The sequence below is a fragment of the Oncorhynchus nerka genome, linkage group LG11, assembly GCF_034236695.1.
Source record: "Oncorhynchus nerka isolate Pitt River linkage group LG11, Oner_Uvic_2.0, whole genome shotgun sequence".
In the NCBI taxonomy this organism is placed as follows: Eukaryota; Metazoa; Chordata; class Actinopteri; order Salmoniformes; family Salmonidae; genus Oncorhynchus; species Oncorhynchus nerka.
In genome coordinates, this window is record NC_088406.1 from 32299721 (window position 1) to 32355665 (window position 55945).

Genomic DNA, 55945 nt, shown 5'->3' on the forward strand with positions numbered 1-55945 from the left:
CCGAGCAGCCGCACACAAGCCTAAGATCACTATGTGCAATACCAAGCGTCGTTTGGACTCTGGATCAGTGGATATGTGTTCTCTAGATTGATGAATCACGCTTCCCCATCCGGCAGTAATACTGATGAATCTGGGATGGAGGATGCCAAGAGAACGCTACTTGCCCGAATGCATAGTGCCTACTGTAAAATTTGGTGAAAGAGGAATAATGGTCTGGGGCTGTTTTTCATGGTTCAGGCCCCTTAGTTCCAATGAAGGGAAATCTTAACGCTACAGCTTACCATGACATTCTAGATGATTCTGTGCTTCCAACTTTGTGGCAACAGTTTGGGGAAGGCCCTTTCCTGTTTCAGCAAGACAATTACCCGTGCACAAGACAAGGTCCATACAGAAATGGTTTGTCAAGATCGGTGTGGATGAACTTGACTGGCCTGCACAGAGCCCTGACTTCAACCCCATCAAACACTTTTGGGATGAATTGGAACACCGACTGCGAGCTAGGCCTAATCGCCCAACATCAGTGCCCGATCTCACTAATGCCCTTGTGGCTGAATGGAAGCAAGTCCCCACAACAACGTTCCAACATCTAGGGGAAAGCCTTCCCAGGAGAGTGAAGGCTGTTATAGCAGCAAAGGGGGACCAACTCCATATTAAGGCCCATGATTTTGGAATGAGATGGTTGACAAGCATGTGTCCACATTCTTTTGGTCATGTAGTATATGTGGATTCTCTTAGCTTCTGGATGACTTTTTGCATTCTGTATTTTAATATTTTATGTCCTCAGCCTCCACTAAAATTATTTGCCGCTTTCCTTGTATACTTTATCTGAACAAGACTGCCACCCAGTGTCCAATTTCTATAAAACAGACCTATTGTGGTTATTCTAGTTTACTGTATACCTGTATACTGCATTTGGATGAAAGGTAATTTACTCCAACAGAATGTATGCAATCACTTGGAGTCTATTTACAGTGTTGTACTTATCCATATTCACATTTGCATTTGTCCAGGTCAGCGTGTTGAAACACCTGTGCTCCATCAAGCCTCAGGCTTACACTCCTCCTTGACAAACAGACTCACTGCCATAATCTCAACAATCATCTTTACTTTGTGGGTTGGATCTTAAGGTTAAGCATTTCAATACTGCCAGGGAATATGCCACATGACACGGATAATAAATTAGCACCTTGTTCGTGTTCCTTTTACACAATTGTACATATTTCCATTGGCGCAGTGTAATACGATTACATTAGCATATGTTTAAGATTCCCGTATGAAAATACAACAACACTATTTTTATTGGACAACTTTATTTTCAATGGTGTTTGCTCTTTATACACTTGTTAACATTTCTACAGTATAGGCTGCTGTCAACATTGACTGCTGGCATTGAACAGTGACCACTAGTCATTATGGGCACTTAACCCGTTTGAGGGAAGCACACACCTCCCTGAGTCTGACCACCTACCTCCAGTGGATGTCCGAATTTCTCTACAGACAGAGGTAGTTTCCAAAACAAGGTAAAACTTTTTATTTACATTTTTTTGTTTGGCCTGTATTTGTCTCTTCAAAAAGTTACAAAGTAAGATATCAATCTATTGTTCAGATTTTAACGTCTGATGAGGAAGAACATGAAGGTGCTGTGAAGCCTTACCCACAATGACATTTGGGAAACAATAAAACTGAAGTTATTGACATAACACAGACATTTTAATCGCTGTCTATCCCCACTGTCCTGAAGGCAACACTTGTGAACGAAAATGATTACGAGCTGCCTCATATCCTAAGGTTAGTCAGAAATTATCATACAAGGAATTTAGACTTCAGAGACCTGTGTATTAATTCTTGTTCTTTATGTGGGCTACTTTTTAGGATGGTGTTTTTCAAGCCAGCATCATGTGCCGGTGCCAATTAAAATATATAAATAAAATGTTATTTTTCTTTCCGAGGCTGATCTTATTGTTTTCCTACATACAACAAATGTAAACTTATTTTAAAGAGGACTACGATACTGCAGCTTTAGGGCTTCTCTTTCTGAGAAGAAGACATGAGTCTATGCAATTTAATTATCCAATTACACTAACATAGTTATGAGACGGATTAAGCAGGCAAAAACATAACATTGCACAAAACATTTCCATTTTATAGGTTATCGACTGTTCTCTGCTACTATTGTAGGGTACTATAAAACCTTTTTTTTAAAGCCTATCTCTTTGATTTACTGACAGTTCACACCCACAATATGAAATTATGAAATGTTTTACATTCAACTATAATGTGAATAGCTAACATCAATGTCGAAATCCATGAGACAGGACAGAACCCAGGTAGCACACATATGAGGCTTCCATATTCATGTATCTTTTTATCTGACAAATGTTTAGCTGTAAGCTTTTTAGCTGTTTGCCCAATATTTATAAGTCATTTTCACTCAGAATGCTTCACAAGGTTGCTGGGTTTGTATTAAGGCAGTGGACACTACAATATGTTAACTGTTGATAATGGAGGACAAATGATTCATAATTTATATCAGAGTTGACCCTAATCTTATAGAGATTTTTATTGATTGATTTAAGTAAAGTAGGCAACCCATCTAAACTAAGGTAAATCAGCAGAATTTAATTGAGAAGGAAAAAAGAAACGTTTGAATTAGGGTTTTCAACATGGAATTCTGTGGCTGCGTTTACACAGGCAGCCCAATTCTGATAATGTTTTCAATAATTTGACTTTTGACTAATCAGATCAGCTCTGAAAAAGATCTGATGTGTTTGGTCAGAAGACCACTTAATGGAACAAAATATCAGAATTGGGCTGCCTGTGTGAACACAGCCTATTCGTCAGATGGTTTACAAAGGAATATATCCTAATCTATTTGGGGCTTCATTACACCCAGCATAGGTATGGCAAATTATATTAATGCTAATTTCAGCTGACTGTCAATTCAACATAGACTTTTGTTTCTCAATGACTGTAAATCATGATTACTACCTTATTTCACTCACTGTACGCAATTTATTTAACAAGGCGTTGATCACCCCGGTGTTCAGAAACATCTAAAGCACAGTAATTAAACTCTCCACCCACTGACTGCATCATCAGAGTATTTTGTAGTTGAGATGAAATAATGCAGAGTACACTTAGTCCATGTGACCTCAGAGACAAATCACATCAACTTAAATTAGTTAGGTTTTATCTAGCATGATTTACTGAATTAGAATGTTTGATCCAACATGATTTTCTGCTCCCAAGTGGCACAGCGCTCTAATGCACTGCATCTCAGTGCTAGAGGTGTCACTACAGACACCCTGGTTCGAATCCAGGCTGTATCACAACCGGCCGTGATTGGGAGTCCCGTAGGGTGGTGCACAATTGGCCCAGCTTCGTCCAGTTTTGGCAAGTGTAGGCTGTCATTGTAAATAAGAATTTGTTCTTATTAACTGACTTGCCTAATTAAATAAAAGTTCAATTTAAAAAAATGATTTACTGAACTAGTGTTTGATCCAGCATGATTTACCGAATTAGTGTTTGATCCAGCATGATTTACTGAATTAGTGTTTGATCCAGCACGATTTACTGAATTAGTGTTTGATCCAGCATGATTTACTGAATTAGTGTTTGATCCAGCATGATTTACCGAATTAGTGTTTGATCCAGCATGATTTACTGAATTAGTGTTTGATCCAGCATGATTTACTGAATTAGTGTTTGATCTAACATGATTTACTGAATTAATGTTTGATCCAGCATAATTTACTGAATTAGTGTTTGATCCAGCATGATTTACCGAATTAGTGTTTGATCCAGCATGACTTACTGAATTAGTGTTTGTTCCAGCATGATTTACTGAATTACTGTTTGATCTAACATGATTTACTGAATTAATGTTTGATCCAGCATAATTTACTGAATTAGTGTTTGATCCAGCATGATTTACCGAATTAGTGTTTGATCCAGCATGACTTACTGAATTAGTGTTTGTTCCAGCATGATTTACTGAATTAGTGTTTGATCCAGCATGATTTACCGAATTAGTGTTTGATCCAGCATGATTTACTGAATTAGTGTTTGATCCAGCATGATTTACTGAATTACTGTTTGCTCTAACATGATTTACTGAATTAATGTTTGATCCATCATGATTTACTGAATTAGTGTTTGATCCAGCATGATTTACCGAATTAGTGTTTGATCCAGAATGACTTACTGAATTAGTGTTTGTTCCAGCATGATTTACTGAATTACTGTTTGATCTAACATGATTTACTGAATTAATGTTTGATCCAGCATGATTTACTGAATTAGTGTTTGATCCAGCATAATTTACTGAATTAGTGTTTGATCCAGCATGATTTACTGAATTAGTGTTTGATCCAGCATGATTTACAGAATTAGTGTTTGATCCAGCATGATTTACTGAATTAGTGTTTGATCCAGCATGATTTACTGAATTACTGTTTGATCTAACATGATTTACTGAATTAATGTTTGATCCAGCATAATTTACTGAATTAGTGTTTGATCCAGCATGATTTACCGAATTAGTGTTTGATCCAGCATGACTTACTGAATTAGTGTTTGTTCCAGCATGATTTACTGAATTAGTGTTTGATCCAGCATGACTTACTGAATTAGTGTTTGTTCCAGCATGATTTACTGAATTACTGTTTGATCTAACATGATTTACTGAATTAATGTTTGATCCAGCATGATTTACTGAATTAGTGTTTGATCCAGCATAATTTACTGAATTAGTGTTTGATCCAGCATGATTTACCGAATTAGTGTTAGATCCAGCATGACTTACTGAATTAGTGTTTGTTCAAGCATGATTTACTGAATTAGTGTTTGATCCAGCACGATTTACTGAATTAGTGTTTGTTCCAGCATGATTTATTGAATTAATGTTTGATCCAGCATGATTTACCGAATTAGTGTTTGATCCAGCATGATTTACTGAATTAGTGTTTGATCCAGCATGATTTACTGAATTACTGTTTGCTCTAACATGATTTACTGAATTAATGTTTGATCCATCATGATTTACTGAATTAGTGTTTGATCCAGCATGATTTACCGAATTAGTGTTTGATCCAGAATGACTTACTGAATTAGTGTTTGTTCCAATTTGTAAGTCGCTCTGGATAAGAGCGTCTGCTAAATGACTTAAATGTAATGTAATGTTCCAGCATGATTTATTGAATTAGTGTTTGATCCAGCATGATTTACTGAATTACTGTTTGATCCAGCATGATTTACTGAATTTGTGTTTGTTCCAGCATGATTTACCGAATTAATGTTTGATCCAGCATGATTTACTGAATTAGTGTTTGATCTAACATGATTTACTGAATTAATGTTTGATCCAGCATGATTTACTGAATTAGTGTTTGATCCAGCATGATTTACTGAATTATTGTTTGATCCAGCACGATTTACTGAATTTGTGTTTGTTCCAGCATGATTTACCGAATTAATGTTTGATCCAGCATGATTTACTGAATTAGTGTTTGATCCAGCATGATTTACTGAATTACTGTTTGATCTAACATGATTTACGGAATTAATGTTTGATCCAGCATAATTTACTGAATTAGTGTTTGATCCAGCATGATTTATCGAATTAGTGTTTGATCCAGCATGACTTACTGAATTAGTGTTTGTTCCAGCATGATTTACTGAATTAGTGTTTGATCCAGCATGACTTACTGAATTAGTGTTTGTTCCAGCATGATTTACTGAATTAGTGTTTGTTCCAGCATGATTTATTGAATTATTGTTTGATCCAGCATGATTTACCGAATTAGTGTTTGATCCAGCATGATTTACTGAATTAGTGTTTCATCCAGCATGATTTACTGAATTACTGTTTGATCTAACATGATTTACCGAATTAATGTTTGATCCAGCATAATTTACTGAATTAGTGTTTGATCCAGCATGATTTACCGAATTAGTGTTTGATCCAGCATGATTTACTGAATTAGTGTTTGTTCCAGCATGATTTACTGAATTAGTGTTTGATCCAGCACGATTTACTGAATTAGTGTTTGTTCCAGCATGATTTATTGAATTAATGTTTGATCCAGCATGATTTACCGAATTAGTGTTTGATCCAGCATGATTTACTGAATTAGTGTTTGATCCAGCATGATTTACTGAATTAGTGTTTGCTCTAACATGATTTACTGAATTAATGTTTAATCCATCATGATTTACTGAATTAGTGTTTGATCCAGCATGATTTACCGAATTAGTGTTTGATCCAGAATGACTTACTGAATTAGTGTTTGTTCCAATTTGTAAGTCGCTCTGGATAAGAGCGTCTGCTAAATGACTTAAATGTAATGTAATGTTCCAGCATGATTTATTGAATTAGTGTTTGATCCAGCATGATTTACTGAATTACTGTTTGATCTAACATGATTTACTGAATTAATGTTTGATCCAGCATGATTTACTGAATTAGTGTTTGATCCAGCATGATTTACCGAATTAGTGTTTGATCCAGCATGATTTACTGAATTAGTGTTTGATCCAGCATGATTTACTGAATTTGTGTTTGTTCCAGCATGATTTACCGAATTAATGTTTGATCCAGCATGATTTACTGAATTAGTGTTTGATCTAACATGATTTACTGAATTAATGTTTGATCCAGCATGATTTACTGAATTAGTGTTTGATCCAGCATGATTTACTGAATTATTGTTTGATCCAGCACGATTTACTGAATTTGTGTTTGTTCCAGCATGATTTACCGAATTAATGTTTGATCCAGCATGATTTACTGAATTAGTGTTTGATCCAGCATGATTTACCGAATTAATGTTTGATCCAGCATGATTTACTGAATTAGTGTTTGATCCAGCATGATTTACTGAATTAGTGTTTGATCCAGCATGATTTACTGAATTAGTGTTTGATCCAGCACGATTTACTGAATTAGTGTTTGTTCCAGCATGATTTACTGAATTAATGTTTGATCCAGCATGATTTACCGAATTAGTGTTTGATCCAGCATGATTTACCGAATTAGTGTTTGATCCAGCATGATTTACTGAATTAGTGTTTGATCCAGCATGATTCACTGTTCACTGTTCATTTACAGTCAACGTTCTCCATATAGAGCCTAACCTTGACATGAACAGTTTTATCAACCTTACCTAAGGACAAAATATACTATACTGTAATGTAGCATCAGTTCAAAAGCACCTGCTTTGAAATGTTTTCCCCAAGAGCAAGGCCATGTTATGATCACATACTCAAGCCTTTGGTCATGTGTCTGTTGTTGCTTAGAGGCACTGTTTTACTATGATGAGCAATATGTGAATTATGGGAAGATGAAAACAAAGCCTCCAGGAGCTCACACCTTGAATATTCTTATCAACTCTGCAGGTGCCAGCTACCTGAGCGATGCCTCTGGAGCTCCGAGCTTAGAGACAGACGCTGCCCATCACATCCCATCACTGACTGCCTCAACAGGCCTCAGGGCCCAACTCCAAGCCCTTTCCACACCAGCCCTGGCGAGAGAGAACCTGAGTCACCATGATAGACCTGAGCCATCTGACGGAGGAGGAACAGTCGATGATCATGACTGTGCTGAAGAGAGATGAAGAGCTGAAGAAAGCAGAGGAGGAGAGGATCAAGTGAGTTTGTGATAGCCCTATTCTCACAGCTCTGAACCACGACTGTGTCATTAGTGTATTTCCTAGAGCATTTGTGAACAGCAGTTTTCAGTTCTTTCCACAGATTCTCGATTGGATTCAGGTCTGGACTTTGACTTGGCCATTCTAACACCTGGATATGTTTATTTTTGAACCATTCCATTGTAGATTTTGCTTTATGTTTTGGATCATTGTCTTGTTGGAAGACAAATCTCTGTCCCAGTCTCAGGTCTTTTGCAGACTCCATCAGGTTTTCTTCCAGAATGGTCCTGTATTTGGCTCCATCCATCTTCCCATCAATTTGAACCATCTTCCCTGTCCCTGCTGAAGAAAAGCAGGCCCAAACCATGATGCTGCCACCACCATGTTTGACAGTGGGGATGGCGTGTTCAGGGTGATGAGCTGTGTTGCTTTTACGCCAAACATAACATTTTGCATTGTTGCCAAAAAGTTCAATTTTGGTTTCATCTGACCAGAGCACCTTCTTCCACATGTTTGGTGTGTCTCCCAGGAGTTTTGTGGCAAACTTTAAACGACACTTTTTATGGATATCTTTAAGAAATGGCTTTCTTCTTGCCACTCTTCCATAAAGGCCAGATTTGTGCAATATACGACTGATTGTTGTCCTATGGACAGAGTCTCCCACCTCAGCTGTAGATCTCTGCAGTTCATCCAGAGTGATCATGGGCCTCTTGGCTGCATCTCTGATCAGTCTTCTCCTTGTATGAGCTGAAAGTTTAGAGGGACGGCCAGGTCTTGGTAGATTTGCAGTGGTCTGATACTCCTTCCATTTCAATATTATCGCTTGCACAGTGCTCCTTGGGATGTTTAAAGCTTGGGAAATCTTTTTGTATCCAAATCCGGCTTTAAACTTCTTCACAACAGTATCTCGGACCTGCCTAGTGTGTTCCTTGTTCTTCATGATGCTCTCTGCGCTTTTAACGGACCTCTGAGACTATCACAGTGCAGGTGCATTTATACGGAGACTTGATTACACACAGGTGGATTGTATTTATCATCATTAGTCATTTAGGTCAACATTGGATCATTCAGAGATCCTCACTGAACTTCTGGAGAGAGATAAATGTCGTTCCACTTCATGATTGTGTCCCACTTGTTGTTGATTCTTCACAAAAAAATACAGTTTTATATCTTTATGTTTGAAGCCTGAAATGTGGCAAAAGGTCGCAAAGTTCAAGGGGGCCAAATACTTTCGCAAGGCACTGTATGTCATCAAATACATGCTTTGTGTATTGCATGTAAATATGCTATATTGTTTTAGATAATGTCATGTATTCAATATTGTTGTATTTTTTTAGTGCCTATTCGTTCCCTTTCATTCTATGATGAGAGTGGTTTCTCTGTCAACCTCCCTCCACCTGTGTGGGAGAGGTAAAAAGGCTGGTGAAGTGATGTTCGTCTGTCTGTAATATAATAACAACTCAGCCAGATACGGACACAGCCTCCACCACAGAGAGGCCTCAATGTGAGATAAGCAATTAGATTAACCCTCCGATTAAACTTTACAGAACCACGTGGGAGAGAAAAATGCAGGCTCAATGGTCTGAAATAGATACCCACAGAGGTAGAACACAGAGATACACCTCACTGCGTTTAACCATGGAATCCTGAGGCACATCCACTACATAAACAACGTTGTGTTGATGTATACTCAGACAGTCTTAGAATTTCTTGTCATGTCATTACACATTCAGACGTGCCAACTAAGGACAACTGGGTCTTAAATTAGCTTGTCTTAAGCCTTCTTGTCAAAGCAGTTCCACAGTGAGAAAAAAGTTGAGAAACAAAGGCCTATTCATTTTGATTCTGTAATGGAGTTGGCTAGACACGTCTATTTCTAACAGTAGAAGACTGGAGACTGAGTCTGTATGGTTGACTTGTATGTGTTCAGCCATGGCCTTAGTGTAAAAGGATTAACGCCAATCGTATGTATTAATGTGCTACCCAAATCAAATTTCAAATCAAATTAATTTATATAGCCATTCGTACATCAGCTGATATCTCAAAGTGCTGTACAGAAACCCAGCCTAAAACCCCAAACAGCAAGCAATGCAGGTGTAGAAGCACTCCTCTTTCACATGACCAGGGTTGTTTACCTTCTCTTTTCCACCCTCCCCTCCCTTCTTAATCCGCCACACACTCCCTCCTCCCTTTCTGTGGACTACTTTGCCAATCACTTTGAAAAGAAGGTTGACGACATCAGCTCCTCATTCATTCAGCCTATTGAGTCCACTGGTCTCACTCCCACAGAACTACCCTCCGCCCTGACCTCTTTCTCCCCTCTCTCTCAAGATGAAATCCTGCGAGTTTTGAGGTCCGGCTGCCCTGCCACCTGCCTCCTCGACCCCATCTCTGGAGAACTTCTCACTTCCCTCATCAACTCACCCTTGACCACTGGCTGCATCCACTCTGACGTCAAAATGTCCCAAGTCGTTCCCCCTCCTCAAGAAACCAACACTCGACGACTCTGATTCAAAAACTACAACTGGTATCACTTCTTTCTTTTCTTTCCAAAACACTTGACCGTGCTGTCTCTGACCAACTCTCTCGCTATCTCTCTCAGAACGATCTTCTTTACTCAGGCTTCAAGACGGGTCACTCAACCAGACTAGTCTTCTCTGTGTCACGTAGGCTGCCCGCTCTGCGAAATCTGACTCTCTCTCCTCTGTTCTCATCCCCCTAGATCTATCCGCTGCCTTCGACAACATAAACAATCAGATCCTCCTCTCAAGGATGGGCATCTCAGGCTCTGCACACTTTTGTATTTCATCCTACCTGGAAGCCACTACTACCAGGTGACGTGGAGAGGATCTCTGTCGACACCACGTATCTCTCACTACTAGTTTCCCCCAGGGCTCAGTTCTAGGTCCTCTTCTCTGTCGACACCACGTATCTCTCACTACTAGTTTCCCCCAGGGCTCAGTTCTAGGTCCTCTTCTCTGTCTACACCACGTATCTCTCATTACTAGTTTCCCCCAGGGCTCAGTTCTAGGTCCTCTTCTCTGTCTACACCACGTATCTCTCACTACTAGTTTCCCCCAGGGCTCAGTTCTAGGTCCTCTTCTCTGTCTACACCACGTATCTCTCACTACTAGTTTCCCCCAGGGCTCAGTTCTAGGCCCTCTTCTCTATCTACACCAAGTCACTCGGCTCCATCATATCCTCACAAGGTCTCTCCTATCTTTACTATGCGGATGACACAGAATGAGGATAGCCCCATTCTGACACCCAGGTGGCTACATGCATCTCTGCGAGCCTGGCAGATATCTCAGCTTGGATGTCAGCCCACCACCTCGAGCTCTTCCTCCTCCCGCTCAAAGACCTCTCTATCACAGTTGACAGCTCCACGGTGTCCCCCTCCCAGAGTGCAAAGAACCTTGGTGTGACCCTGGACAACACCCTGTTGTTCTCTGCAAACATCAAAGCAGTGACTCACTCCTGCAGGTTTTTTTATTTCATTTAACTAGGCAAGTCAGTTAAGAACAAATTCTTATTTACAATGACGACCTAGGAGCAGTGGGTTAACTGCCTTGTTCAGGGGCAGAACGACAAATTTGTAATTTGTCAGCTCGGGGATTCAAGCTAGCAACCTTTCGGTTACTGGCCCAAACGCTCTAACCACTAGGCTACCTGCCACCCCAAAGAAGAGATACCGGTTGTAGTTTTTGACATCAGAGGAGTCGAGTTGGTAGAAGGTTCATGCTCTACAACATCCGTAGAGTACGACCTTACCTCCCACAGGAAGTGGCGCAGGTCCTAATCCTGGCACTTGTAATTTCCCGTCTGGACTACTGTAACTCGAGGTTGACTGGGCTCCCCGCTTGTGCCATCAAACCCCTGCAACTTATCCAGAATGGTCCACCCCTACAGGATGGCAGCTCTCACTCATCCCAGTCAAACTCTTCTCTGTCCTGGCACCCCAATGGTGGGACCAGCTTCCTCCTGAAGCTAGGACAGCAGAGTCCCTGCCCATGTTCCGAAAACATCTGAAACCCTACCTCTTCAAAGAGTATCTTAAATAATCTCCCAGAATAAACATCTGAAACCCTACCTCTTCAAAGAGTATCTTAAATAATCTCCCAGAATAAACATCTGAAACCCTACCTCTTCAAAAAGTATCTTAAATAATCCCCCAGAATAAACATCTTGCTTACTCACCAACAACTAATTCAAACAGAAATCATTGTTGAGCTTTTCCTCATTTAATATTGATTGAATTAAATAAGTGTTTTCTCCTCAAAAAGAATGTGAACTATTTAGCACAAGCGCTGCATTGTGTTCCATTGGGTTAGATTGTTAACTCATGTGGTGGTAAATGTACCTTTCCCGTCAACGTTTAGCCTATAGTGTGTCTCTCAACCAGAATAAATCAATGGCATTACCTAAAGGTAATTATTCAGAATCACATCCTTGACTGAACTGTGTTCCACCTCTTGTGCTTATGTAATGTGTTTAATGGGTAACTGTACCGTACCCTGTATACTGTGATGTACCTGGGTGTGTTTTTCCCATCAGGCAGCTGCAGAAAACCAGTGCCCCAGTGGACAGCAGGCTCAAGTACCTGACAGGGGAGTGGTTTTACGAGGCCAAGTCTCTGAGACACCGGGAAAAGATCCATGGCTCCGAAGTAATCCTGGCCTCCATGAAGCGAAGGAAAGCAGGTTCTTTAGGTGGGTCAAAAACACTGTTCAAACACTAATTGAGCGCTGCATACAGTAAGTCATTCTCACGCAAGATAAGTATGTGTGCAGTTCACACATACTGCAGTATAATGAAAAAGCCATACATCAGAGTAAAATATATATTTTAAATATATATATATATTTTAAATGTTTTTTATTTTTATTTTTATTTTAGCCAGGTAGGCCAGTTGATAAGTTCTCATTTACAACTGCGACCTGGCCAAGATAAAGCAAAGCCGTACAATAAAAACAATAACACAGAGTTACACATAAACAAGCGTACAGTCAATAACGCACAATAAAATAAAAATAGAAAGATCTATGTACAGTGTGTATGTAACGGATGTGAAATAGCTAGCTAGTTAGCGGTGGTGCACGCTAAATAGCGTTTCAATCGGTGACGTCACTTGCTCTGAGACCTTGAAGTAGTGTTTCCCCTTGCACTGCAAGGGCCGCGGCTTTTGTGGAGCGATGGGTAACGATGCTTCGTGGGTGACTGTTGTTGATGTGTGCAGACGGTCCCTGGTTCACACCCGGGTATAGCATCACTACTCTGGACGGCTTTGACATAGAATAGGTGGACAACTACAAATATCTGGTTAGACTGTAAACTCTCCTTCCAGAGTCACATTAAGCATCTCCAATCCAAAATTAAATCTAGAATCAGCATCCTATATCGCAACAAAGCATCCTTCACTCATGCTACCAAACATACCCTCGTAAAACTGACCATCCTACCGATCCTCGACTTCGGTGATGTCATCTATAAAATAGCCTCCAACACTCAACAAACTGGATGCAGTCTATCACAGTGCCATCCGTTTTGTCACCAAAGCCCCATACACTACCCACCATTGCAACCTGTACGCTCTCGTTGGTTGGCCCTCGCTTCACACTCGTCGCCAGACCCACTGGCCCCAGGTCATCTACAAGTCTCTGCTAGGTAAAGCCCCGCCTTATCTCAGCTCACTGGTCACCATAGCAGCACCCACTCGTAGCACGCGCTCCAGCAGGTATATCTCACTTGTCACCCCCAAAGCCAATTCCTCCTTTGGTCGTCTTTCCTTCCAGTTCTCTGCTGCCCATGACTGGAACGAATTGCAAAAATCTCTGAAGCTGGAGACTCACATCTCCCTCACTAGCTTTAAGCACCAGCTGTCAGAGCAGTTTACAGATCACTGCACCTGTACTTATCTGTAAACAGCCCATCTATCTACCTACCTCATCCCCATACTGGTATTTATTTATTTATTTTGCTCCTTTGCACCACAGTATCTCTACCTGCACATTCATCTTCTTCCGATCTACCATTCCAGTGTTTAATTACTATATTGTAATTACTTCGCCACCATAGCCTATTTATTTCCTTAACTTACCTCATTTGCACTCACTGTATATAGACTTTTTGTTTTCTTTTGTTCTACTGTATTATTGACTGTATGTTTTGTTTATTCCATGTGTAACTCTGTGTTGTTGTATGTGTCGGATTGCTTCGCTTTATCTTGGCCAGGTGGCAGTTGCAAATGAGAACTTGTTCTCAACTAGCCTACCTGGTTAAATAAAGGTGAAATAAAAATACATTAAAAAGTGCTAAACGTTGTATTAATATGTCAAGTTTATGCTATCGGGTTTGTACAGTATGTTCAGATCATCAGCAGACATGGGTTATTGAGTTTATAGAGAGTATACTGTAAGCACTTACTGTATTCCCTGTCTGTCTGTCTGTCTGTCTGTCTGTCTGTCTGTCTGTCTGTCTGTCTGTCTGTCTGTCTGTCTGTCTGTCTGTCTGTCTGTCTGTCTGTCTGTCTGTCTGTCTGTCTGTCTGTCTGTCTGTCTGTCTGTCTGTCTGTCTGTCTGTCTGTATGTCTGTCTGCCCTGCAGATGGGTTTCTTTCCGGACCCAGAGCAGTCAGCGGTAAAGTCTCAGACATCACCCCCCCTCCAAAACCTGCCAGGCTCCTGGAGTTACCAACACAGCCAACACAGCCCCAGAAGAACAGGTGATCCACTGCTCCACTGCACTCCTCCTCCCACCCCTCCATCCTCCTTCCTAACCCATCCCTCTCTCTGCTGTACCCCATTACTCTACCCAGTCTCATAACCATGCCTTGAGGATAGGTCAGTATAGCAGTTCAGCATGAGTGATCAATCATAGCGCTTGCCTGCACAGAGTGAGTCCTGTGGTGTGTGTGTGTGTGTGGTGTGTGTGTGTGTGTGTGTGCGTGTGCGCGCGCGCGCAAGGCGCGCGTGTGTGTGTGTGTGTGTGTGTGTGTGTGTGTGTGTGTGTGTGTGTGTGTGTGTGTGTGTGTGTGTGTGTGTGCAGGGATGCACGTGTGTGTGTCTTAGGTGTGACTCAATCTCAATTTGAGTCAACATAGGTGGTGCTCACGCTTACATGTAATCTATCTGCTCTATTATATTTACAGGATGTGGTCTCACGAGGCTAGGAGTCAGTCAGTATGGGAATGCTACAAAAAGTTATTCTTTTGAGAAGCAAGTAATTCAACTAGAGAGGCCTGTAATTTTATGTGTGGCTGTTAATGTACAGGTAAACGTGCCAGTATTATTCTCTGCCCAGTCACTTGTATTATAACTTACATCACTTCCTAAAGTAAATACAAAGTGAAGCTTTCTATAAGTCTTGTAGTGAAGCTTGGTGTGTTTGGCATGCTGTGCATGAGGTCATATGGGCTGTGTTGACCTCCCTGACTCCCAGCGGGCAGCAGCCAGATCTCTAGGTGAGTCGACTCTTCCACAGCCCTGCCTCCCTTTGATGTCACAATGAATCACATGTGAGCAGGCATCAGTTATGCAGGAGGCTTGTTCACTGAACAGCCGGTCACAGAGGTGCTCAGGAATTGTATGAGGAAGTGCAGATACTAAGCCCTTTCCTTACAAGGCCACAGTGTAACAGTGGTCTCCAATGTCCATCTGATTTGACATCCAGTAGAGTGTATCTGGGCTCCCGAGTGGCACAGTGCTAGAGCCGTCACTACAGACCCTGGTTTGATACCGGGCTGTATCACAACCGGCCGTAATCGGGAGTCCCATAGGGCGGCGCACAATTGGCCCAGCGCTGTCCGGGTTAGGAGAGGGTTTGGCTGGGGTAGGCCGTCATTGTAAATAAGAATTTGTTCTTAACTGACTTGCCTATTTAAATAAAAGTTAATTAAAAACGTTTGAATTTTTTTTTATCCTGGTGCTCTGAGGGCTACTCATCTATAGTATAAACCCAAATTCCTATTCTATTCTGATAGTGATCATTCTGTCTCCTTTGCAGCAAAAGCCTCAATGTATCAGATGCAGAGAAAGAGAGGCTGAATTCAGTTGTGCAGTCCCCGGGAAGGGTAGGTGAGATTTCATTTGCAGAGAATATATGTGAAGCATGAACAGAATAAACAAACAAAGTATTTTCATGCTGTTCTGATTTTTTTCTGTTTTTCCAATCATCATATCACAGTATGACTTTTAGAGTATTGTGAAATATATATTTTCTTCTCTTCTCATTCCAGCCAAGGCACAATCCTTTCAATCGAGCATCCCTTATTCTAGAGGTAGAGAAGACAGAAAAACAGTCCAATGGAAATCAAGAGACTGAGAAAGCATCTGAAGCAGGTTCGAGTGCAGTGCATATACCTTTTTACACAATCAAGCATTATGGTACATTGAAGAATAGGAGGTTGAGTCAAATTGAATAACATCATCTTTCAGGATATTGTGAGAACAATTTTTGGCTGGTTCACAATAGTGCTTTACAGATGTAGGATCTTAATTTGATCATTATTTTTTTGCTGAGAATGTTCCTGCACTGCAGATGAGCTTCGTAATTTTGCATAAATTCACAAAAAACACATGGCTATATTAACAGTATTGCAGTTTTCATTTAGCCTACTTTTGGCTAGCTAATAGCATAATCATGACCAAGCAACATTATGGACTAAATGTTCAAATCCTGTTGCTGCTGGATTATTTTTGATGTGGCAATATAGGTAAAATTAAGATCATACATCTGGAGTAAGGTGATACTGATGCTAACCAGGCCTGTGACATGGAAATAATTTATCACAGTATCACATCTCCTCATGTTCCACCATTGTGTTCTCACACACACAGAGCCCTTATCTCCCCTGATCATTCTCATGACAGCAGACTCCACCAGTCACAACTCAGCAGGCTCTGCCACCTCCGAGGGGTCCTCTCTAGGATTCAGGCCCGTGCCCAAGAAAATAACCATCCTCTCCCGGCACTCGCAGAGCTCTCTCACGGGCAGTGATGTCTCCATTCCTGGGCTGCAGGGTCATCCAGCTGGGTCAAAGGTCATCACCCCTGCCTCTCAGGGAAGTCTCCAACATGGCTCCAGCTGTGGCTCAAACCAGTCTAGCCAGGGGGCTTTGGACGTTCAGTCACAGAAAATGTATCCAACTCCCATCTCTGAGTTACAGAACAATGCAACTCCAGTATCTCCCTCCAGTCAACAACTGAACACTTTGAGTCACCACTCCCACAAGCCACTGAAGCCTTTAACCCTAGTCTCCGCCAATACTGATTTTGAGAGAGCGAAAGAGGCCCATGAAAGAGAGAGGAGAGCAGAGCCCTCAGATAACTCACTTGTCAGACACCTAGTGAGAACCCCCTCTCATCTTAGGGAAACTGAGAGTTCCAAAGTTCCATTGAGGCCCTTGAGTGAGCCAAAGCCTCTCCGACTGTTGAACCTTAGACCAGCCACACACTCTGATAATGACAGACACACAGATACATCCTACACAGGTCATCAGAAGAGTGAAGGTAGCGATGGTCTCATCCAGAGAGAGTTTGTCAGTGAGGGTCCTCCTCAGGGCAGAGAGAGGTCTGATGGTCCATTTTCAAAACCTCTGTCCATACCACTCTCTCCGGGCTCAGAACTAACAGCCCCTACTCACCACCAGCCTTCACAGCATGCAGCCTTTCAACTCATTGAGATGCAGGACAAGGAGGTGATAAGAACCCGCAATGTGGACACCGCAATCAGACAGGAGGACCCTAGTCTGCCTCCAACCACTGTGGGTAAGTCCAAAGACAGAAAGTGAAAATTCATGGAGCCCACACTACAATTTAAAACCAGTGTGAAAATGAATTCAAATTCATTAATGTTCTTGGCCCAAGGGTATTGTTATACATGAACGTGATCAATCAATGGAGGGTATTTTTAGACCACTGTTGAAATGTCTAATCTTTAGTTCTTCAGCTTATTTTTTCATGCATTATAACACTTTTATGAACTTTTTTCCCCTTCAGATCAATGGAAACATCATGATCTCCATAACTCTGGGGATAAGCCTGATAAGCATGTTCATAAAAAAACAGTAAACCCCAAACCTGCCTCTAAATCAGCCCCTCGTAGTCCCCAGCCCACAGCGGAGCAGGGCGACTCCATTTCTAAAGTCTTAGAGTGGTTCAGCCGCAGCACAGACAGCTACGACTGGCTGAAGACTGAGAGCGACCAACCAGACATGGAGGAAGACGTGATTAACTCTGTGAAAACAGATACAGATGACCGGCCTACCTTTGAGAGCAGGTCTCAGCAGACGGAGAGGAAAGCTCCTGAGGTGAAGAGAAAGCTCCTACATGTTGACCCCAGCCTGGATATGCAAAGTATTGGAGGAGGAGTGTCAGTGTGTTTAACACCAGAGGTAAAGGATGGATCTCAGTCGGAATCCTCTATGGATCAACCTACGGACCAGTCACCTTTGAATACATTAAGATCATACCAGCTCAAGTCTGAGGGGCTGAGAGCAGCATATTGGAAGGAGTTCAAGCAAGTGATGTTAGATAGAGAAGAGGATGTGATAGATAGGCAAGAGAATGTGAAGAAGGTCAGTGGCCCTCCAGCCAAGGCTGTTGGACCACAGGTCGCAACACAAGAAGTCAAACAGAAAGAGGTCCAAGATGAGAACCAACCACCCAAAATCACCCACCTGAAGTCCTTCTGGGAGAAGGGCAACACTGGGCCCAAGATACTCATCAGTAGATCAATCATTGATAAAAGACAGAAACCAATGGAGAAAGAGAAAGAGAGAGCACTAGCAGAGAAGTCTCATAGAACTGTTTCTGTCCCAGAGTCAAACGGTGTGGAGGGGTCTTTGAGGAAGAATCTCAGGGATGAAAAAGGAGATGAACAGTTAAACCTAGATACTCAACAAAGCACTGCTAGTCGAGATATGAGAAGTGTTCAGCCGAGTGTTAGCCCTTACAAACAGGAGGTATACAGACCCCAAAACAGTGTTGTTATTGCTCCCTCTATAGAGATATGTACACTGCCATCCTGGGATGATAGCTACACTCATGGGGCTCAAAGTGAGGAGGACAATTTGACTTTAACAGAAGAAGATCTCAGAAGATCCCCAATGACAGTAGACAGAAGAAGCTCACAGGCAGAAATACTCTACCTAAGTAGACTCCATCCACAGCCTGACACGCTGTCCCAGTCCAGACTCAGCCCAGAACATAAGAGATTCTCCCCATCAACACTCAGTCCTCAGCCTGAATTGCTCATCCAGCCCACAGTCAACCCTCAGCCTGTGAAGCTCTCACCTGCCATACCAAAACCCCAACCTGAAATGCCATCCAGGGCCAGGTCCAAGCCCAGTCCCAGCCCACTGCCTGAACTACTCTCCCAGCCTACAAACAGCCTAGACTCTGAGAAGTTTAGACACAAGGTTGGAAAAGAAAGTGAACAGTTTTCCCCCAAAACTCAGCAAAGCAATGTCAATGTACAGTCAAGTGTGTCCACTAAAAAACAAGACCACACCATTAAAGATAAAGGAAATAGCCCACACACCCTGAAACAGGTTCCCCCTCAACAGGACAGCAAAGCATACCGTATAAAGCAGGTCAAGTCCTTTTGGGAGCAGGAGAAAAACAGGCCTATATTTTACACGGGTAAATCAAAAGAAGCAGGCGACGCCAGCGTGACTCAAATTCCATCATCAGCCATAGAAAAGCTGAATAAAAGGTACACCAAGTCTGAGTTTGACCTGAGGTCAATCTGCAACGAATCTGACGGCGACCATGAAGGGGATTCCAACCTTTCCTCTGACAGAAAAATACAGAATTTCACAGTCTTCACGATGGATCAGAGACTGGAGAAGTCGTCCCCAAGCCTCGGTGCAAACCGCTCACAGTTTAAGAATCTCTGCAACTTCTGGGGTGAGGCCACTTCGAATAACAGAGGGCCGATCTCTTCTGACGAACTCAAAAGCCCCAAAAATAAGGAGCCAATGGATGCCCAGAACTCAATACTGGAGTTAAAGCAATGTGTTGACCCTGATTTCTACAGCAAATCTGCCCCCAGCCAGCCACAAAAGGTCAGTGCTACACTACCTTTGGATGAGAACCAGCTCAAGAAAACATCTTCACCTTCTTCACCATCTTCTCCATCTTCCCTACCATCTTTAGTCAGGGGGAACAAAGACAGAGAGCACCAGTCAAGGTCTAAATCGATTGAACTGGGTTCAGGAGCTATGATTGACACTAAAGAGCACCAGTCAAAGTCTAGATCAGTTGAGGTGGGATCAGGAGCTATGATTGACACTAAACCCAACTTCCCACCTCAAATCACCATAGAGTCAGCGCAGCAAAGAGCCCCTGGTGTCCCCCAGGTCACAAGGGGCTCAGAACGGGACTTCACCAAAGATAAAAAGGCCCCGAAGCCCCAAAGCACCTCAGGAAAGGAATCTCGGTCTCACAAAGCTAGAAAAGACAGTTTTGGAAACTCAAGTGGAAGTGGACGTGCAAGTTCACTTCAGCGCGCCACCAGTATGTACACATTAGACATGAATGAGGAACAGGCCCAAACTTCTATGTTGTACCCTGAAAAGACACTGGATATTAGTCATGTCCAGCCCAAGAGAACACAGGGTAAGCACGCTCCTCCTGGTCCAAGGAGGTCCTCAAAATCATTGGACGAGTCTGAATCTCTGACTCCTCGCACTCTGGTCTTTGTTCCTAAAGACTACCCCTATTACCTGGAGTTTTCAGAGACCAGCGTCCACACTGCTCTGGCCCCGGCAGCAGGCCCGCCTGCGGCTGAACTTGACCTGAGTGGTGGGCTTGTCAGATCCAGCACCCTAGTGGACTCAGAGGAACGCTACAGTAGGAGGAGCAGCAAGATAACCCAGCGGCCCCTGGCCCTCTGGTCAAACCAGGGCAGCACTGACACTGGACGGGAGTCATCATTAAGTGCATCTGAAATAGCATCGAGTAGCGCGTCTGAAACTTGGTCCAACTCCAGGACCAGTTCAAACCGTGAGTTTTGATGATCAATACGGTAGCGCCCTGTTGTTTTAGTACAAGTGTTATGTGACCTGTGATATATCATGAAAACATATAATAGTTATTTGTTTATCTGGGTTCCCTGTGAAGTAATCTTCTGATCAGGCAGCATCCAGGATGCAGTGTCCTATCTGTTTCATTGTAAATAGAGTGTGTGCAGGGAATCAGCTGCCTGTGTTTCATTTGTGGGTTGGACGATACTCTTTTGTAACTTTATTGACATCACATAGTGCTCTGATAGAGCCAGCAACTAAGTAGCCAAGTTTTGTTTTGTTTGAGTTAGGCATTCCTCTCCAGGATACATTCCGGAGTTTACTTTTATGAGTAATGATATAATATAGCCAGTAAAAAAACAAACATATTTCTCTCTTCCAACTTAACTCTAGAGACACTTTGGCTATCTGTAAACAACAGACTACATACACTGAGTGTACAAAACATTATGAACACTTGGTCTTTCCATGACATAGACTAACTAGGTGAATCCAGTTGAAATCTATGATCCCTTATTGATGTCACTTGTTAAATCCACTTCAATCCGTGTAGATGAAGGTGACGAGGCAGGATAAAGAAGGATGTTTAAGCCTTGAGACAATTTTGACATGAATTGTGTTTGTGTGGCATTCGGTGGGTGAATGGTACTTTTGTAGAGTCCATGCCCCAACAAATTGAGGCTGTTCGGATGGTAAAAGGGGGGAGGGGGCAGGAGGGGTTGCAACTCAATATTAGGAAGGTGCTCTTAATGTTTTATATACTCCTTGTAAATGATCAGTGTAAAGAGGCCACATGTAATGTTTTTTTAACATGTCTATGTGTGGTCTTTGTTGAAGACATGTACAGTATGAGCAACTATTTCTCTAATGTCTGATGTTTTAGGTGAAAATAATGATGAGGATCAAGACCCTATACAGAAGGCATTGAAAAGAGCTCAGGCCCGCTCACAAAATCTGGCCAAAAGTCTTGAGGATATCACAGCATCCATGCCACCACGTGAGAAATGTCCCTTGTCTCCTCAACCACTATACCAGCATTATAGTGGTGCTGTCAGGTTGGCCCAGATACCAGAATTAATGCATGTTGGGATGAAAACGTAATGTTGTCTATGTTTTACATAATTCCCAACAGGACAAGAAAGAAGACTGGCTCCCCTTGATGTCCTCAGGCGAAGCAGTGATGGTTAATAATTGTTTTGTACTTTTCTTGGAAATGGAACTAGCCTTTGGGTCGATATTGGGTTAGACAGTTTATACCAAATATAATATAGAATACAGGCTTTTTATTCTGTGTTGTAGAATGCTAGCATTGCTGGGTAATTCAATAGCTACAGTAAGTGATCTGTAATAAGGTTATGAGAGTATTATGGAACCTTTAGCCTCTCATCCTTCTCTCTGTTCTGTCCTCCCTCAGCATCCACCATCCCCTCTCCCTCCTCATCCCTCTACTCTGACCCTGAACATTTGAAGAAGATGAGCAAGTCTGTTCCCTCGTTCCTGCAGAACGAGGTAAAGCCACAACATCTTTATTCCATGCGAGCTCTTTAGGTCAAAGAACACTGTATGTCTGTATGTGCACGGGGCATTCTAGCGATGCTGTCTGTATTCTAGAGTGATTGCAGAGAAACTGACTCCGCCTCTGAAGACAGTTACCATGGAGGCAGGCAGAAGACGGGCAGATCTATGACTAACCTCAGCAGCTCCTCTGGCATGGCATCTGTGTCCTCTGTATGTTCACTTCACGCATGCTCTGCTAACACGCAACCACTGTTCACATTCAAAGCACGCACATGTTCTGCCTAACCAAACTTAGCTGGCATTTTCTATTGGCAACTATCATGATTATACAATATTAACAGTCTTATTAAATCTCTTAATTGTCCCATTAACCACACATTTGATAGTTTTTCACATCATGATATTAATGAGAACTGCCTGAAAGGCTAAGGTTTTATGTAAACTGTTTAGAAGGTTTTAACTGTGTGTGTGTGTGTGTGTGTGTGTGTGTGTGTGTGTGTGTGTGTGTGTGTGTGTGTGTGTGTGTGTGTGTGTGTGTGTGTGTGTGTGTGTGTGTGTGTTAGCTGAGTGGCAGTGTGATGACCATGTACAGTGGGGACTATGGAGGTGTGGAGGTGCAGGGGAACATCCAGTTCTCCATCAACTACGTTCAGAAGCTCAGGGAGTTCCACATCTTCGTGGCTCAATGCCGAGACCTGGCCGCCGTCGACCCTAAGAGGGGCCGCTCTGACCCGTGAGTACATTGCCAACTATTATACGAGGCCCCTTCCCCTGTTTTCAGGACCCTGTCTTTCAAAGATAATTCGTAAAAATCTAAATAATTTCACAGATCTTCATTGTAAAGGGTTTATACACTGTTTCCTATGCTTGTTCAATGAACCATAAACAATTAATGAACATGCACCTGTGGAACGGTCGTTAAGACATTAACAGCTTACAGACGGTAGGCAATTATGGTCACAGTTATGAAAACTTAGGACACTAAAGAGGCCTTTCAACTGACTCTGAAAAATACCAAAAGAAAGATGCCCAGTGTCCCTGCCCATCTGAGTGAACGTGCCTTAGGCATGCTGCAAGGAGGCATGAGGACTGCAAATGTGTCCAGGGCAATAAATTGCAATGTCCGGATTGTGAGACGCCTAAGACACAGGGAGACAAGACGGACAGCTGATCATCCTCGCAGTGGCAGACCACGTGAAACAAGACATCACCGGCAACAACGTTGCCTATGGGCACAAACCCACCGTCGCTGGACCAGACAGGACTGGCAGAAAAGTGCTCTTCACTGACGAGTCACGGTTTTGTCTCACCGAGGGTGATGGTCAGATTTGCGTTTATCGTCGAAGGAATGAGCGTTACACAGAGGCCTGTACTCTGGAGCGGTATCGATTTGGAGGTGGAGGGTCACAGCATCATCGGACTGAGCTTGTTGTCATTGCAGGCAATCTCAATGCTGTGCATTACGGGGAAGAGATCCTCCTCCCTCATGTGGTACCCTTCCTGCAGGCTCATCCTGACATTACCCTCCAGCATAACAGTGCCACCAGCCATACTGCTGATTCTGTGGTGATTTCCTGCAAGACAGGAATGTGTTCTGCCATTGCCAGCGAAGAGCCCGGATCTCAATCCCATTGAGCACGTCTGGGACCTGTTGGATTGGAGGGTGAGGACTAGGGCCATTCCCTAGTGTCTGGGTACTTGCAGGTGCCTTGGTGGAAGAGTGGGGTAACATCTCATAGCAAGAACTGGCAGATCTGGTGCAGTCCATTAGGAGGAGATGCACTGCAGTACTTAATACAGCTGGTGGCCACACCAAATACTGACTGTTACTTTTTATTTTGACCCCCCTTTGTTCAGGGACACATTATTGAATTTCTGTTAGTCACATGTCTGTGGAACTTGTTCAGTTTATGTCTCAGTTGTTGAATCTTGTTATGCTCATACAAATATTTACACATGTTAAGTTTGCTGAAAAAAAACTCAGTTGACAGTGAGAGGGCGTTTATTTTTTTGCTGAGTTTATATAGCCTTGCTTTCTTATTTATTCCTCCATGATTGATTGGACACTGCTGAAATACATGGGGCTTTGTGTGTATGAGTCTTGTGTTTCTTGTTGTAGGTATGTTAAAAGTTACCTGGTACCTGACAAAGCCAATATAGGGAAGAGGAAAACGTCTGTGAAGAAGAAGACTCTCAACCCCATTTTCAACGAGCTCCTCAGAGTACGAGAGTTTCTAAAAACTATATATAATTTAAGTTGAATAGAGAAATGTATCATTACATGTACATCAGGTCTGACATAAAGTGCTTTTAACAAAAAGTATTTCCTGTTCCTTTATCAGTATCGGCTTCGTATGGAGCACCTCCGAACTCAGACCCTCATTCTCTCTGTCTGGCACCACGACACCTTTAGCAGGAACAGTTTTCTGGGTGAGGTGGATGTGGACCTGTCCAAATGGGACTTTGACCACACCCAGATGAACTACTTAGCTCTGAAATCCAGGGTGAGACAACGTCACACCTGCTTTGTCTGTGTAATGGTCTCAGTACTGTGCCAAAACATTCATCCAAGACTGAAATCCATCTCTATGCTTTTGCTATTTATTTAAATGGCTGTGCCTGTTAGCATTGTGTGACATGACATGCTGTGCATGTTAGCATTGTTGGCCGTCATTGTAAATAATAATTTGTTCTTAACTGACTTGCCTAATTAAATAAAGGTTAAATAAAATAAAATAGAATTGTGTGACATGACATGCTATACACAGTGGGTTGTGGAGGTGTGAGTATAGTTTGGAGTGTGTCCAGTAAGGTGGTGGTGCTATTTAGTAAATTAGAGTGTTCTCACTGTTACTCTCTGTGCTGGCGGCCTGGTCTCCTCAGCCCACCTCCAGTCTGCAGCCTTCAGATTACAGAGGGGAGATGAAACTGGCCATACGCTTCCTGCCTCAAGTCTCCCACAGTAAGAGTCTGCACGCCTCACATGTCTTAACCATCACCAGTGTCTATAAGCAATTTATTAAATAGAAAAGGTATATTTTATGAAGGAAATGTGTCGCTTTCGGTAACTAGTTACCATACAGTCAAATATCAATTTTGTGCAACAGAAAGATACAGTGTACACAAGTTCACTGAATCACGCTTGATTATAACCACTAGGCCCAGGAAAGGATCCCCCCTCTAACAAAGGTGAGGTTCATATTTGGATGAAAGACTGCAAGAACCTTCCCCTCATCAGAGGGGTCACCATCAACCCATATGTCAAGTGGTACGTACAACACATGCCATAAATAATATCAACATTTGAAATGTATGAATTGCTCAATATGATCAAGGACAACTACAGCATCTGGGGAGAACAGAAAATGTGGAGGCCTATCATAAGACATATCCCCTTAGCCTCAATTTCCAGCCTTTCACATTTACTTTGCTGGTGATAGTTGTAGGTATATGTAATATTTCTGAAACAATTGCCTGACTTGTGAGACTGCCTGACTCCTCTGTAGCTTTGTGCTCCCGGACACGAGCAGAAAGAGTCGACAGAAAACTCGGGTGCTGAGGAGGACGGTGGAGCCGGTGTTTAACCACACCATGGTGTACGATGGCTTCAGACAGGAGGACCTGAAGGAGGCCTGCGTGGAGCTGACTGTGTGGGACCGTGACAAGCTGGCCAGTAACCTCCTAGGGGGTATAAGACTGGGGCCTGGCACAGGTACTAATGCACTATTCTATTCTATTATATGATTTTATATTATATTCTAGATTTCTCCACAGAAACACAGGTTCTGTACATTCATTTTATTCAATTGACTTCATTGGCTAAGCCTAGGTTCTCTCCATCTCTCCCTACAGGCAGAAGTTATGGGGCGTTGGTGAATTGGATGGACTCGAATGCTGACGAGGTAGCTCTATGGGAACGAATGATGACCTCTCCAAATGAATGGGTGGAGGATGTACTGCCACTAAGAATGCTAACCACAGCAAAGACTGTGCTGAAATGAGAACGACTGAGAGAAAGTCTTCAACCTGCCACAGTTCAAATAACGTTGTTGCGTTTTATGTTATATACTGTGCATGTGATGTGTAATCTAGAATAATCAGACATTTTATATTGAAATATATAGGAATGAAGAAGCTTTTGTAAAAATCTGCTGAACAAGTTGATCAAATGTTATATTAATGATAATCATACAACCCAAATATGATTATTATCAGTCAAAACACACTTATTTTCTGTTTAATTAATCACAACAATCACAACAAGTTTACTCAATCCATTATTTATATTTGATATGACAATTTTCCATGACATGAATGTTCATCCTAACATTAACCACAATTAAAGAATGTGCAATGATGAGTATTCAGTTTATTGGTGTCAGTTTATTGGTGTCCAGAAGAAGTGTCCAGAAGAAGTGAAGAGTTTTAGTAGATCTGTGGTCTGTGTGTGATGTTGATGAACAGTCTACTCTGTACCCATCTCTTCAAACATCACTGCCTGTATAATGGCCCTCACATGTGACTTTGTACTTGGTGTGCCAGATCACTTTGGGCAGAAAGCACTGAGCACTCTGGATAACCAGCCCCACCTGGTGGACAGACACACCAACAGCAGGAACTATTATTTTACCATACATGGTCAGGAAGTGGTGGGTTTGGGAACCTGTGACTGTTGGTAACCTTCTGGAATGGGATCTTTTTGGTAGACATAAAAAAGCTATATATATATATATATATATATATATATATATATATATAGGTAATGAAACAAAAAATATAGCTTTTTTATTATATATATATAAAATGTATGTTAATTATGATCTCATTCCCCGGTGATGACAGAAGTGGTCAGTGAGACGACTGGTTGCTCATGAACTCCATGACACTGGAGAAGCAGAGGGAGGTACAGAGCTGGGCCAGCGTGTCACTGCAGTGCAGCTGACGGTCCGTCTTCACCGTCTCAAAGGACCTCAGCCTCATGTCTGGCTCCCAGAGTGTACAAGGAACAGGTGCACCTGAGCCAGGGCAGTGGAGAGAAAGATCAACAGCGTACCAAATGGCATCCTATTCCCTATATAGTGCATTATCAGGGCCCAGGTCAAAAGTAGTGCACTAAAAACAGAATAGGGTGCCATTTGGGATGCATCCCATGATTCAGGGGTAAATATAAGTACGGTATGAAACTGTTAGTGGCAGAGCCGTAGCGCTATATTCATGTCCTTATCTAGAAGTTTCCCACAGTGCAATACTGTACAGTACAACACAGTACAATCTTCGTGTATATTAGTGAATGCCACCCCCAGCTACATTTTGAATTGCTTTACATGTTTGCCACCTACGGGATAATGTTTTGATGACCTTACCTTTTTTTGTGCCCAAAAAGTCCATCAGCTCCTTTTTCTCTTGTGGGTTTGAAGGTTCATTGGTCTCTTCCACATCTTTATCCATTTCTTGGCAGACCACAGACAGCAGGAGTCCAGACAAGACAAGTCCTGGCAGTCAACCAGGTACACACAAACAAAGAGAATCCAAACATGTCTGTACATATAAAACCAAAAGTGTGTTTTAGACTACTGATGGATGTGTGAAGTTAGACTGCTAGTACCTCAATCTGTTAGCAAAACAGTACTTACTATAGCTATGTGTCTGTTTTTTAAACTTTAAAAAAAACTTTCCACATGTTCCTTGACTGAACTTATATTGTATTTAGGCTACTGAATATACAGAAACCAAAAGATAGGTGCCAGGTGAAATTGCTTAAATAAGACAAATAGTTGAAATAATGACCTGTGTAGGTCCTGACAAAGCTTGTCAACATGTTGCTCTTTTCTCTTACTGCACAAATTATGTACGCAACATGCCACAATTTCAAAGATTTGACTGAGTTACAGTTCATATAAGGAAAACAGTCAAGTGAAATGAATTCATTAGGCCCTAATCTATGGATATCACATGACTGGGCAGGGGTGCAGCCATGGGTGGGCCTTGGATGGCATAGGCCCACACACTTGGCAGCCAGGCCCAGCCAATCAGAATGAGTTTTTCCCAACAAAAGGGCTTCATTACAGACAGAAATATTACTCAACACACCCCCCCCCCCTCCCAACAATAATGAAGGTGAGTAAACTGGATGTGGAGGTCCTGGGCTGGCGTGGTTACACATGGTCTGCGGTTGTGAGGCCAGTTGGACATACTGCCAAATTCTCTAAAATGATATTGGAAGCAGCTTATGGTAGAGAAATTAACATTAAATTCTCTGGCAAACAGTCTTAGTGGACATTCCTGCCAATCGCATGCTGCCTCAAAACCTGAGACATATGTGGCATTGTGTTGTGTGACAAAACTGCACATTTTAGAGTGGCTTTTCATTGTCCCGCGCACAAGGTGCACCTGTGTAATGATCATGCTGTTTAATCAGCATCTTGATATACCACACCTGTCAGGTGGATGGATTATTTTAGCAAAGGAGAAATGCTTATTAACAGAGATTTAAACACATTTGTACAAAACATTTGAGAGAAATAAGCTTTTTCGTACGTATGGAACATTTCTGGGATTTTTTATTTCAGCTCATGAAACATGGGACCAACACTTTACATGTTGTGTTTATATTTTTGTTGTGTACTTTAATACACATCTGTCAAGCAAGTGCATACAACATTTGCTCTGGCCTTTAGCTATCACACAGAATTTACTCTGACTATTAGTCAGCTATCATACAAAAGATTCATACAAAAAATCTGTACATGCCGTATTTATGAACTATACATTTAGGTGTGTAGAAGATGATTACCTCTAGTACCCTGCTGTCACTTTCTTACAATTATAAAATGCTATGTTTCTGTAATATTATGCATGAAATGTTGCTTATTACTTTCTCACTAATGTGTATAACATTGTAATCCATGAACTGAGAACTAACCATCCTTTACTTATGAACTGAGAACTAACCATCCTTTACTTATGAACTGAGAACTAACCATCCTTTACTTATGAACTGAGAACTAACCATCCTTTACTCATCAACTGAGAACTAACCATCCTTTACTTATTAACTGAGAACTAACCATTCTTTGCATATGAACTGAGAACTAACCATCCTTTACTTACGAACTGAGAACTAACCATTCCTTGCTTATGAACTGAGAACTAACCATCCTTTACTTATTAACTGAGAACTAACCATTCTTTGCGTATGAACTGAGAACTAACTATCCTTTACTCATGAATTGAAAACTAACCATAATTTACTTATGAACTAAGAACTAACTATCCTTTACTTATGAACTGAGAACTAACCATCTTTTACTTATTAATTGAAAATGAACCATCCTTTACTCATGAATTGAGAACTAACCCTTCTTTACTCATGGATTGAGAACTAACCATCCTTTACTCATAAATTGAGAACTAACCATCCTTTACTCATAAATTGAGAACTAACCATCCTTTACTCATAAATTGAGAACTAACCCTTCTTTACTCATGGATTGAGAACTAACCATCCTTTACTCATAAATTGAGAACTAACCATCCTTTACTCATAAATTGAGAACTAACCATCCTTTACTCATAAATTGAGAACTAACCCTTCTTTACTCATGGATTGAGAACTAACCATCCTTTGCTCATTTTACCTGCCACTGTATTGTGTCTTCATAACAGCTGTCTACGTGCTCTGGGGATGTAAAGTACCCCACTGAGTGTTTCCCTGGTCCTAGACCAAATCTCATTGGAGGATGGATAACATTCTACTCCTCAGGAAAAGACCAATGAACAGGGCCATGGAGAGACAAATGACAACCAGCACCGCAGTACTGACAGCCACACGGCCCATTGGGCTTCTCTGGGACTGGAATGAGACTGTTGGAGGGGCAGAAAGTAGGGATATATCAACATACTGTAGCCAATGGGAGCATTTATTTTATTTTATTGAAAGGCATAGGCTTTGATGACTGTGATTATCAAGGGCAGCTTGGAAGAATGTATTACATTATGAAGCTGTTGGAAGACCTGTAGGAGATGGAAACAGAGTAAGATGTTCAAGAATGAAGTGACTTACATTACAATACATTTAATTACTCATTCTGTATAAGCAATGAGATGACTAATCAATTTCACTCTCATCAAGTGTCATTAATTAATGTCTGATATATCATTAATGTCTGCTATCATATCACACCACTGGTACAGTATGGCCGCACCGTCGTCCACTTTGGTCTTGATGAGTCCAGAGGAGACTGTGGCCTGGTCGTTGGCCAACCCTCCCTGGGCTTCTCTCTTTTTCCTGGAGGAACCTGCACAGTTCTGGGATCAAACAGGCAGAGTTCAGACAGGAAGTAAAACATGTATCTATTTAGTTGGATACGCTTAGAATATCATAGGGTTGTCTCATAAATTAGGGTTCTTCAGAACAGAGGGCAATATAGTCTGGGAAACCCAGACTCTAGGCAACAGGTGTTAAGCTGGAATCTTTGAACGTTTTTGTAGACAAACCGGATGTCGAGAGGGAGAGCAAGGGCAATATTATGAATGTGATTGTGACCACCACTGTGTACAATTGTAAAATGTTTCGTTTTGTTTCTCTGAGTGAAGGTAGTGACGTGTGTTATTTTCTAATTGTTGATACTTACGGGCAGTAAGGACGAGCAGGAGGACACCTCACAGAGTCGGGTGACACAGTGCAGGTAGAAAGTGGAGATGGTCATGTTCTTGTGTTCAATGAAACGGAAGGCCTCAAAGGAGAAGTGTGCATTCTGAGACGCTCCGTTCAACTCGACCCTGGTTTTTCTATCACGTGTACACCTTTGATGAGATAAGAGATATGAGTCATACACATACACAAATTAGGCGTGACCAGAAACCAAAAATGCTTCGGTTTCAGTTAGAGTTATTATAAATCTATAGAAATTAAACTGGGTGAATAATACTGACTCACCCAACAAAGAGGTCATAGTAGGTGCTGTTGTTGGGAACGGGACTTGTTGTTGCATAGCATCGGTCAAGCAGAACGTGGAACCTTTAGAGAGGAACAGAGGGACAGATTCTAGAATGCAGTATAGCTACAGCACTTTTTTTCTTAAATATATTTGTTTTTTATTTGTGAGAAATTGTATGTTTTGCAGTACGGTACTTTACAAAAGGCTCAACATCTGTAGTCCTACCTCTCTGTTAGACTGGTGGCTTTCACGGCCACAAAGATTCTGGTCTTCAGATTTATTCCATTCTCTGGGACAATGAGTTGCTGAGTGTAGTCAGTGTCCTGTTTCACAGCAAAACACCAGTCTATTATAAGCACAACACAATTGCTTCATATCCTATAGAAGTGCACTGTGTACTTCTGGCAGTAATGTGCTGAAGGTAGACACTTACACTGTAGAGCCACATGGTCAGTGTACTGACAAAGCTGCCTTCATTGTCCTTCACTGCAAGACTCACACCCGATCTGTGGACAATCAAGGGGAGGGAATGTTACAGTGACACATACTGTACATGGTTTACACTCAATAATGAACAGGATGTTCTGCCTTATTATTATTCGACCATGCTGGTCATTTATGAACATTTGAACATCTTGGCCATGTTCTGTTATAATCTCTACCCGGCACAGCCAGAAGAGGACTGGCCACCCCACATAGCCTGGTTCCTCTCTAGGTTTCTTCCTAGGTTTTGGCCTTTCTAGGGAGTTTTTCCTAGCCACCGTGTTTTACACCTGCATTGTTTGCTGTTTGGGGTTTTAGGCTGGGTTTCTGTACAGCACTTTGAGATATCAGCTGATGTACGAAGGGCTATATAAATACATTTGATTTGATTTGATTTGATTTGGATGTTTGAGTCATTAGACAAAATTATGCAGAATTATACTGGGAGTTACAGTAGAGTAGGTGATGAATTTAAGTACTCACACTGTGACTTTACTGTTGTTGACCAGATACTGCAGAGGGTAGCGACAGGAGAACATGTAGATGATCTGCCGGCGGTAGGTGACAATAGATGCACTGGGGTCCAGCGAGTTGATGGTGCCAGATATATTAACAAACTGGACATTTGAGAAGTCAGAAAATAACCCAGTACCAACTTCATTGGTTATCTAGAGTCAAGACAAAGAGATTCAAAACACCCAGCTTAGAACTCGAAGAATCAAATACAAATTTTCTCTCACCATAATTAACCAAGCAGGTAAATACATTCCTGTAATTGATTTACCCTGAATGTGTTGGAGCAGACAGCCACAGCATCAGCAGTTATTGACAGATTGAATTTCAGGATTGGAGGGTCAATGTTCCAGTCAGGTATTCCATGGCACCCGGGGAGGATGAACTGTGCGTTGAGGGCCATCAGGGTTTCGTTGTATCCACCAAAGTAGACTGGGCATAACAAGATACTCAACTCCATAACCTCAGTACCACAGGTCACTGTGATGTCCGAGTTCACTGGGAAAGACCAGAGATATGAACCATTAGATAAGACAATGGAATAGCAATCAATGTGGTACAACAGTAATACTGTAATACTATAATAGTAATTACCTGACATTTTGGTGACGTTGATGTGTGTGAAAATGTTGTTTTATCATCACCCTAACCTCTGTTGAAATAAGAGGGGATGGAAGTACTTGTACCAGCTGAGCAGTGTATTCACTAACCTGGTGGTCTGAATGTTGAGGTCATGTTGCAAAAAGTGCTGGGTGTCTGGGCCTCACTCCGCAGAATCAGGCGAAGCTGGCACACAAGCAGGAGCAGCCACATTGTTCTCAGTCTGCAAGTACAAGACACTCCATAATGAGGACCAAGGCATTCACCAACCTCTTCTGAGGCCATTATCTGAAAAAACATCACACATCGATATGACTTTGTCCATAAACTCTCAATCCTCTTTTGAAAAGGCTAGCCAATTACAAAATCACAAATAAACAGGAAATTATAGATTATACGGAATAATCTTGCATACATTAAAGACAAGCACACTTCTTACATTTGTGCACTAATTAAAGCACACACTTGTATGCATCTATTATTAAGAAATTAAGCAAATATGTATTCTAGTTGATGACATTCCAGTGAAATGGCTAAATAAAGATGTTGTCAAAGACTCACCTGTAGGTGTTCATCTTACTTTGTCTTTATCTGTGTCTCCAGCTCCCTATATTTATACTGGCCTCCCGAGGAGCAGAGGGGCGTGAGAGTGAATATCCCATACAAAAGATATAGTAACATGATATATGGATGTTCAGAAACATCTCACTACTGCATGTTGTTGTATTTTCAACATTGCTATATACTTCAATTATCAAGTATTTTTTATACATTTTTCATATTTGACCAATGATCTCTGTCAGTAGACATACCGACAATGTTGCTTTAGAATGCAAGACTAAAGGTGATTTATCAACATGGGGTGAAATGAAGGACACAGATGCACTTTAAAGTAAGACAATTTCATTAAATATCCTCTGACAGTAATTGTATGATTTTGTGTTGATTATAGCCAATGTACTTCAACAGCGTTGTGCATCTGAGATAGACTGCCACAGGATGAGCTCAGTGCTCGAGGAACAACTTGATGACATAATTCAAGTCATTTTCTACCTGTTTCAATTGAGTTACAATCAAGTCCACACCAAGCACATACTGTCCATGGGATAGGGAGACGTGAAGGTAGGTGGGATGGAAGGTGTTATTATAAAGGTGTGAATAGCCATTAATGGTGTTATGTAAGGACTACATAATGAATCGTCTCAGACATAATGTAATAAGCACATTCAATTCAAGTATATATTAAGTACATTCGACACTCTACAATGATTACTATAATTATGCTCTTGATCCCTGGGATCAGCAGACGGAGGGTGTACAAAGTGATGTCGTCAGATATTCTGTTGCCATTGTTTTTGTATGGTGATAAACGTGTCATTATTTGATACAGCATGGCTTTCATAATGTATCAGCCAGGCATCTAAATTGGATGTAGAAAATCTTTCAATTTTCTCCCTGTTCAGGAATAAAAGCCACACCTATTGAAGAAAGAGCCAGGGTATTTTGTGTGGCACCCCAACATGAAAGGGAGTTTCCTGGATCCCCCAGAGACAGCACTACAATAGCCTGTATTAGTACAGCCCAATAAACACGCATGCTAAATTACTCTAGTGGTATCCAACGATAAATGCCAGTTTTGATCTCACCTTTGCTGTCTAAACATCTATTTTTCTCCAAGGCACACCATTGGTGTTGTTTACTGTAGGCCTAGAGATGCTTTTACCATTACATAAGAACCATAAACAACAACACATATATAAGGACTGCCACCATCATGTATCTTTCATAATTTTTCTGATAATGGAACTGCAGATATGCTTAGCACTATTTCTTCTTTCTCTAACAACCTGTTCCAGTCCAGACACAAAGGCCAATTGGCAGCAATTGTTAAGTGAGGCAACCTCTTTAGCTAAATCCCAACCTTCTTTCACAGAGTGAGTCTCTCTCTCTCTGTGTGTGTGTGTGTGTCTCGCTCCCCCATCTGACTCACAGGGTTATGTCAGGGTTTCTGCTGGGCTGTCCTTTTATCAAGGAACGTATCTCTCCCACAGTACAACAAAGCCTAGGCTACTGTACTGTGAGCTGTAGCTCCCCTGTGCAAGTAAGCTATACTTCACACCTCCCATGGGAGCAGGGACGTATACATTTGATACAAGCAGATGGCAGGAGAGGAGACAAAGCAAGAACGTGTTCTCTGCTCTCATCTCGTGTACTCTAGTTCACCTGTTCAATTTCATCCAAGCACAAACAACTGCCGTAGGCTTTCCCGATTAGTCGTAGTGGGAGGACCACACAACATGTCATCGCGTGACTCCAAGTTTACTTCAATATCAATACATAGTGTAAAAGCAGGTGAGCTGGTTAGACTATTTTTGGCAATGTTTTGTGTTTTGTGGTGGAAATCTGAGCAGGTCGAGCATAACTTCCAATAAATAAGTTAGTCCTAAATGTTTATAAAACTAAAAGCATTGTATTTGGGAAAAATCATTCACTAAACCTCAAATAAATATTGTAATGAATAATGTGGAAATTGAGCAAGTTGAGGAGACTAAACTGCTTGAAGTAACCCTGGATTGTTACTTGTCAATGTGAAAACATATTGATGCAACAGTAGGTAAGATGTCGAGAGGTATGTCTGCTTTCTTAACAGCACCACCAACAAGGCAGGTCTTACAGGCCCTAGCTTTGACACACCTGGAATACTGTCCAGTCGTGTGGCCAGGTGCCACAAATAGGGACTTATGAACATGAGAATTGGTCCATAACAGGGCAGCACGGCTGGCCCTTAAATGTACACGGAGAGCTAACATTAATAATATGCATGTCAATATTTCCTGGCTCAAAGTAGAGGAGAGATTGATATGCTGAATGCACCGACCTGTCTGTTTAAACTACTAGCACACAACTCAGACACCCATCCATACCCCACAAGACATGCCACCAGAGGTCTCTTCACAGTCCCCAAGTCCAGAAGAGTCTATGGGAGGTGCAGAATACTACATAGAGCCATGACTACATGGAACTCTATTCCACATCAAGTAACTGCAAACAGTAAAGTTACATTTAAAAAACAGATAAACATACACCTTATGGAACAGCGGGAACTGTGAAGAGTCATATACACAGGCACTGACACATGCGTACACACACATGATAATATACACACGTACACATGGATTTTATGTTGTAGATATGTAGTAGTAGAGTAGTGGCCTGAAGGCACACACTTAATTTTAGGCTGGGTTTCTGTACAGCACTTTGAGATATCAGCTGATGTACGAAGGGCTATATAAATACATTTGATTTGATTTTGATTTGATTTAATGTGTTGTGAAATGTAATATGACGTTTTTAATTGTATATAACTGCCTTAATTTGGCTGGACCCCAGGAAGAGTAGCTGCTGCCTTGGAAGCAGCTAATGGAGATCCATAATAAATACAAATACGTCAACCCTATTACCCATAGATAGACAGGCTAGAAATGTTCTAATGGCCCAGAGCAGTCAAAAACGTGATTTTCCTGTGTTATATATAGCTACTCTTCCTGGGGTCCAGCCAAATTAAGGCAGTTATATACAATTAAAAATGTTATATTACATTTCACTACAGATTAGACAACTACTACATATCTAATAAAGTATTCAGACAACTTGAATTATTCTACTTTTCTTTTTTTACATTACAGCCTTATTCTAAAATTGATTTATTTTTTAAATCCTCAACAATCTACACACAATCCCACATAATGACAAAGCGTAAACAGGTTTTTAGAAATGTTTGCAAATTTATTTAAAAAAATAAAAAACAGAAATTCCTTCTTTATGTGAGTATTCGCTGCAGTCTGAGGTCCTGAGCGCTCTGGAGTAGGTTTTCATCAAGGATCTCTCTGTACTTTGCTCCGTTCATCTTTCCCTCGATCCTGACTAGTCTCCCAGTCCCTGCCACTGAAAAACATCCCCACAGCATGATACTGCCACCACCATGCTTCCCCTTAGGGATGGTGCCAGGTTTCCTCCAGACATGACACTTGGCCAAATAGTTCAATCTTGGTTTCATCAGACCAAAGAATCTTGTTTCTCATGGTCTGAGAGTCCTTTAGGTGCCTTTTGGGAAACTCCAAGTGGGTTGAGAGAATGCCAAGAGTGTGCAAAGCTGTCATTTTAAACTTTTTATTTAACCTTTATTTAACTAGTCAAATTTCTTATTTACAATGATGGCCTGGGAACAGAAGATTAACTGCCTTGTTCAGGGGCAGAACGACATATTTGCTCAGGGATTCGATCTAGCAACGTTTCAGTTACTGGCCAAATGCTCATAACCACTAGGCTACCTGCCGCCCCAACCACTAGGCTACCTGCCGTCATCAAGGCAAAAGGTGGCTACTTTGAAGAATCTCAAATATAAAATATATTTAGATTTGTTTGACACTTTTTTGGTAAATACATACATTGTTTTGATGTCTTCACTATTATTCTACAATGGAGAAAATAGTAAAAATAACCCTGGAATGAGTAGGTGTGTCCAAACTTTTGACTGGTACTGTATATCCACTCCATGAGGTTGGAATAACACTATGAAAATGCTTAGGTAGGTTGGAGTTTTGGCCTGCCTGATGTCAGTTAGATGTTAGACCAATAAGAAAGAGAGTTCCAAACCTCTCTGCCAGTAACAGGTTTTTTTCAGTTTCCCCCTCCCCACTCAGACCACTCCTAGACAGTCCCATCAAAATTCTTCCTTGAGAAATTGCTATTTTTGACCTTTTAAATGGAAAACAGTCACAGTAAGGTACTTAATTGTTACTCAGAAATTATTTGATTTTTAGATGAAAAAAGCTGAATTGGTCCTTTAGCAATTTACTTTTTTTAGTGAAGCTTGCATTCAACTAACTGCGCCTCCATTTAACACACAAGCTTCCATTCCCCCTGTCACAAGGGGATTTATGGCTGATTTACAGTCAACCTGGTTGCTTTATTAGGCACTTGCTATAGTATAATAATTTTAAAAAATTGCTCTTGAGAAGGGAAAATTGTTTTTCATTAAGATGAACATGTGAACTTTATGACAGAATGTTATAATTAGGTGAAATAAAACTGGGGTGTTTCTCAACAAGTTACACTACTCAAATTGTGGAACGGTCCAACACTGTTTCTCTAAAAATAGGAAACATTGTAGCAACTAACTTATCTTACTGTGGAAATATTTTGATTGGTTCATTTGACCTCGCGATGAAGCAACTGTTGGCAGTTGATTGGCTAGCGACATCGCTCAGTTTGTTCTAGACTGTTCTGCGGAAATCGCCAGCACAGTCAGCTTCTACGAGGAGTACTTCTGTACTAATCAGGGTGAAGCGACATTTTCAGGCTGATTTGTAATATTTAATAAGGTAAGCATTTTGAAATGGAAGTTGTTGAATATCAGCATTATAGTTGTTGGAAATTATGAACAGTACTTTAGGCTATTCTCCAAAATGTAACGTCTCCTGTAGGATATTCGCCATATTCAACTTCTCCTGTAAACCCAGATTCAGGTTTAAAGTTGTTACATTATTTTCTAATGCATCAATAGTTTCAACGATTACATCATCGGATATGTCAGTATCAGTTTGCTTGCTAGATCTTTAAAGGGCGCTCTCTTGTTAGGCTAGCTAACGTTGTATGAAGACCTGGGTTTGCCTTCCAACATTATACAGTTGAACCATTGGCTTGTTCCATCGATGTTGCTTAATGCGCTGGTTAAATGTTAGTTTAAATAATTGCGTGTGAAACTTATTTGAATGGAAACCCTACCTAGTCTAGACTACGTGAGTTGGCTGGCAATACTTGGATGGTGATGAAGCTGAACGGAATGTTCCAGCAATTTCCCAACACACCGCGGCAGCGCAGGGGCGAGTCCACTGTGACAAACTCCCGGCAAAATGTTTGTTTTATATTTAAATATGTGATAGGGAGGAATAGCTTCCAGGATGTGTTCTATCCATGTTCATTTGGTTAAAGTGATAATAAGCATGGAGTTGCTTTAGCTGTTCAGTTAAAATGAAGCTCGAGATGTTTTATTTATTAACAAACGAATATCAACAAACAGACGAATAGTCACATGTAAACAAGCATGCATGCATACATACAAACTATTTACATTGCCAGGGATGCTAAGCAAACAAAACGTATTCATTGGAAATTCAAGTTTGAATTTTGTTTTTTCACTTAAAGTAGTGCCATATTGTTTAAATTAATTTATAAAGTGAAAAAAGTTAGGTTTTGAAATAGACCATTAGCATTTGAATATGAAATTGACCAAATATTACTAGCAGTTGAATTAAATACACTACATTTTTATCAAAGTCAGAATTTCTGAAATAAATCAGATCATAACCATTAAATTGTACAACCTGTCCTGTTTTCTTTGTAACAAAGTTATGTATGTCAATCCCAAAAATGGGGGGGATGCATGCCAGCAAAGCCACTACACAACACTAAACAATACATTAATTGTACTATAACGCTGTCCCAACAGCAGTCCCAACACCTTACCACTGCTACACCTGGCTATGAGCGGAGCCTTGTCTGGCAGCGAAACAGTTACTTTAGCCTCATTTACTACCTTTAAAAATAAAATAAAACAGCTGATAAGGCTGACTTGCTTAAAAAAATGTGTTTTCCACTGGCAAGATGTACAAACTATGCCATAAAGGGGACGACAATCCGTAATTTTGTTTAAGACATTAATGAGCGAGCTAGGACGGATGTAGTCAATATAACTTTGTTCAGCACTTTTGAAATGTACAGCGACAGAATCGTTCTTACAGTGTTCTCCCTGTACACCAAGTCAGAACCGTAGGATAAATAACAGGGGCATATAAGCAGACAATGAAAGCTCTTACAACATTCGATGATTACATTTCTCTAAAACAGTTTATAGGCCAAATGTTCATCACCAAGTCAGAACATTAGGTGAAATTAAGAGGGGAAAATATACCAAATTATTAGGGTGAGGCACATGGGCTACTAACAGCTTACTACACAACATACACTAAATATTATTTTCTTGGCTACAGTATACATATCTACCTGGCATATTGCGTCATTTATGCAGCAGCATACAAGACATTTTTAGACTCCCCTTGTTGTGTTCACTTGAACAGGATGGTGGCGCGGCGGTCCTTTTGTGGGCAAATTTTGTCATCGAAGTCTGACATTCTCTGGATTTATGGTGTTTTCAAGACAACTGCGAAATCAAAAAAGGTTGAATCATGATGTCAGTGATCTTCAGGATGTAGCTCTAGAAAGAGGCCCAAGTTCCCTGCTTAAAATTCAGAGTTGGATGACCGTTCAAAATGTATTTTCCCAGTCGGAGCTTGTTTTTTCCCCGAGTTCCCAGTTGTCTTGAACTCGCTGAAGTCAGATTTCCCAATTCAGAGTCAAGTTGTTTGGAGCGAGGCACAAATCATGCTTCACTAACAGCAGGCCATTGTTGGATGTTAATCATTTTAAGCTTGGAAAAGCGACCCTTAAACACAGAATAAGGATCACACACCCACTCCACTGAATAGCAGGCTAGGGATTGCTTTGCAATGCTTGCAGTTAGCCACTGATTCTTTCCAAACCACTCATTGTTGAATTTGCAATTTCCAACTTGTTGTGTAATGTTTGATTTATCTGTGCCTTCTTGGATGGACACTTCTAATGTAACTCTATGGCAGCACCCAAGGGGCTTGCAATTTCTAGCTCTACCCTTAGATTTGGCAGTGATGTACTGTAGTGTCCCCATGAGTGAAAGAACACTGAGCCAATCACGGCGCAACTAGAGAACATTACCAACCCCTATACTCTGTATTTTCTGCTGGCTGCCCCACCACCACAGAAAGCACTGAGCTAGGCTGAAACACCTGCATTTTGGAGCTGCCTTACTCAAGAAAGCAAAAAAGAGACCATGTTTGTATTGAAGCTTTATTAACTCAATGATTCTATTCTATTCATTTTTTTTTTACATTGTTTGCAAACTAATATGTGACATATTAATGCCAAAATAACATGCAAAACAGGCAACTCAAAGAAAAGACATGTGGGGCGCAAATCAGGTGGGGCTCTGTTGTGGCTACAATTGCATGAACTTTTCAGAAAATAGCATCGTGTGTCATGGGTCTATACTGAAATAGACCCAACTTGACCAGTTTGTATAGAGTTGTCCTCTAGAGTCTACCCTCAGAATAACTCACCTGGGTCAACGAGTTCATACCACACAGTAGTGCTGGGAGATATGACGATATATATCGTGTGACGACAGAAAAACATCTATCGTTTCATATTATGCTCTATCGTTTATTTCGTTGTCACAAATCACCCTTTTTATGGCTATATTTTTCCATGTGGAAGGAAATTTGCAACACAAACAAACATGGAGGAAAGTGAACGTAACACAGGGCACGGAGATAAGGAGCTCATACCTAAAAGAGGGGCTACTTCGGTTGCATGGATGTGGTTTGGGTATGAAAAGTCTGACATGGACCAGAAAACCGTCCTCTGCAAAATATGCCGCAGGCCGGTCCTGACAACAGGCTCAAACACTACTAAGCTTTTTTACCACCTACAGGGTGCCCCATCAGAGCAGGCCCCATCAGAGCAGGCCCCATCAGAGCAGGCATTCAGTACAAGTGGGAACATTGTGACATGTCAGAGGTCATCACTTAAACCCAAAAGAGTTGACCAGCTTATATTCCTGGCTCTCAACCTGTAAAACGAACACCCTGAGATTCTGCAACATAAGGCAAACATTTTGAAGCATTGTTGCCAAATATCTATTTTTTTTGCAGCACTTTGGTTGTTATTATATAATGCTATAATTCAAACTTGAAGGAGTTTTTTGTTTACTTGTTATATTTATATATTTATTTGTGAGCCTTATTTTGCTGTTATAGTTTAAACTTGAAAGTGTTCCATGTTTACATTTGGTATTTTATATACCAATATTTGTTAGGCATGTATTTGTTTGCTGCTACAATTCAAACAGTTCTACTATTAAAGAGTATTATGTTTGGTTTGGATATTTTAGACCATATTCACATTTTAGACCTATTTATTTTGTTTGCAACTATAGTTGAAGTGTTTACTATTTACTTTTTTTAGATTTTATATATTAATATTTTGTTACATGCTTAATTGAACATTTGCGCAAAGGGTTCTAAATAAAAGAAATAATAAAATATGAATAAGTACCTTTTTTATTTGTTGAGTATAATTCAAAATGTAATAAAAAATAGGCCTTTAGATGTGGTCATTTTATATAAACTACTTATTCATTGAATTTACAGAAAATGTGATATGTATTGTAATTGGGATATGAAATTACCTGTATCGGGATATGAGATTTTGGTCATATTGCCCAGCCCAACCACACAGTTTGTTTTGTTATCTCTTCATTTTCAGACACCATGTCAAAGGGACCAGCAGTTGGCATTGACCTGGGCACCACCTACTCCTGTGTGGGTGTGTTCCAGCATGGCAAAGTGGAGATCATAGCCAACGACCAGGGAAACAGAACCACACCCAGTTATGTCGCCTTCACAGACACAGAAAGGCTGATTGGGGACGCAGCCAAGAACCAAGTGGCCATGAACCCCACAAACACAGTGTTTGGTAAGAAATTAACTTAGAAAAATTGATTAAAAAGATGTACTTTACATAATCTCTCCATCTGTGGCATTAACTCATGTTCACCCCCTTATCTTCTCCCAGATGCTAAGCGGCTGATAGGGCGGAAGTTTGACGACAGTGTCGTCCAGGCAGACATGAAACACTGGCCGTTTACAGTGATCAACGACTCGACACGGCCCAAGGTCCAAGTGGAGTACAAGGGAGAGACCAAGGCCTTCTACCCAGAGGAGATCTCCTCCATGGTGCTGGTCAAGATGAAGGAGATTGCAGAGGCCTACCTGGGCAAGGTGAGCATGCCTATCACTCTGTCTTCATAGCAACACATGTTATGATCTTTGGGATGTTACCTAATGGTTTAACCAAATAGAAATGCATTTTTTTAACACATTCAAAAAATGAAGATTGTCTTGTCTAGTGAAGCATTACTAATTTGTGTATACTGAATCTTTCCTCTTGCAGACTATAACCAATGCAGTGGTCACTGTGCCAGCTTACTTCAACGACTCTCAGCGCCAGGCCACCAAAGATGCAGGGACTATCTCAGGACTCAACGTACTCCGCATCATCAATGAGCCAACTGCTGCTGCTATCGCCTACGGCCTGGACAAGAAGGTTAATGTATATATGTTTATCAACACTAACAACTATACAGTGGGGCAAAAAAGTATTTAGTCAGCCACCAATTGTGCAAGTTTTCCCACTTAAAAAGATGAGAGGCCTGTAATTTTCATCATATGTACACTTCAACTATGACAGACAAAATGAGAAAAAAAATCCAGAAAATCACATTGTAGGATTTTTAATGGATTTATTTGCAAATTATGGTGGAAAATAAGTATTTGGTCAATAAGTTTATCTCAATACTTTGTTATATACCCTTTGTTGGCAATGACAGAGGTCAAACGTTTTCTGTAAGTCATCACAAGGTTATCACACACTGTTTCTGGTATTTTGGCCCATTCCTCCATGCAGATCTCCTCTAGAGCAGTGATGTTTTGGTGCTGTTGCTGGGCAACACGGACTTTCAACTCCCTCCAAAGATTTTCTATGGGGTTGAGATCTGGAGACTGGCTAGGCCACTCCAGGATCTTGAAATGCTTCTTACGAAGCCACTCCTTCGTTGCCCGGGCGGTGTGTTTGGGATCATTGTCATGCTGAAAGACCCAGCCACGTTTCATCTTCAATCCCCTTGCTGATGGAAGGAGGTTTTCACTCAAAATCTCACGATACATGGCCCCATTCATTCTTTCCTTTACAAGGATCAGTCGTCCTGGTCCCTTTGCAGAAAAACAGCCCCAAAGCAGGATGTTTCCACCCCCATGCTTCACAGTAGGTATGGTGTTCTTTGGATGCAACTCAGCATTCTTTGTCTTCCAAACACGACAAGTTGAGTTTTTACCAAAAAGTTATATTTTGGTGTCATATGGTCAGATGAAATTCTCCCAATCTTCTTCTGGATCATCCAAATGCTCTCTAGCAAACTTCAGACGGGCCTGGACATGTACTGGCTTAAGCAGGGGGACACGTCTGGCACTGCAGGATTTGAGTCCCTGGCGGCGTAGTGTGTTACTGATGGTAGGCTTTGTTACTTTGGTCCCAGCTCTCTGCAGGTCATTCACTAGGTCCCCCCGTGTGGTTCTGGGATTTTTGCTCACCGTTCTTGTGATCATTTTGTCCCCACGGGGGGAGATCTTGCTTGGAGCCCCAGATCGAGGGAGATTATCAGTGGTCTTTGTATGTCTTCCATTTCCTAATAATTGCTCCCACAGTTGATTTCTTCAAACCAAGCTGCTTACCTATTGCAGATTGTCTTCCCAGCCTGGTGCAGGTCTCCAATTTTGTTTCTGGTGTCCTTTGACAGCTCTTTGGTCTTGGCCATAGTGGAGTTTGGAGTGTGACTGTTTGAGGTTGTGGACAGGTGTCTTTTATACTGATAACAAGTTCAAACAGGTGCCATTAATACAGGTAACGAGTGGAGGACAGAGGAGCCTCTTAAAGAAGAAGTTACAGGTCTGTGAGAGCCAGAAATCTTGCTTGTTTGTAGGTGACAAAATACTTATTTTCCACCATAATTTGCAAATAAATTCATTAAAAATCCTACAATGTGATTTTCTGGATTTTTTTTCTTCTCATTTTGTCTGTCATAGTTAGTGTATCTATAATGAAAATTACAGGCCTCATCTTTTTAAGTGGGAGAACTTGCACAATCGGTGGCTGACTAAATACTTTTTTGCCCCACTGTACTTAGAACTATAATGCATCCAAGTGTTTTGGGAGACAAATTTCATAAAAATGCATATTTAACTCGCGTTTAAAAACATTTATAATCATTTTAGGTGGGAGTGGAGAGAAACGTCCTGATCTTCGACCTAGGCGGCGGTACGTTTGATGTGTCTATCCTGACCATCGAAGACGGGATCTTTGAGGTGAAGTCCACGGCCGGAGACACCCATCTTGGAGGAGAGGACTTCGACAACCGCATGGTCAACCACTTCATCTCTGAGTTCAAGCGCAAATACAAGAAGGACATCAGTGATAACAAGAGGGCCGTGCGTCGTCTGCGCACCGCCTGTGAACGTGCCAAGCGCACCCTGTCCTCCAGTACCCAGGCCAGCATTGAGATTGACTCTCTGTATGAGGGCGTCGACTTCTACACCTCCATCACCAGAGCTCGCTTTGAGGAGCTGAACGCTGACCTGTTCAGAGGCACCCTGGAGCCCGTGGAGAAGTCTCTGAGGGACGCCAAGATGGACAAGGCCCAGGTTCACGACATTGTCCTGGTGGGAGGCTCCACACGCATCCCCAAGATCCAAAAGTTGCTGCAGGACTTATTCAATGGGAAGGAGCTCAACAAGAGCATCAACCCTGATGAGGCTGTCGCCTATGGTGCAGGTGAGGCTCTTTTGTTTTTCTATCTAAAGCTTTGCCCAGTTAACCCCTCTGGTCAGCTGTGTCTTTTCCTGTTCTGCCTTCCCTAACCTTCATCCAGAGAAGCCCGAATATGGATAATGATTTAAGAATGAGTGACAACCCCTGTGCCTATTGATAGCTGTCCAGGCGGCCATCTTGTCCGGAGACAAGTCTGAGAACGTGCAGGACCTGCTGCTGCTTGACGTCACGCCACTGTCCCTGGGTATTGAGACTGCCGGAGGGGTCATGACCGTGCTCATCAAGAGGAACACCACCATCCCCACCAAGCAGACACAGACCTTCACCACATACTCAGACAACCAGCCTGGGGTGCTCATTCAGGTGAGAATGAGGTGCCTCATTCTTAGGTACCTCAATGGATTGTGTCCATCGGAGTCAAAATGTTATCATATACTCTAATTGCGATTTAACTTTACATTTTTGATCTGAACCAGTCTTGAACTACATGGTCATTTATTTGTTAGTGTTTACATTACAACTTAAGATGAGACTTTGAATGTATCCACTTTAATGTTGACCTGAATGTGTCTGTGTCCTGTCCTCAGGTATATGAGGGGGAAAGAGCCATGACCAAAGACAACAACCTACTGGGGAAGTTTGAGTTGTGTGGGATTCCACCAGCCCCCCGGGGTGTGCCTCAGATCGAGGTGACCTTTGACATTGACGCCAACGGCATCATGAATGTGTCCGCCGCTGACAAGAGCACCGGCAAGGAGAATAAGATCACCATCACCAATGACAAAGGTACACTTAGTAGTTCTTACAGTTTAAAGGGGAAATCGGCAGTTCAAACAATAGCAAAACATGCACCCTGCCACTGTTTTGGGGGAAAAGGTGAGGGATGGGGCTGGAAAAATGCTACCACTCTCAAATGTATAGACATAGCTATGGATGCAAGGACTGACCGTTCCATGATGTTAAAATAGTTTTAAACATGTTTTGAGGCTATACAGTGTTTGTTTACAATCACATTGTTTACAAAAAAAGGAGTTAAAGTTTTTTTGTTTATTTATTATTAATACATATATTATTTTTATATTTAAAAGTCCAACCATAAGCTATGGTCTGGGATCTGGAAATCTGTTCAATGTTCATTTCAATTCTTGATATTTACCCATTGATTCTTGAACATCTGAATCCCAGAATGTAGCTTTAAACACTATGTCATTGTAAAGTATGCACAACATTTTAAATAGGCATGTCCTCTCTAACAAAGCTTGGTAACAAAGCCTCCATCTCATTGTCTGCCCCTCTCTCCACAGGTCGTCTGAGTAAGGAGGACATAGAGCGCATGGTCCAGGAGGCTGAACAGTACAAAGCTGCAGACGATGTCCAGAGGGACAAGGTGGCGTCCAAGAATGGCCTGGAGTCATACGCCTTCAACATGAAGTCCACCGTGGAGGACGAGAAGCTCAAGGGCAAGCTCAGTGATGAGGACAAACAGAAGATCTTGGACAAATGCAATGAGGTCATCAGCTGGCTGGACAAGAACCAGGTACAGTACGGGCTCTGGGTCCTTCAACCGGAATGGAGTGGGTTGATGTTCATATCTAAAGTGAACTAAAGCACTGAGTCCTTCACCTCATTGTAATTTGATTAAACAAATGTCTGGTGGTTGAACAAGGTTGGAGCACTCTCTTTTACTATCTCTTCCTTTCTCCTCTTTCTCCTTGTAGTCTGCAGAGAAGGAGGAGTTTGAGCACCACCAGAAGGAGCTGGAGAAGGTCTGTAACCCCATCATTACCAAGCTGTACCAGGGTGCTGGGGGGATGCCTGGGGGGATGCCCGGGGGGATGCCTGGGGGGATGCCCGGGGCTGGTGGTGCCGCACCCGGAGGAGGTGGATCCTCTGGACCAACAATTGAGGAAGTCGACTAAACCATTTAGTATTATTTTACTCTTGATTGGATATTATAGTGGTCCACATTAAATAGTGGTCCACATTCTATGGCTTGGAATGGACTGAACCTTTATTTTCAGAATCTGCATTGACTACTTTTTGTTTATTTTGGTCATTCATCTTTTTATGCTGAAAGCAACCATGGATTGAGTCTTTTTCATGGGCACTGTTCTACCTATTGTTAAACGTTTTCAGTTTAGCCAGTGAATGGTTACTATACAGAGCATGTTTTTCACCAGTTGCATTCTGTGACTGCAAAATGTTTTTGCCTTTGCACTGCGCTCTTGGCTAAAGGTAACTCTTAAAAAATAAAATCTCTTGAATTCACATTCTTCTACCAGACTCTTCTTTAATTTCGACACCTGTGACAGTCTTGATGACAGTCAGGGTTTAATTGACATGTTAAAGCTGCTCTATGCAGAAATAGCTCCGCCATTTCCTGGTTGCAAAAAATTATAGTAGTTCGCCTATTTTCATTTTGTAAAAAAAAGCACCTATAGTAAATAGAATCATTGTACAATCTAAACCACTGTGAAATACGTTTTCTATAACCAAAAATATTGTATTTTTAGTTGTTTTGAATCTGGTGTACAAAACTGAAAGTAAAAGACAAAACAAAGCTTAAGAATGGGAAGCATAGAAATGGTGCACATAGAACAGATTTACCACTTAGACTTTCAATAATGACTGATCTATAACTCACATTTCTATTTGATTTTGGTCAGGTCACCCAAAAAGTTACATATTGCAGCTTTAAAGAGACTTTCAAAATTATAACTGTGGTGCATATTATTTATTATTAAACAGATGAATACCACTCAATAGAAAGGAGAATAAACAGACAATTGGTTTTGACCTTTTTATTATGCTTATTCAATAGTGGTCAGCTAAACAGGAAATTACGTAGTTAGGTGTGTAAACCCAGGTGTGAACTGTGTGTTTTTGTCAGATCAGCGTGAGTTGGAGTTTCTTGGGCATTCATGCATCCTGTAGGCACACATGTAGAAGATGCCTGTAAAAGAAAATAGGAAGAGATTAACATTCGGTTCATGGGCATACTGTATACTGTCCACTGGATTATCCACTGATGTCAAAAATGTTTTTCTTCAAATGAATCTTGTTGGACTGAGCCATAGGGTGCATCTCAAATGGCAGCCTACTCCTTATATAGTGCACTTACTTTTGAACAGGGCCCCATGGGCCTTGATAAAAAGTAGTGCATTAATGGGAATAGGGTGCCATTTGGGATGTACAATAGTAAATGAAGCCCTTTTTAGCTCTACAGGCAGAACCACATTATCCTACCTGAGAAGAAGGTGAGGACCACGGCTACCCAACCCATGATGTAGGACCAGGAGAAACGCCAGTTCCCGTATCGTTTCCCGTAGTAATTCACAGTCACCCCAGTGTACACAGCCATCGCCAGCAGCACAAAGAAGCCTGTGGAGAGTAGTCAATCAAATGCTGCTTATTCCTTTCATCACAAAAATCAACAGAGACTTGATAGCATAGAAATATGTAATTTATTGTATTTCTATGCTTGAAAGAGAGTTACAGGGACAAATGACAGAAGGAGGAGACACTTACAGGAGATGAAGAAGAGGATGCCGGCAGCAAAGGTCTTGTCAAACCCACTGAAGGAGGAGGAGCGTATGAAGGCCATGACGCCGATCACGATGCCAATGAAGCAGGCCAGCAGGGAGAGGATCATAAAGGCACGGGTGGCATCCCAGTACGCTGGTGACAGAGGGCACAGAGAGGACAAGGCTGAGACCCAGTACAGGTACTACTTAACCAATAAGCACTACTACTATTATTAGTATTCCTGTCCATAGTACTGAATCACATTTCATACTTTACTCAGATGTGACATCACTGAACATTTACTTACTACACAATATTCTATATTTTGCACCACATGTTGAATTATGGTGACTTATTCCCAACTAAACCTGCTCAAATAAAAGGAGCGGATTCCTTTGTTGAAATTATTTTTTACTCTAGATATTCACAGCATGGAACAGGACCTTATAAAGTTCACTTACAGTACGTTTGATGACAAATGGGACATGTTGCGCTTACCAATGCTATCTGTGTGTGTCATGCATTTCCCAGGCACACAGTAGCGCCACAGGCCCTGATGCATATAGTTGTTGGATTGACGGTACTGCATCCAGTAATCGGTTGCTGTGGAGATAATAAGGAGTATGTTCCCGACTCCAGCGCAGAACAACCCACCGCCCATGAAGCTGTACATCCTGCCAAGCACACTGATGTACACAGAGACAGTTAGCCTACAACACAATTGTCAGGGACACTGAAGCATCTCTATACAATTACATCTCATGGCTGGTGAATACAGCATAGAGTAACACAACATAAAGTACATTGTTTGCTTTGAATAGTTGAAAGGGTCTGGATGGACATTACAGACCGTTTTAACATTGAATCAATTATATTTTTTCAAAGAATAATCTTAATAATCTTATTCATATTCCACTTGTTTTACCATAGGCCTACTGCTTTTAGACAGTTTGTTAGAGCAAGGTCTTTTCAAATGGCTATTATATACACTATCGTTGAAAAGTTTGGGGTCACGTAGAAACGTCCTTGTTTTTGAAAGAAAAGCTACATTTTTGTCCATTTAAGATAACATCAAATTGATCAGAAATACAGTGTAGACATTGTTAATGTTGCAAATGACTATTGTAGCTGGAAACGGCAGATTTTTTAATGGAATATCTACATAGGTGTAGAGGTCCATTATCAGCAACCATCACTCCTGTGTTCCAATGGCACATTGTGTTATCATTTTAAAAGGCTAATTGATTATTACAAAACCCTTCTGCAATTATGTTAGCACAGCTAAAAACTGTTGTTATTATTAAAGAAGCAATAAAACTGTCCTTCTTTAGACTAGTTGAGTACCTGGAGCATCAGCATTTGTGGGTTCGATTACAGGCTCATAATGGCTAGAAACAAATAACTTTCTTCTGAAACTCATCAGTCTATTCTTGTTCTGAGAAATTAAGGCTTCCATGTGAGAAATTGCCAAGAAACTGAAGATCTCGTATAACGCTGTGTGCTACTCCCTTCACAGAACAGCACAAACTGGCTCTAACCAGAATAGAAACGGGAGTGGGAGGCCCCGGTGCACATCTGAGCAAGAGGACAAGTACATTCGAGTGTCTAGTTTGAGAAACAGACACCTCACAAGTCCTCAACTGGCAGCTTCATTAAATAGTACCCGCAAAACACAAGTCTCAACGTCAACAGTGAAGAGGCTACTCCGGGGTGTTGGCCTTTTAGGCTGAGTTCCTCTGTCCAGTGTCTGTGTTCTTTTGCCCATCTTAATCTTTTATTTTTATTGGCCAGTCTGAGATATGGCTTTTTCTTAGCAACTCTACCGAGAAGGCCAGCATCCCGGAGTCGCCACTTCACTGTTGACGTTGAGACGGGTGTTTTGCGGGTACTATTTAATGAAGCTGCCAGTTTAAAGAAGACCAGTTATTTTAATGGACAAAAAAACATGCTTTTCTTTCAAAAACAAGGACATTTCTAAGTGACCCCAAACTTTTGAACGGTAGTGTAGTTTTAGCTTTGATATACTGTATTTACCCTGACATGACTGATCTGTTTCTCTTCTGTCCTCTCTCTTCTGTCATCTCTTTTCTGTCCTCTCTCTTCTGTTCTCTCTGTTTTTCTATGAAGAAATATGATCTTTAAGTCACCTACTGTACATTATATCAAAACGCATAACATGCCATTTTACCCACACCACTCAGCTAATTAATAACTTACCTTTATTATCCCTTTAGAGAAAAAGTCAGAGATTCCAATATTACAAGGGGGTTGTCAAAGCACTCCGGAGCCAAATATTGCCCAGGCTGACAGGAAAGTTTTGTTTGTGTGTCGGAAACCAGGCGAACAAACGGCCCCGGGGCACAATAGAGCATGCTGAGCCACAACCAATCACATGGGATGAGTTTTGTGTTTTAGGGAATCTGCTGAAAATACAAAACTATTTAAGCCCTGGGTAAGTCACAGTAATACTGATGACACAGGGGGTTCAATTCAAAATACTGCCCTACCATCCACAGTGGACATGGGTTGGCAATAGGATTCCACACTATGCAGTAAAAGTAAGTTTCACATAGTTATTTCATGCAGAAAAGAACAAAAGTATAGTTGGGGCTCTCATGTTAGTTAAGTGAAATTGAGATAATGTTTTCTCTCAACATCAGATGTTAAGGTTTTAAAATCTTTATTGAAACTACAATTGAACTCCCAAAACCCCTGCCAGTTCATTGAATTTAAACTGCCCAGTAAATCTCAGACCATGGTCCAAAAATCAGCTTCAAACACACACTGTGATGCATATGAGTCACTACAGTATGTAACATTTCCTTTTCTAGGGTAGCAGGTGTCTTGAACAAATGGTGGTAGAACAATGATTCAAGTTATTCAGTGCTATTCCATAATTAACACATTTTCAGGAAAAAAAAATCAATAATTATGTATTCAACATTTTCGGTGGAGAGTTAAGTTGTTTAGAAGGTGGGAAAATAATCAAATGAAATTTTATCAGTGAGTGTTTTTACATTTTATATATACAGTGGGGTCTGACATTATTAACAGCCTTGATAATAATGAGCAAAATTGACTGGAATAAATACTTCAAATACTGAGCTATGCTCAAATAAATGGGGAAATTATATTATTTTAAACTAATACAATTGCTCAGAGAAAGATATCTTTTTTAAAACAATTAATACTTTTTCACCCTAAAAATATGTTATACGTTGGAGAACATCTGGAGGGATCTTAACAGCATTCCTTCATACAGAATCCTTCCAGATCCTTGATCTCCTTTGTCTGAGAAATAGACTGCCCTCTTCAATTCAAACCATAGGTTTTCAATGGGTTTCAAGTCCAGAGATCCCAAGTGAAATATTTTAATTATAAGTGTACTTAAATATATAAAACAATTATATTAATATACTGTACTTCAAATACGAAATGTACTTTATACCTTAAGTATACTATAAATATACTATCATTACACTTCAACACACTTATTAAAAGTGTACTTCAATTTCAAACACTTGAATTGAAATTTAATATATTCATTCAAAATACACTTGGAGTTGTTTTTAAGTTGAAGTGTCGATTTAAAAAAATAAATGAAACTGCTTGAGAGTGATCAAGTACACTATAAGTGTACAGTAACTTGCAAAAGTATTTATACCCCTTGGATTTCTTCACACTCTATTGTCTATTGTGTTACAAAGTGGGATTCAGGGGCGGCAGGGTAGCCTAGTGGTTAGAGCGGTGGACTAGCAACCGGAAGGCCCCTGACCAGGCAGTTAACCCACTGTTCCTAGGCCGTCATTGAAAATAAGAATTTGTTCTTAACTGACTTGCCTAGTTAAATAAAGGTTAAAAAAATAATTTAATTGTCATATTTTGTCAACAATGAACTCCAAATACTCTGTAATGTCAAAGTGGAAGAAAAAGTTTTAAAAATATGTTACATCAACTCACTCCGTGTGAAATAGTTGTTGATATCATTCTTGAATGACTAACCCTTCCTCTGTCCCCCATTCATACAACATTTGTAAAATGCCTCAGTCAAGTATTGAATTTCAAGCACGGATTAAACTACAAAGACCAGGGAACCTCATAAAGAAGTGCAGTGATTGGTAGATGGGTAACAATAAAATCAGACATTGAGCATCTCTTTAAGCATGGTCAAGTTAATAATTACAGTATGCTGTGGATTATGTATTAAACCTCCCAGACACATCAAAGATATGAAACTTCTCAGGGATGTTACCATCAGGCGATTGGTGATTTTAAAACAGTTACAGAGTTCAATGGCTGTGATGGGAGAAAACTGAGGATGGATCAACAACATTGTAGTGTCTCTACAATAATGACTTAAATGATAGAGTGAAAAGAATACAAATATACAGAATACAAATATTCCAAAACATGCACCTTGTATGCAACAAGGCACTAAAGTAATACTGGGAAAAACAACAACAAATGAATACACTTTTTGGCCTAAATGCAAAGCCTTATGTTTGGGGCAAATCCAACACAACACATTTTATTTAACCCTTATTTTACCAGGTAAGTTAACTGAGAACACATTCTCATTTACAGCTACAACCTGGGGAATGGTTACAGGGGAGAGGAGGTGGGATGAATGAGTTAATTGTAAGCTGGAGATGATTAGGTGACCATGATGGTATGAGAGACAGATTGGGAATTTAGCCAGGACACCGGGGTTAACACTCTTACTCTTACAATAAGTGCCATGGGATCTTTAGTGACCACAAAGTGTCAGGACACCCATTTAACATCCCATCCAAAAGACAGCACCCTACACAGGGCAATGTCCCCAATCATTGCCCTGGGGCATTGGGATGTGTTTATAGACCAGAGGAAAGGGTGCCTCATACTGGCCCTCCAACACCAACTGGTCTCTCATCCAGGGACTGATCAGGGCAACCCTGCATAGCTTCAGAAGCAAGCCAGCCAGCAGTGGGATGCAGGGTGGTAAGCTACTGGCCAACACATCACTGAGTAACTGCCTACTTATTTTCAAGCATGGGGGTGGCTGCATCACGGTATGGGTATGCTATAAGAGCTTTACACTTCTGGATTGTACAGTATTAGCCCATTATTCTTTTCATAATTGTTCAAGCTCTGTCAAGTTGTTGGGGATCATGGTTAGACAGAAATGTTCAAGTCTTGCTATAGATTTTAAAGAGCTTGAAGTCAAAGTTGTTATTTGGCCACTTAGGAACATTCACATTCTTGATATGCAACTCCAGTGTAGATTTGGGGAGTTTTTCACAATTAAAAGAATTGGGATGGAGCTAAGCACAGGCAAAATCATAGGGAAAGACTTGCTTCAGTCTGCTTTACATCAGACACTGATAGAGGAATTACATTTACATTTACATTTAAGTCATTTAGCAGACGCTCTTATCCAGAGCGACTTACAAATTGGTGCTTTCACCTTATGACATCCAGTGGAACAGCCACTTTACAATAGTGCATCTAGGTCTTTTAAGGGGGGTGAGAAGGATTACTTTATCCTATCCTAGGTATTCCTTAAAGAGGTGGGGTTTCAGGTGTCTCCGGAAGGTGGTGATTGACTCCGCTGTCCTGGCGTCGTGAGGGAGTTTGTTCCACCATTGGGGGGCCAGAGCAGCGAACAGTTTTGACTGGGCTGAGCGGGAACTGTACTTCCTCAGTGGTAGGGAGGCGAGCAGGCCAGAGGTGGATGAACGCAGTGCCCTTGTTTGGGTGTAGGGCCTGATCAGAGCCTGGAGGTACTGAGGTGCCGTTCCCCTCACAGCTCCGTAGGCAAGCACCATGGTCTTGTAGCGGATGCGAGAGCTTCAACTGGAAGCCAGTGGAGAGAGCGGAGGAGCGGGGTGACGTGAGAGAACTTGGGAAGGTTGAACACCAGACGGGCTGCGGCGTTCTGGATGAGTTGTAGGGGTTTAATGGCACAGGCAGGGAGCCCAGCCAACAGCGAGTTGCAGTAATCCAGACGGGAGATGACAAGTGCCTGGATTAGGACCTGCGCCGCTTCCTGTGTGAGGCAGGGTCGTACTCTGCGGATGTTGTAGAGCATGAACCTACAGGAACGGGCCACCGCCTTGATGTTATTTGAGAACGACAGGGTGTTGTCCAGGATCACGCCAAGGTTCTTAGCGCTCTGGGACGAGGACACAATGGAGTTGTCAACCGTGATGGCGAGATCATGGAACGGGCAGTCCTTCCCGGGAGGAAGAGCAGCTCCGTCTTGCCGAGGTTCAGCTTGAGGTGATGATCCGTCATCCACACTGATATGTCTGCCAGACATGCAGAGATGCGATTCGCCACCTGGTCGTCAGAAGGGGGAAAGGAGAAGATTAATTGTGTGTCATCTGCATAGCAATGATAGGAGAGACCATGTGAGGTTATGACAGAGCCAAGTGACTTGGTGTATAGCGAGAATAGGAGAGGGCCTAGAACAGAGCCCTGGGGGACACCAGTGGTGAGAGCACGTGGTGAGGAGACGGATTCTCGCCACGCCACCTGGTAGGAGCGACCTGTCAGGTAGGACGCAATCCAAGCGTGGGCCGCGCCGGAGATGCCCAACTCGGAGAGGGTGGAGAGGAGGATCTGATGGTTCACAGTATCGAAGGCAGCCGATAGGTCTAGAAGGATGAGAGCAGAGGAGAGAGAGTTAGCTTTAGCAGTGCGGAGCGCCTCCGTGATACAGAATTCACTTTTCAGCTGGGTAATAACCTACAACACAAGGCCAAATCTACACTCGAATTGCTTACCAAGAAGACAGTGAATGTTCCTGAGTGGCCAAGTAACAGCGCTGTCTTCAATCTCTTTAAAATCTATAGCTAGACTTAAATTGCTGTCTACAAAAGGGGGGCTGCGGGTCGCCAGTTGCCCATCCTATAATTTCCCTTTTTTTTTTGCTTACATCAGGGATCATCAACTAGATTCAACTGCGGGCCAAATTTGTATTGAGCCAACAAGTGCTCAGCATATATGGGAACTCCTTCAAGACTTTTGGAAAATAATTCCAGGTGAAGCTGGTTGAGAGAATGCCAAGAGTGTGCAAAGCTGTCATCAAGGCAAATGGAGGCTACTTTGAAGAATGTCAAATATAAAATATATTTGGATTTATTTAACACTTTCTTGGTTACTCCATGATTCCATATG

General features: G+C 41.5%; 4 protein-coding genes across 7 annotated transcripts; 2 read left to right on the forward strand and 2 right to left on the reverse strand.

Annotated features, from left to right (window-relative positions):
- The first annotated feature begins 1037 nt into the window (after positions 1-1037).
- On the forward strand, positions 1038-26550 carry LOC115136707 (uncharacterized). Of its 3 annotated transcripts, XM_029672403.2 has the most exons (20): positions 1041-1520; positions 1742-1788; positions 7396-7646; positions 12201-12355; positions 14249-14366; positions 15647-15713; positions 15879-15981; positions 16480-17409; positions 17641-20649; positions 21553-21666; positions 21802-21852; positions 22084-22178; positions 22281-22397; positions 22751-22920; positions 24307-24409; positions 24530-24691; positions 25071-25149; positions 25347-25455; positions 25694-25899; positions 26040-26550. In XM_029672403.2, the coding sequence occupies exons 3-20, from the start codon at positions 7546-7548 to the stop codon at positions 26186-26188; spliced, it is 5838 nt and encodes a 1945-aa protein (XP_029528263.2). In that variant the 5' UTR covers positions 1041-1520; positions 1742-1788; positions 7396-7545; the 3' UTR covers positions 26189-26550. The 3 variants fall into 3 exon arrangements, with proteins under 3 accessions (XP_064880500.1, XP_029528263.2, XP_029528262.2); XM_029672402.2 differs by lacking the exon at positions 1742-1788; XM_065024428.1 differs by lacking the exons at positions 1742-1788; positions 22281-22397 and having other exon boundaries at positions 1038-1520.
- A 3630-nt stretch (positions 26551-30180) lies between these two features.
- On the reverse strand, positions 30181-33297 carry si:dkey-4p15.5 (zona pellucida-like domain-containing protein 1). The gene is made up of 10 exons (XM_029674080.2): positions 33284-33297; positions 32833-32945; positions 32394-32620; positions 32093-32277; positions 31560-31632; positions 31352-31449; positions 31126-31206; positions 30821-30992; positions 30392-30494; positions 30181-30200 (listed from the first exon to the last, which is right to left on the reverse strand). The coding sequence occupies exons 1-10, from the start codon at positions 33295-33297 to the stop codon at positions 30181-30183; spliced, it is 1086 nt and encodes a 361-aa protein (XP_029529940.2).
- Positions 33298-37996: 4699 nt separating this feature from the next.
- Positions 37997-47527, forward strand: LOC115136708 (heat shock cognate 70 kDa protein-like). Its single transcript, XM_029672406.2, has 9 exons — positions 37997-38106; positions 42143-42352; positions 42452-42657; positions 42830-42982; positions 44707-45262; positions 45420-45622; positions 45847-46045; positions 46564-46796; positions 46978-47527. Exons 2-9 carry the CDS (start codon positions 42148-42150, stop codon positions 47176-47178), a joined length of 1956 nt encoding a protein of 651 aa, XP_029528266.2. The 5' UTR covers positions 37997-38106; positions 42143-42147; the 3' UTR covers positions 47179-47527.
- Positions 47528-48045: 518 nt separating this feature from the next.
- Positions 48046-51205, reverse strand: LOC115137603 (lens fiber membrane intrinsic protein-like). 2 transcript variants are annotated; one of them, XM_065024429.1, is made up of 6 exons: positions 51002-51205; positions 50819-50903; positions 49283-49470; positions 48788-48937; positions 48506-48640; positions 48046-48212 (listed from the first exon to the last, which is right to left on the reverse strand). In XM_065024429.1, the coding sequence occupies exons 2-6, from the start codon at positions 50863-50865 to the stop codon at positions 48151-48153; spliced, it is 582 nt and encodes a 193-aa protein (XP_064880501.1). In that variant the 5' UTR covers positions 50866-50903; positions 51002-51205; the 3' UTR covers positions 48046-48150. The 2 variants fall into 2 exon arrangements, with proteins under 2 accessions (XP_064880501.1, XP_029529780.1); XM_029673920.2 differs by lacking the exon at positions 50819-50903 and having other exon boundaries at positions 51002-51204.
- Positions 51206-55945: the final 4740 nt, after the last annotated feature.

What these genes read in the sequence shown, in the direction of transcription:
- si:dkey-4p15.5 (XM_029674080.2), bottom strand. An exon ending in TGACCATGTGGCTCTACAGT is followed by an intron (nt 31,450 to 31,559) that starts GTAAGTGTCTAC and finishes GCTGTGAAACAG; the next exon opens with GACACTGACTACACTCAGCA. An exon ending in CAAGACCAAAGTGGACGACG is followed by an intron (nt 30,201 to 30,391) that starts GTGCGGCCATAC and finishes CATCTCCTACAG; the next exon opens with GTCTTCCAACAGCTTCATAA.
- LOC115136707 (XM_029672403.2), top strand. Translation starts at nt 7,546, where the DNA reads ATGATAGACCTGAGCCATCTGACGGAGGAGGAACAGTCGATGATCATG. An exon ending in CCTCGTTCCTGCAGAACGAG is followed by an intron (nt 22,179 to 22,280) that starts GTAAAGCCACAA and finishes TCTGTATTCTAG; the next exon opens with AGTGATTGCAGAGAAACTGA. An exon ending in AAGAGGGGCCGCTCTGACCC is followed by an intron (nt 22,921 to 24,306) that starts GTGAGTACATTG and finishes TTCTTGTTGTAG; the next exon opens with GTATGTTAAAAGTTACCTGG.
- LOC115137603 (XM_065024429.1), bottom strand. Translation starts at nt 50,865, where the DNA reads ATGACAGAAGAGAGAGGACAGAAGAGAAACAGATCAGTCATGTCAGG. An exon ending in CATCCTCTTCTTCATCTCCT is followed by an intron (nt 48,641 to 48,787) that starts GTAAGTGTCTCC and finishes TACTCTCCACAG; the next exon opens with GCTTCTTTGTGCTGCTGGCG. An exon ending in GGTCCTCACCTTCTTCTCAG is followed by an intron (nt 48,213 to 48,505) that starts GTAGGATAATGT and finishes TTTCTTTTACAG; the next exon opens with GCATCTTCTACATGTGTGCC.
- LOC115136708 (XM_029672406.2), top strand. Translation starts at nt 42,148, where the DNA reads ATGTCAAAGGGACCAGCAGTTGGCATTGACCTGGGCACCACCTACTCC. An exon ending in CAGAGGCCTACCTGGGCAAG is followed by an intron (nt 42,658 to 42,829) that starts GTGAGCATGCCT and finishes TTCCTCTTGCAG; the next exon opens with ACTATAACCAATGCAGTGGT. An exon ending in CCTACGGCCTGGACAAGAAG is followed by an intron (nt 42,983 to 44,706) that starts GTTAATGTATAT and finishes TAATCATTTTAG; the next exon opens with GTGGGAGTGGAGAGAAACGT.